Source organism: Sarcophilus harrisii, chromosome 1 (genome assembly GCF_902635505.1).
Source record: "Sarcophilus harrisii chromosome 1, mSarHar1.11, whole genome shotgun sequence".
Taxonomy (NCBI): Eukaryota; Metazoa; Chordata; class Mammalia; order Dasyuromorphia; family Dasyuridae; genus Sarcophilus; species Sarcophilus harrisii.
Window position 1 is genome coordinate 425,510,696 of NC_045426.1, and position 72,089 is coordinate 425,582,784.

Sequence of the window (72,089 nt, forward strand, 5' to 3'; positions counted from 1 at the left end):
TTAGTCTAAGTAACCTATTAAACTACTTTAAATTTTCATTCTGTATTTCCCTTTCCCACTCGCCAGCTTTTCCACAAAGGGTACAAAAGAGCATAGGGTAAATGATATCCACATGCTAACAAAACTAGAATATCTTCAATTTCCTACACATTTGGTAAATTTTATATGTATAAATTTAAAAGTATTTCAATGAACAATAATTGAATCTCGAGCACTATCAGTCAAATTTAGCATTAATTCCAATCACTGTCATAAAGTTGAAAATAGAGATCTCATTACAGTGAGTCTAGATGTGCTCTTTAAGATCACCAACTTCTTGAAGGTGAAGATGGCTAAAGAAGGGCAGTTGGTATTAGAACTCATTTATATGGTGGTAAGAAAGAGCAATACATAAACACTATCAAGATCCCTCTGAAGAATTTTGGATTTATTTGTGAGATGTGAGATGCTGAAAAAGGACTGTTAGGCTTGATGTTATGGTGCATCAAAGATGGCACCATGCTCTATGATCAAAGAAGAATTTCAGCAGCTCAAAAGAAATGTGAGATGAACAGATTTAGAGAGTTCATCCCGAATGTTCACTTAGTTTATTTGTACACCAACTGTAGTAAAGCATTCTGAACTCACACTGTTCTTATCAGTCAAAATTGGACAATTTACCTATACTTTGACATATTATTTCAATCTTTGAGAATCAAAGTCAACAATCATATGAATTCATCTGTCCTTAAAATTCATTTGATGAAAACATTTAATACCTAATTTTATTTTGAGGTTTAACTAGAGCTGCTAAATAGTACAGTGGATATGAGACCATATTTGAACCTCAGAAAGACTCAAATACGGTCTCCAATACTTACTAGGTGTGTGACTCTGGGCCAGTCACTTAATGTAAGCTGCTTCAGTTTCCTTCTTTGTAAATTGGGTTTAATAATACTACCTATAATCCAAGATTATTTTGAGAATAAAATGGAATAATGCTTGTAAAACACTTGCAAACTTTAAAGCACTAAAATATCAGTTATTATGATTATGCAGGTTATTATGCCGCCTAAAGTTGAGAAAAGTTGTTTGTTCTCTCTGGGGTTGAATGTTTTAATGGGAAAAATGATGATCAATATCATCTTGAAGGTTCATTTTAGTCCAAGATTTATGATCCATATCTATTTGTCCTTTTCTCGACTCCCATTATTTCCTTCAACATGATATTTTAATGCTGTAATATTGATGATATGACACATTATGAAACAATCAACAGTATTATCAGTATGATGAAATGGAAGTATGGCTGGGACATTTTATATAGCTCTCCAAATTTTTGTCTATTAACATAAAAAACTACAAGTCTTATTTGCATGTGTTCAGATTAATATGTTTTATGCAAACTATTAGACTAAGTGAGTCTAATGCCTAATGGAAAAAAGTTAGTATTAAAAAATAATTCCAAGGTGTTATTTCATGAAGGACATCACAAAAAAATAAGACTTTTTCTAGAAATGGAAAGCAGATTCAATGAGAATGTCTATGGTTTAATGATGAAAGGAGAACATTTATGATTCAATTCACATCTTTTATTAGGGATTGTACTCTGCTTTGGACAAAGTGACTTAATCCACAGAAATTAAGTTCTTAGGATCATAAAGGTGGAACTAGAAGGTCCTTGAACATAATCTCTTTTCTTAAGTAGATCTATTAGTTATTTTCACTCATTTTTAATTAGTCTGTACTTAATTTCTTCAGTAATCATTTAATAAAGGAAAGCCATCTTTAATCAGTAAAATATAAAGAAAAGCAGCACAAGAAATTAGTTGTTTGAATACATGGAAAATCATATAGAAGTTTGGAGTTTACAAAACCCTTGAAATGTACTATCTCATTTGATCTTCCAAGCAAATATAGTAAGTACAATTATTATCCCAAGTTTTAGATGTAGAAAATGAGTCTTGGAGAGATTCAGTGACTTGGTCAGGGATGAACAATTAGTCTCTGTGGCAGCATATGAAGCCATTCTTTCTGACATCAAATCCTGGCTTAGATCCATGTTACCATTCTTCTTCTCTTATGAGACAAGTGAGAAAAGTGTTAGATGAATAAATCATGCAAAATGATAAAGTTTGATAGGCAGGCAATTCTGGAGTAATAAATAACTCATCTTATTCAAGTTGAATCTCAGCAAAAGATTCTGGAGTAACAAATATTTTAAAAGATAATCTTAATTTGAATTCTACTGCAACAGAAAGTAATATGAGAAAAGGACATCTATTTTTATTAGGCTTTGTAGCCCTTAATTGCTTCTTTGCAGAGATTTCCAAAAGCTATGTATAGCTGTGACTTTTTTTTTTTTAATTTTTAAATTTTTTTTATTTAATAGCCTTTTATTTACAGGATATATACATGGGTAACTTTACAGCATTAACAATTGCCAAACCTCTTGTTCCAATTTTTCACCTCTTACCCCCCCCCTCCTAAATGTCAGGATGACCAGTAGATGTTAAAATATATTAAAATATAACTTAGATACACAATAAGTATACATGACCAAAACATTATTTTGCTGTACAAAAGAATCAGACTCTGAATTATTGTACAATTAAGCTTGTGAAGAAATCAAAAATGCAGGTGTGCATAAATATAGGGATTAGGAATTCAATGTAATGGTTTTAGTCATCTCCCAGAGTTCTTTTTCTGGGTATAGCTAGTTCAGTTCATTACTGCTCCATTAGAAATGATTTGGTTGATCTCGTTGCTGAGGATGGCCTGATCCATCAGAACTGGTCATCATCTAGTATTGTTGTAAAGTATATAATGATCTCCTGGTCCTGCTCATTTCACTCAGCATCAGTTCGTGTAAGTCTCTCAGGCCTTTCTGAAATCATCCTGTTGGTCATTTCTTACAGAACAGTAATATTCCATAATTTTCATATACCACAATTTATTCAGCCATTCTCAACTGATGGACATCCATTCAGTTTCAGTTTCTAGCCACTACAAAAGGGCTGCCACAAACATTCGTGCACATACAGGTCCTTTCCCTTCTTTATAATCTCTTTGGGATATAATCCCAGTAGTAACACTGCTGGATCAAAGGGTATCACAGTTTGATAACTTTTTGAGCATAGATCAAACTACTCTCCAAAATGGTTGGATTCGTTCACAACTCCACCAACAATGAATCAATGTCCCAGTTTTCCCACATCCCTCCAACAATCATCATTATTTTTCCTGTCATCTTAGCCAATCTGACAGGTGTGTGGTGTATCTTAGAGTTGTCTTAATTTGCATTTCTCTGATTAATAATGACTTGGAGCATCTTTTCATATGACTAGAAATAGTTTCAATTTCTTCATCTGAGAATTGTCTGTTCATATCCTTTGACCATTTTTCAATTGGAGAATGGCTTAATTTTTTATAAATTATAGTTAATTCTCTATATATTTTGAAATGAGGCCTTTATCAGAACCTTTGACTGTAAAAATATTTTCCAGTTTATTGCTTCCTTCTAATCTTGTCTGCATTAGTTTTGTTTGTACAAAACCTTTCAGTTTGGTATAATCGAAATTTTCTATTTTGTGATCAGTAATGATCTCTAGTTCTGCTTTGGTCATAAAGACCTTCCCCTTCCACAGGTCTGAGAGGTAAACTATCCTATGTTCCTCTAATTTATTAATAATTTCATTCTTTATGCCTAGGTCATGAACCCATTTTGACCTTATCTTGGTGTACGGTGTTAAGTATGGATCAATGCCTAGTTTCTACCATATTAGTTTCAATTTTCCAGCAATTTTTATCAAACAGTAAGTTCTTATCCCAAAAGCTGGGATCTTTGGGTTTGTCAAAGACTAGGTTGCTATATTTGTTGACTGTTTTATCCCTTGAACCTAATCTATTCCACTGATCAACTAATCTATTCCTTAGCCAATACCAAATAGTTTTGGTAACTGCTGCTCTATAATATAATTTTAGATCTGGTACAGCTAAGCCACCATCATTTGATTTTTTTCATTAATTCCTTGAAATTCTTGACCTTTTGTTTTCCATATGAACTTTGTTGTTATTTTTCTAGGTCATTAAAATAGTTTTTGGGAGTCTGATTGGTATAGCGCTAAATAAATAGATTAGTTTAGGTAATATTGTCATCTTTATTATATTTGCTCGCCCTATCCAAGAGCATTTAATATTTTCAATTGGTTAGATCAGACTTAATTTGTGTGAAAAGTGGTCTGTAATTTTGCTCATAAAGTTTCTGAATTTCCCTTGGCAGATAGATTCCTAAATATTTTATATTATCAGTAGTTACTTTAAATGGAATTTCTCTTTGTAACTCTGACTGTTGGATTTTTTAGTGATATATAAGAATGCTGATGACTTATGTGGGTTTATTTTATAACCAGCAACTTTGCTAAAGTTGTGGATTATTTCTAATAACTTTTTAGCAGAATCTCTGGGGTTCTCTAAGTATACCATCATGTCATCGCAAGAGTGATAATTTGGCTTCCTCATTGCCTATTCTTATTCCTTTAATCTCTTTCTCAGCTCTTATTGCTATAGCTAGCGTTTCTAATACAATATTAAATAGTAACGGTGATAGTGGGCAACCTTGTTTCACTCAGATCTTATTGGGAATGGTTGCAGTTTGTCTCCATTACATATGATGCTTACTGATGGTTTTAAATAGATGCTGCTGATTATTTTAAGGAAAAGTCCATTTATTCCTATACTCTCAAGTGTTTTTAATAGGAATGGATGTTGGATTTTATCAAATGCTTTTTCTGCATCTATTGAGATGATCATATGGTTTTGTTAATTTGGTTATTAACATGGCCAATTATATTGATAGTTTTCTAATATTGAACCAGCCTGCAATTCCTGGTATAAATCCTACTTGATCATAGTGTATTATCTTGGAGATGATTTTCTGTAGTCTTTTTGCTAATATCTTATTTAAGATTTTAGCATCAATATTCATTAGGGATATTGGTCTATAATTTTCTTTCTCTGTTTTCAGCCTACCTGGTTTAGGTATCAGTACCATGTCTGTGTCATAGAAGGAATTTGGTAGGACTCCTTCATTTCCTATTTTATCAAATAATTTATATAGCATTGGGGCCAATTGTTCTTTAAATGTTTGGTAAAATTCACATGTAAATCCATCTGGTCTTGGGGATTTTTTCTTAGGGAGTTGTTTAATTGCCTGTTCTATTTCTTTTTCTGAAATGGGACTATTCAAGCAATTTACTTCTTCCTCTGTTAGTCTGGGAAGTCTGTATTTTTGGAGGTAGTCATCCATTTCACTTAGGTTATCAAATTTATTGGCATAAAGTTGAGGCAAAATAATTCTTATTATTTCTCTAATTTCCTCTTCATTGGTGGAAAGTTCTCCTTTTCATTTTAAGACTACTAATTTCATTTTCCTCCTCCTTTTTCTAATCAGATTTACCAAAGGCTTATCTATTTTATTGGCTTTTTCATAGAACCAACTCTTAGTTTTATTAATTAGTTCAATAGTTTTTTACTTTCAATATTTTAATTTCTCCTTTTAATTTTAGAATTTCCAATTTAGTATTTGATTGGGGTTTTTAATTTGGTCTTTTTAGTTTTTTAGTTGCAAGCCAATTCATTAATCTTTTCTTTCTCTGTTTTATTCAAGTAAGCCTCTAAGGATATAAAATTCCCTCTTATTACCGCTTTGGCTGCATCCACAAATTTTGGTATCATGTCTCATCATTGTCATTATCTTGGTGAAATTATTAATTGTATCTATAATTTGCTCTTCACTCAATCATTTTTTAAGATGAGATTGTTTAGTTTCCAATTACTTTTGGTCTATTTCCCCTAACTTTTTGTTGAATGTAGTTTTATTGCATCATGATCTGAAAAAAGCATTTACTATTTCTGCTTTCTTGCATTTAATTTAGGTCTTTATGTCCTAATATATGGTCAATTTTGAATAGGTTCCATGAACTGCTGAGAAGAAAGTATATTCCTTCTATCTCCATTCAATTTTCTCCAAAGATCAATATACCTAAATTTTCTAATATTCTATTTACTTCTTTAATTTCTTTCTTATTTGTTTTCTGGTTTGATTTGTCTAATTCTGAGAGTGCAAGGTTGAGATCTCCTACTATTACAGTTTTGTTGTCTATTTCTTCTTGCAACTCTCTTAACTTCTCCTTTAGGAAGTTGAGTGCCATACCACTTGGTGCATATATGTTTAATATTGATATTGCTTCGTTGTTTATGCTACCCTTTAGCAGGATGTAGTTACCTTCCTTATCTCTTTTAATTAGATCAATTTTACTTTTGCTTGATCTGAGATAAGGATGGCTACCCTCTTTTGACTTCACCTGAAGCATAATAGATTTTGCTCCAGCCTTTTACTTTTACTCTATATGCATCCCCTGCTTTAGATGTGTTTCTTGTAAACAACATATTGTAGGGTTCTGACTTTTGATCCAGTCTGCTATCTGCCTCCTCTTTATGGGGAGTTCATCCATTACATTTACAGTTAGAATTACTAAATCTGTGTTTCCTGCCATCCTAATAACTCAGATTGTGCTTTACTTATTCTTGCCTCCCCAACCCTCTTTCCCCTTTTAAACTTATGTACCCTCTTGTATCACGATACTTATCCTCTTTATAATCCCTCCCTCCCCCTTTGAGTCTTTCCCCCTTCCTTCCCTATTACTCTTTTTCTTTTCCTTTTCCTCTCCCCGTTTTAATGAGGCGAGAGAATTTTCTCTAAAACAAATGTCAATTATTTTTCTTTGAGCCAACTCTGATGAGAGTAAGATTCACAATGTTCCTCCCCTCTCTAAATTCCCTCAGATATGATAAGTTTCCTTAGCCTCTTTGTGGGATGTGGTTTCCCTCTTTTTATCCTCCTTCCCACCTTTTCTGCCATCATCCCTTTTCCATATCTATTTCCCTTTTTATGTTATATCAGTACAATCAAATTATACATGTATTCTTTTTGTATATCACACAGAAATACAATTCTCAAGAGTTATTTTTACCTTTTCTGCATCTCTTGAGTTCTATTCTTGGAGATCAAATTTTTTGTTTAGTTCTGGTTTTTTCTTCAGAAACAAATGGAATTCATTTGTTTCATTAAATGTCCATCTTCTTCCCTGGAAGAAAATGCTCAGCTTAGTTGGGTAGTTTATTCTTGGCTGCATCTCAAGTTCTTGTGCCTTTCGGAATATCATATTCCAGGCCCTTCTTTCCTTTAATGTAGAGGCAGCCAGATCTTGGGTGATTCTTATTGTGGCACCTCGGTATTTAAATGGTTTTTTTTTGGTTGCTTGTAAAATTTTTTCCTTAATCTTATAGTTCTGAAATTTTACCACAATATTCCTTGGGGTTTTTATTTTAGGGTTTCTTTCAGAAGGTGTTCGATGAATTCTTTCAATGCCTATTTTACCTTCTGATTCTATTACATCTGGGCAGTTCTCTTTGATGATTTCTTGTAAAATAGTATCTAGGCTCTTTTTTTTCATCATAGTTTTCAGAAAGTCCACTAATCCTCAGATTATCTCTCCTAGATCTGTTTTCCAAGTCTGTCATTTTTGTGAGTAGATAATTCGTGGTTTTTTCCAGTTTGTCATTTTTTTGTTTTTGCTTGACTGATTCTTGCTGTTTTTGAGTTTTTGAATGTATTGTTTTGGTCTGTGGAATTTTTTTCCATTTCACTAATTTATTTTTTTAGTGAATTATTTTCTTTTTCCAATTCACAGATCCTACTTTCTTGCGTGTTCTTTGTCTTTTCAATTCACGGATCCTACTTTCTTGCGAGTTCTTTGTCTTTTCAATTCACAAATCCTACTTTCTAGTGAATTCTTTATTTTTTCAATTCACAATTCTTACTTTCCTGAGATTTTTTACTTTTTCAATTCGTATTTCAGGAAGTTGTTGCTCTCTTGTAAGGCTTCTCTTTCCTTTCCCCATTTATCTTCTAACTCTCTTTGAGACTTTTAATGGTCTCTTCTATGAGAGCATTATGTAAGGAGGACAGTCTGATGCATTTTGCTGTTTGAGGGTCTCTTCAGGTTTGCTGACCTGCTCTTTTTCTGCATAGAAGCTGTTGATTGTTCTTTTCATCTTTTTATTCATGTTTTAAAGCCTTTAGGGTAGGTCTCCTAGGTAAGGGGGTTACCAGCTTCCTCTGCAGAGCAGGGAAAGATGTAAACCGATTTCTGGCTCTGAGGTATGGGAGTGCTCTGGGTGAGAGTTTTCCCTTCCCCCAACAGGAAGTGGATTCAGCACTGGCCGAGCTATCAAACTGCTTAGTAGGGCTGAGTGGATTATCGATTGCCTTTGGCTAGAGACTAAGTGGTGAAAGTGTCACCGCCCAGGCGAGACCTCTTTTGGGACTGTGAGTATTAGCAGCTGACTGCAGAACGCAGACTGCCACAAACTCTGCCTAGTGTCTCTGCCTGATGCAAATCGGCCCTGGAAAAGCTCTATGGCCCCAAGCCGAGCTCCCCACTGCGCAGATTGGAGGCTAACCTGGGCTGCGTCCTCCTGCCATGCAGGATCACAACTGCCCCAAGGAGAAGCCCCGTACTTCGGGTTGGGGCTGCGCTTGTGCTGAGATCTGTGCCTTCACCCTCAGGTTTGAGACTCTCCTCGGAACCTAATTTCTCTCCCTGTCTGCGCCGATCTCCCCCTGGCCCCAGGACCAACCTTTTTGGCGAGACTGCAGATTTTCTTCGGCCGGTGAGTTGTTCTACTTCTTATCTTTACGAATTGTAGCAGTCAAGACTATTTTTGAGGCTCGATATAATATTGATAAAGAGGGTAAGAGAAGAGCTTAGAAAGTCGCGTGTGACTTCTCTGCCATCTTGGCTCCGCCCCCTATAGCTGTGACTTCTAAACTCAAATCAACTTAGCTTAGCTCAACTCAACTTACTTCAAATATTTATTAAGAATCTAGTATATACAAAATGCTGAATCAAATTGTAGAGAGGATAAAAAATTTTCACAAGAGTTTCTGATATTATGGAGCATACAATCTAGGCAGAAAAAGCAAACAGATGAATACTTCACAATGTTATTAGAAGGTAGTCAAAATAATGTTACAAATAACATGTTACATTCTGGAAAGTATTAAGAGGCAAGTTGTTACACAATTAGAAAAGACTCAATTCGGGGAAAAGTGGCATTTAAAGTTCCCTTTTAAAAAAAATAAAAAAAGGCATAAAAAAGTTTCAAACTGTACATACCCTTTGACCCAGCAGTGTTTCTACAGGACTCATATCCCAAAGAGATCTTAAAGGAAGGAAAGGGAACAACATGTGTAAAAATGTTTGTGGCAGCCCTTTTTGTAGTGGCAAGAAACCTGAACCTGAATGGATGCCCATCAATTGAAGAATTGCTGAATAAATTATGGTATATGAATGTTATGGAATATTATTATTCTGTAAGAAACAACCAAGAGGACGATTTCAGAGAGTCCTGGAAAGACTTAGATGAACTGATGCTAAGTGAAATGAGCAGAAACAGGAGATCATTATATACTTCAACAATACTATATAATGATCAATTCTGATAGACATGGCTCTCTTCAATAATGAGAGAATTCAAACAAATCAAATTATTCAGTGATGAAGAGAGCCCTCTCCACCCAGAAGGAGGACTGTGGGAACTGAGTGTAGACCACAACATAACATTTCCACTTTTTCTGTTGTTGTTTGCTTGCATTTTGTTTTCTTTTTCAGTTTTTTTTTTCTTCTTGATCCAGTATTTCTTGTGCAGCAAGATAACTGCATAACTATGTATACATATATTGGATTTAACATATATTTTGATATATTTGAACATGTATTGGACTACCTGCCATCTAGGGAAGGGAATGGGGGAAAGGAGGGGAAAATTTGGAACAGAAGGCTTTGCAAGTTTTAATGTTGAAACATTACCCATGCATATGTTTTGTAAATAAAAAGTTTTAATAAATAAGAGAAAAAAATAAAGCTAGTCTATCAAAAAAAATAATAAAATGGGCAAAGAAAAGAAAGGCAGACATTCCCATTCTAGGGGAAAAAAAAGACAGAGTAGTAGGAAAATGCAGGATGTGATTAAGGGAACATAGTAACATAGTTTAACTGAAGATTAGAATGTTTCCAGAGAAGTAATATGTGATTAAATTGGAAAGGTAAGATGATGCCAGATTATAGGAAGTCATATATGCTGAACATAGGAGTCATACTTCATTAAGGGAGCAATAGAGATTTATGGTTTCATATCTCTACTTGAATACCTCATTATTAATTCATATTAAACTTGTGTAAATTGGCACTTACCTGATTCCATAAGCCAATTATTTTTCCTTAGCATATGTCTTTCTGTTGTTGCTATACTCAAATTCAGCCACTATAGCTCTAAATATTTAATTTACAAATTATTGGCTCCTATGATTCAATTGATAACTCTTGGCTGCAACTATGATTAGGAGACATTTGTGACCTTCTGGAAATAATATTTTCATATTTACAAATAGGAATTTCATATGTATAACTAAGACTCTCATAACTATAGATACAGAATTTATATTTCTCTTGAGCTCTAGTCACATGTCACCAGTTGACTGTTGGCTCCAAATTAGATACTACAAAGACATTTAATATTCTTTTTTAAAGTGTTTTATGTTCAAAACATATGGATAGATAATTTTTCAACATTGACTCTTGCATAACCTTATGTTCCAAATTTTCCCCTCTTTCCCCCATTCCCTCCCCTAGATGGCAAGCAATCCAATATATGTTATGCATGTCAAAATATATGTTAAATCAGTGTATATATAAACATGTATACAATTGTCTTGCTGCATAAGAAAAATCAGATCAAAAAGGAAATAAAATGAGTAAGAAAACAAAAAGCAAGGGAACAACAACAAAAAGAGTGAGAATATTCTGTTGTGACCCACACTCAGTTCTCACAGTCCTCTCTCTAGGTGGAGATGGTTCTCTTTATCACAAGATCATTGGAACTGGCATCAATCATCTCTTTATTGAGAAGAATCACATCTATCAGAATTGATTATCATATAATATTGCTATTACCGTGTATAATGATGTTCTGGTTCTGATCATTTCATTTAGCTTCACTTCATGTAAGTCTCGCCAGGCCTCTCTGAAATCATCCTGCTGATTGTTTCTTATAGAACAATAATATTTTATAACATGCACATACCATAACTTATTCAGCCATTCTCTAATTTATGGGCATGCACTCAGTTTCTGTTTCCTTGCCACAACAAAAAGGGCTGCCACAAACCTTTTTACAAATGTGGGTCCCTTTCCCTCCTTTAAGATGTCTTTGGGATATAGGCCCAGTAGAAACACTGTTGGATCAAAGGGTGTTCACAGTTTGATGACTTTTTGAACATAATTCCAAATTGCTCTCCAAAATGGTTGGATCCATTAACAATTTTACCAACAATGTTTTAGTGTCTCAGTTTTCCTAACTCCCCTCCAACATGCATCATTATCTTTTCCTTTCATGTTGGCCAATTCTAGAAGTGTGCAGTGGTATTTCAGAGTTGTCTTAATTTGCATTTCTCTGATCAATAGTGATTTAGAGCATATTTTCATATGACTAGAGATGGTTTTAATTTCTTCATCTGAAAATTGTCTATTCAGATTCTTTACCCATTTATTAATTGGAGAATGGCTTGAATCCTTATAAATTGGAGTCAATTCTTTATATATTTTAGAAATGAGGTCTTTATCAGAAGCCTTAAAGGTAAAATATTTCCCAAATTATTGCTTCCCTTCAAGTCTTATTTGCATTAGTTTTGCCTATGCAAAACCTTTTTAACTTAATATAATAAAAATTATCTAGTTGGTATTCAATTATGAGTTCCCTTTCTTCTTTGGACACCAGTTCTTACCTTCTCCACAGATCTGATCTCCACAGATCTAAATTAGACTATGTTCTTCTAATTTGCTTATAATATCACTTTTTATGTCTAAACCATTAAATCATTTTGAGGTGTGGGTCAATGCCTAGTTTCTGCCCATACTCGTTTCCAATTTTCCCAGCAGTTTTTGTCAAATAGTGAGTTTTTATCCCAAAACCTGGGGTCTTTGGGCTTTTCAAACACTAGATTGCTATAGACATTGACTATTTTTTTGTGCAAACCTAATCTATTCCACTGATCGACTATTTTTTAGCCAATACCAAATGATTTTGAAGACTACAACTTTATAATATAGTTTTAAGTCTGTCACAGCTATGCCACCTTAACTGGCATTTTTTCCATTGATTTCATTGAAAATTTTGAACTTTTGTTCTTCCAGATGAACTTTGTTGTTATTTTTTTCTAGATATGTAAAATAATTTCTTGGGAGGTTGATTAGTTTGGAAATAAATAAATAGATTAATTTAAATAGTATCATCATTTTTATTATATTTGCCCAGTTTACCCATGAGCAATTAATATTTTTCCAACTTATTAGATCTGAGTTTATTTATGTGGAAAGTGTTTTGTAGTTGAGTTCATATAATTCCTGACATTCCCTTGGCAGATAGATTCCAAAATATTTTATACTATCAACAGTTATTTTGAATGGAATTTTTCTTTGTATCTCTTGCCACTGGACATTGTTGGTAATGTGTAAAAATGCTGATGATTTATATAGATTTATTTTTGTATACTGCAACTATGCTAAAGTTGTATATTTTAGTTAATTCTCTAGGGTTCTTTAAGAATCTTTAATCTTTAAGAGTTATCATATCATCTGCAAAGAGTAATAATTTGGTTTCCTCATTAAGTACGCTAATTCTTTTAATCTCCTTTTCTTATTGCCAAAGCTAATATTTCTAATACCATATAGAATAGTAATGGTGATAATGGGCAGCCTTCTTTTATTTCTGATCTCATTGGAAATGGTTCTAGTTTGTCACCATTACATATGATGCTTGCTGATGGTTTCAAATAGATGTTACTGATCATTGTATGGGAAAGTCAATTTATTCCTATACTCTCTAGTATTTTTAATAGGAATGGGGGTTGGATTTTATCAAATGCTTTTTCTGCATCTATTGAAATAATCACATGATTGTTGTTAGATTAATTATTAAGATAGTCAATTATGCTAATAGTTTTCCTAATATTGAACCAGCCCTGCATTCTTGGTATAAATACTACTTGGACATAATGTATTATTCTGGGGATGCCTTTCTGTAATCTCTTTGCTAATGTTTTATTTAAGACTTTGTCATCAATATTCATTGGGGAAATTTGTCTATAATTTTCTTTCTTTATTTTCACCCTACCTGGTTTAGGTATCAGCACCATATCTGTATCATAAAAGGACTTGGTTAGGAGGCTTTCTTTCCCTAGTTTTTCAAATAGATTATATAGTATTGGAATTAATTTTTCTTTAAATATTTAGTAGAATTCACATGTAAATCCATCTAGCTCTGGAATTTTTTTCTTAGGGAGTTGATTAATAGCATGTTCTATTTCTTTTTCTAAAATGGGCATATTTAAATAATTTATTTTCTTTTTCTTTAACCTAGGCAATTCATATTTTTATAGACATTTCTCAATTACACTTAGATTATCAAATTAATTGATTTGTAATTAGGCAAAATAACTCATAGTTATTGCTCTAAGTTCCTTTTCATTGCTGGAACATTCTCCATTATAATTTCTGAAAATAACTATTTCATTTTTTCTTTTTTCCTAATCAAATTAGCTAAAGGTTTGTCTATTTTGTTGATGTTTTCATAAAACCGATTCTTAGTTTTATTTATTAATTCAATGGTTTTATTCTTTTCATTTTTATTAATCATCCTTTTCATTTTCAGAATGTCAAATTTGGTATTTGATTGAGGGTTTTTAATTTGTTTTTTTTTCTATATTTTTTAATTGTAAGCCCAATTCACTGATCTCTTTCTATATTTTATGCAGATAACCATCTAGAGATATAACATTTGCTCTAATAACTGCTTTGACTGCATCCCACAAATTGTGTTATATTGTCTCATTATTGTCATTCTCCTAGGTGAAATTATTGAATGTGTCTATGATTTGTTATTTTATCCCTTCATTCTTTAGGATTAAATTAGCTTCCAATTAATTTTTGATCTGTTTTCCACTGGCTTTTTATTGCACATGATTTTTATTGTATCATGATCTGAAAAATATGCATTTACTATTTCTGCCTTTCCACATTAAATTTGCAGTTTTTATGCCCCAATATGTGCTCAATTTTTGTATAGGTTCCAAGAACCACCAAGAAAAAAGTCAACTCCTTTCTGTTTCTATTCAATTTTCTCCAAACATCTATCATACCTAACTTTTGTAACATTCTGTTTACCTTCTTAACTTCTTTATTTATTTTATGATTCAATTTATCTAGTTCTGGAAGAGCAAGGTTGAGATCCCTTAGTAGTATAGTTTTGCTATCTATTTCTTCTTTCATCTCTCTTAACTTCTCCTTTAGGGATTTGGATGCTATATCCCTTGTTACATATATGTTTAGTATTTATATCACTTCATTATCTATGGTAACCCTTTAGGGAAATATAGTTTCTCTCCTTATCTCTTTAAATAAGATCTACCTTTGCTTTTACTTGATCTGAGATCAGGATCACTACTGGTGGGTTGTTTTTTTTTGTTTTGTTTTGTTTTTTTACTTCACTTGAAGCATAATGAATTCTGTTCCTACTCTTTACTATAACTCTGCTTTAAATGTATGTCTTGTAAACAACATATTGTAGGATTCTGGCTTTCAATCCAGTCTGCTATCTGCTTCCATTTTATGGGAGAGTTCATCCCATTAACATTCACAGTCAAAATGACTAATTCTGTATTTACTGCCATCTTATTTATCCTAAGTTATGCTTTTCTCTTTCCTTTCCCCACTCCTTCTCCCTAACATTTTGCTTCTCATCAACAACTCACTCCAACAGCCCTCCCCCTTTAGAGTGCCTTTCCCTTTCTTGCATGTTTCCCCTATTATTTCTGTTTTCCTCTGTATTAGCCTTCCCTTTTCTTTTCCCCTTTCCCCTCCCAATTTCCTATAAGGTGAGACAAGTTTCTCTGTGAAACAAATATGTCTGATATTCTCTCTTTCAGCCAAATCTGATGGGAATAAAACTCACGCAATGCTCTTCCCCCTCCCTTCTTTCCCTTAATTATATTGGATCTTCTTTGCCTTTTCATGAGATGTAATTTCCCTTATTTTACACTGTTTTTTTTTTTTCTTTTTCCCATTCAATCTCCTTTTTACCTCTAGTTTCTTTTTCATATTATCATAATAAAATCAAATCATACCTGCACTCTCTAAGTATACCCATAACAGAAATATAGTTCTCAAGAGTTCTTTCCTGTTTATATTTTTATGCTTCTCTTGTTCTGTGTTTGGAGATCATTTTTTTTTTGTTGTTGTTGTTCAGCCTTGGTCTTTTCCTCAGAAATAGATGAAATTCACCTGTGTCATTAAATGTCCATAATCTTCCCTGAAAAATAATGCTCATTTAGCTGGATAGCTTAATCTTGGCTATAATCCAAGTTCCTTTGCCTTTCAGAATATCAGGGGCCAGATCCTTTAATCTTTTAATTTGGAAGCTGCTAGTTCCTGGGTAATCTTGATTATGGTTCTTCACTATTTAAATTGTTTTTTTCTGGCTGCTTGCAATATTTTCTCTGTGGTCTGATAGCTCTGAAATTTAGTCACAATATTCCTTGGAGTTTTCATTTGGGGTCTCTTTCAGTAGGTAAATTTTTCTTCTTTTTTAATAAATCTTTTTTATTAAAACTTTTTAATTTTCAAAACATATGCAGGGATAATTTTTCAACATTAACCCTTACAAAACCTTGCATTCCAATTTTACTCCACTTCTCCCCATCCCCCTCCCCTAGATGGCAAGTAATCCAAAATATGTTAAATATGATAAAATGTTAAATCCAATATATGCATACATATTTATACAATTATTTTTCTGCACAAGAAAAATCAAATCAAAAAGGAAAATAAAATGCAAGCCAACAACAAAAAGAGTGAAAATGCTACATTGTGATCTACACTCAGTTTCCACATCCTCTGGGTGGCTCTCTTTATCACAACATCATTTAAATTGTCCTGAATCATCTCATTGTTGAAAAGAGCCACATCCATCAGAATTGATCATTGTATTAGAGTTGGGTTTTTGAAGTCTGGTTTTGTGACTCCAAATTTGTTATTCTTTCCAATGTATTATGGCATTTCCCATAATTGAGCATACATCTGACTGAAAAAAAAGGCATATTTGTTACCTAACAAGAGTGGGGGAAATAGGATAAGCTGAAGCTGCTTTCTGGGCAGCCACAAAATGTTTATGAACAAAACTAGTAGACAAAATATCCTGTAGATCTGGTAGATGATCTGTGAGAGAGATTTATGGAACTACATAGACCAGAATGATACAGGAACAGGAGGGTTCATATCCTACACTGGTGAGATGACTTTTTTGTTGTTGTTTAGTCATTTTAGTCATGTCTGATTCTTGGTGATGGGTCTTTTTTGCAGAGGTAACGGAGTAGGTAATGGAGTCCTTCTCCAGCTCATTTTTCAGATGAGGTAATTGAGGCAAATGGCATTAAGTGACTTTCCCAGGATCATACAAAATATGTATCTAAGGTCAGAGTTGAATTCAGGTCTTCCAAAGCTGACACTCTCGCAAATGAGTCACATAGCTGCCCCAAGGCAATCATATCACACTAATGTATAATATCTCATGGGAATATTAAAAATTATTATATATTACAAAATATATAGGGTCTGTTTAAAACACTGAAATTTTGGGAAAGGACTATTTTTGGATAGTTAAAGCTAGTTTTGATAATGAAAATAGTTATAGGTATTTTGAAGTATTTATTTTAGCTGGACGAAAGTCCTATTAATTTGAATTTTAAATAATTCTTTTTCAGTTTGATGGAAAATAATATTGCAAGTATTTCTTCAAAATATTACTGTGCAACCAACACAAACATTTTTTAAAGGATGGTACAGTGAATTAAAGGCAAAGTTGCCCAATCTAGCAGAAGACTTGAAATTCTAAGTCCTTTAAAAAGTGGCAAAACCTTTTAATGACAGATCTTAAGAAAACAAAAATCCTCTCATAATTCTAGTCCTGACCATTTCACCCTAAAATAATGTTGTACAAACTGAAGTAGCTTTTTCAAAATTCAATCAGGTGTGTGTAGGGCCATTGGGATCAAGCTCTAACACTTGTCTGTTCCCGTAAGTTCCATGCTTCATCACCATACCAGTTTCATCACATTTACTATTAACAGCAAAGCTCTTTTTTACAGAGTCATAAACTGAGAATAAAGCATTAATCCTTCTTCTTTTCCAGAGTTGGTGGTGTACTGCATGTTTTTTTCTTTCACTTTTCCTCTGAGGGTAGCTTGATGATGAGAACATTCCCAGGTAGATCCAATATAGAGATGTGCTTGCCATTTTCTGTCTCACTTAACTTTATATTCAACAGTGGTAAACCATTTTAGGCAGAAGGTTTTCTTCAGCATCTTTGAAGAAGCAGACATAGATCACTAAAGCTCTTAAAACCTCTACCCACTGCGCCTCAGCATTGTCCATACAATTATAGACTTATAGTTTGGCATGCAGGCATTGCTGTAAGAGCACACAGGCCTGTGTGGGTGGCCAGCCTCATCCATGGTACAGAGTGCCCCTGTAGATTGGCCATGGCCCCAAGGAATCTGGTTGACATGGTTCCTGTAGGTGAATTTTTCAGTGGATATTTTACCTTCTGATTCTGGGTCATCAGGGCAATTTTCCTTTATGATTTCCTGTAAGATAATGTCTAGATTTTGTTTTGTTTTTTTCCATGATGGCTTTCAGGAATTCCAATAATTCTTAGATTGTCTCTCCTAGATCTATTTTCCTGTTTTTTTTTCCTAACATATATTTCTTTGTTTTTCTGTTTATTTTTTTTTTCATTTTTTAATTTTATTTGACTGATTCTTGAAGTCTTATACAGTCATTCACTTTCATTTATTCAATTCTAATTTTTAGAGTATTATTTTCTTCAATTACTTTTTTAGTCCTTTTGTTATCTGGCCAATTAAGTTTTTCACTGCATTTTTTTCCCATTTCACAAATCCTATTTTTCAATGAGTTGGAATCTTTTTCATATCTATTTTGTAAGGAGTTATGTGCTTTTCCCATTTCATCAAATCTATTTTGTAAAGAGTTTTATACTTTTCCCATCAGATAATTTCTGTTTTTCCTGTCCCATACCCTCTTGCAAAGATTTCATTTCCTTTACCCATTTTTCTTCTAATTCTCTTTTAAGATCTTTGTTGAAATCTTCCAAAAAAGCCATGTGAATTGGGCACCAGCTCATATTTCCTTTTGGGACTTCATCTGGAGTTGATTAGTCTTTAGGGACTTCAGGGTTTGAGGTATGTTTTCTCTCTTCATAAAAAGTTTTCTGTGATTAGATTTCCTTTTGCTTTTTTTGTTCATTTTTTAAGGGTTAAAATTTGCTCTTAAGGCAAACTAATTTTTTTTTAGTTTTCTCTGGGGCCAGTATTTCTGACTGACTTCCAGTGGGATCATGGCCAGATCCCAAGTTCTTTCTGGACTCAGGGGCTTACAATTTGCCTTTTGAATTAGCTTTTGGGTGTTTTACAGCAAATCTGCTAACATGGGCTTGAAACCAGAACAGAGTAGCCTAAGAGGCTCACAGAAGATTCCCTGCTGGACACTGCAACACTCTGGGTCTCTGCCCCAGCTCCTTGCTTTGGGCTTCCTGTGTTGCTGTCTGGGCTTAGCAGACTGTCCCCCTGCCCATTTGAAATAGACCTGTTCTAAAGTTTTTCCAAGATATCTTCTGGGAATGTATTGTACTTCAGATATTTGTGGGTTCTGTCACGCCAAAACTAGTTTAGAAGCTTAATCTACTGTTGATTTAAGAGAAGGTCAGAGGAGGTCACAAAAAGTTATGTCTGCTCTCCACCATCTTGCCTTCTCCCCCAGACATTTAATATTCAACATAACTAATGCTAAAATCAAAATGCTTAAAATCATTACTCTTTCAAGGTTCTCTGTTTCTTTTGAGGCCATCCCCCATCCTCACAATCACTCACATATTCACTCTCAAAATAATATTTGGCTCTTCATTCTCCTGCACTTTACATATTCGCTCCCTTTTCAAATACCATTGATTTGATAGCATATTTTGTAACTTTCTATGTCTCCTCTCACATGGCCTTCATCCCAGTTCAAACCTTCATCACCTCTCTCTTAAACTACAACAGTCTCCTGGTCTCAAGTATCTCCCCTTCTTTATTCTATTTAGCACACCACTGCCAAAATGATTATTATTATTTTTATTGTAAGAATCACTTTTCTACTCAAGTAATTTAAGTCTTCTTTTTACATCTCATGAAGAGGCAAAAAGACCTATTATAATTGAGAGAAAGTAAGGAGGAATGAACATTGTGTGAATCTCACTCTCATCAACTTACTTATGTGGCTCAAAGAGAGAATATCAGACATATTTGGCTTCACAGAGAAACTTGTCTCACCATATAGGAAAGTGAGAGAGGAAAGGGGAAAGAAAAGGGAGAGGCTAATAGAAGGGAGAACAGAAGTAGAAGGATAAAGGTATAACCACAGAGGGATTTTATTAAAGGGTAGGGCTGTTTGAGAGGGAAGGTGGTAAGAAGAAAAATACTGGAAAGGAGGGAAAGGGGGAAAGGAAAAAGAAAAGTATAACTGGGAAAATAACAGGCAGAAAATACAGAATTAATAATTTTAACTGTGAATGTGAATGGAATGAATTCTCTTATAAAATAGAAGTGGATAGCAGACTGAGTTAAAAGCCAGAATTCTACATGTTCTTTATAAGAAACACATTTATAGTAGTGTGATGCATTCAGAGAAAAGGTAAAAGGCTGGAGCAGAATCTTTTATGCTACAAGTGAAATAACAACAACAACAACAAAAAGCAGGGGTAGCAATTCTTATCTGAAATGACGCAAAAGCAAAAAAAAATAGATCTAATTAAAAGAGTTAAGGAAGGAGAATATATTCTAGTAAAAGTTACCATAAAGGAGTAATATCTGTACTAAACAAATATATACCAATTTATATAACACCCAAATTCCTGGAGGAGAAGTTGTGAGAGGTACAAGAACTATAAAATAAAACTATACTCGTGTGGGATGTCAACCTTGCTCTCTCAGAAATAGATAAATCAAACGACAAAATAGATAAGAAGTTAAATAGAATCCTAGAAAAGTTAGGTATGATAGACCTTTGGAGAAAATTGAATAGAGGCAGAAAGGAAACTAAATAATCTATTCCTAAAGAATGAGTGGCTGAAACAACAATTCATAGACAAAATCAATAATTTCCATCAAAAGAATGACAATAATGAAACAACATACCAAAAGTTAAATGAGGCAGCCAATGCAGTTCTTAAGGAAAATTTTATATCTCTAGATGCTAACTAGGATAAAAGAGAGAAAAAGATCGAAGCATTGCACTTGCAATTAAAAAAAGCTAGGAAAAAAAATTAACCCTCCCATATGTTTATTTTATTTTATTATTTTTAAATTAAAGCTTTTTATTTTTCAAAATATATGCATGGACAGTTCTTCAACATTAGCCTTAGCCTTTCCAAAACCCTGTTTTCAATTTCCCCTTTTCCCCCCATGCCCTCCCCTAGATGGCAAGTAGTCCATTAAACATAGTACAAATATGTTAAATTCAATATATGTATAAATATTTGTACAGTTATTATGGTGTACAAGAAAAAAAAGAGAAGCATAATAAAATGCAAGCAAACAACAACAACAACAAAACACTGAAAATGCTATGTTGTGAGCCACACTCAATTCCCACAGTCCTCTTCTGGGTGGAGATGGCTGTCTTCATCACTGAACAATTGGAACTGGGAAAAAAAAAAAAAAAAAAAAAACATTTAAATGCCAAATTTGAAATTCTGAAAATAAAGGAGGAAATTATTAAAATTAAAAGTAAGAAAATGATTTAATTAATAAAACTGAGTTGATTTTATTAAAAAATAACAGAATACATAATGCTTTAGTTAATTTGATTACAAAAAGGAAAGAAGAAAATCAAATTGTTAGTCTCAAAATTGAAAAGGGAGAACTTTTTATTAATGAACAGTAAATTCGTGCAATACTTAGGAGTTATTTTGCCCAACTATAAGAAATTTGATAATCTAAGTCAAATGGAGAAATACCTAAAAATATAGATTGTCCCCCCAAAAAAAAAGAGGAAATCTATTACTTAAACAGTAATATTTTAGAAGAGAATAAAACAAGCTATTAATGAACTCCCTAAGAAAAAAAAATCTTCAAAGCCAGATGGATTTATATGTGAATTCTACCAAACATTTAAAGAATAATTCATTTCAAGACTATGCAAATTATTTGAAAGAATAGGGAGAGGAAGAGTTCTATAAAATTCCTTTTATGACATAGATATGGTGCTGATGCTGAAACCAGGTAGGGTCAAAACAGAGAAAGAATATGATAAATCAATTTCCCTAAGGAATATTGATGCAAAAATCTTAAATAAAATATTAGCTAATAGATTACAGCAAGTCATCTCCATGACAATTCACCATGACCATATAGGATTAATAGGAAGGCAGGGCTGCTTCTATATTAGGAAAATGATGAGCATAATTGACTACATCAATAACCAAAATGACAAAAATTATATAATTATCTCAGTGAATACAGAAAAAGTATTTGACAAAATCCAACATGATGTTTCCTATGGAAAACACTAGAGAGTATAGAAATAAGTGGAGTTTTTCTCAAAATGAGCACTAGCATCTATTTAAAACCATCAGCAAACATCATATGTAATGGTGACAAACTAGAACCATTTTCCAGTGAGATCAGGAATGAGAGAAGGTTGCACAGAATCACCATTAATATTTGATATTGTGTTAGAAATGTTAGTTTTGGCAATAAGAGAAGAAAAAGAGATAAAACTAATTAGAGTAGGTAATGAGGAAACCAAATTATCACTTTTTGCAGGTGATATGATGTTATACTTAGAGAATCCCAGAGAATCAACTAAAAACTACTAGAAACAATACACAACTTTAACAAAGTTGTAAGATACAAAATTTAAATCCACATAAATTACCAGGATTTTTATATATTATCAACAAAGCCCAGCTACAAGAGATACAATGAGAAACTTCATTTTAAATAAATGTTGATAATATAACATATTTGGGAGTCTACCTGTCAATATAAACAAAACTACAAAACACTTTCTATATAAAGTCAGATCTAGTCAACTGGAAAAATGTCAAGTGATCAGAGTGAGGCCAGCCAACTGGAGAATGGCTGAATAAACTGTGATATATGAATGTTATGGAATATTATTGTTCTATAAGAAATGACCAGCAGGATGATTTCAGAAAGGCCTGGAGAGACTTACATGAACTGATGCTGAGTGAAATGAGCAGGACAAGGAGATTATTATATACTTCAGCAACAATACTACATGATGATCAATTCTGATGGACCTGGCCCTCTTCAACAATGAGATGAACCAAATCAGTTCCAATAGAGCAGTAATGAATTGAACCAGCTACACCCAGAGAAAGAACTATGGAAAATGAGTATGAACCACAACACAGAATTCCCAATCCTTCTATTTTTGTCCACCTGCATTTTTGATTTCCTTCACAGGCTAATTGTACACTATTTCAAAGTCTGATTCTTTTTGTACAGCAAAATAACTATTTGGACATGTATACTAATATTGTATTTAATTTATACTTTAACATATTTAACATGTATTTGTCAACCTGCCATCTGGAGGAGGGGGTGGGGGGAAGGAGTGGAAAAATTGGAACAAAAGGCTTGGCAATTGTCAATGCTGTAAAATTACTCATGCATAAAACTTGTAAATAAAAAGCTATAAAAATAAAAAAAAGTTCCAAAAAAAAAAAAAAAACAACAATACTACTTAACTGAATTTACTTATTCAGTGCCATCCCAATCAAAACTCCAAGAAATTATTTTTTATATCTACGAAGAATAACAAAGTTCATCTGGAAGAACAAAAGGTCAAGGATCTCAAGGTAATTAATGAAAAAAAATGCAAATGAAGATGGCCTTGGTGTACCAGACCTAAAGCTATATTATAAAGCAGAAATTATGAAAACCAGTTGGTACCAGCTAAGAAATAATGTGGTGGATCAGTGGAATAGGTTAGATACACATGACACAATAATGAATGATTATAGTAATCTTGTATTTAATAAACACCCAGACTCTAGCTTTTGTACTATGAATTCATTATTTGACAAAATTTACTGGGGAAACTAGAAATTAGTATGGCAGAAACTAGGCATTGACCCATACCAAACACTATATACCAAGATAAGGTTGAAATGGATTCATTATTTAGAACTAAAGAGTGATATTATAAGCACATGAGAAGAACAAAGGATAGTTTATCTGTTAGATCTGTGGAGAAGGAAGGAATTTTTGACCAAAAAGAACTGGAGATCATTATTGATCACAAAGTAGATAATTTTGATTATATCAAGTTAAAAAGTTTTTGTGCAAACAAAATCAATGCAGACAGGATTAGAAGGGAAGCAATAAATTATGAAAACATTTTTTACATTCAAGGGTTCGGATATAAACCTCATTTCTAAAATATATAGAGAATTGACCAAATTTATAAGAATTCAAGCCATTCTCCAACTGATAAATGGTCAAAAGATATGAAAAGACAATTTTCAGATGAAAAAATTGAAATTATTTCCAGTCATATGAAAAGATGCTCTCTATCATTATTAATCAGATTGGCTAAGATGACAGGAAAGGATAATGACAATGTTGGAGGGGGTATGGGAAAACTGGGATCTAATACACTGTTGTGGAGTTACAAACTGATTTAATTATTCTGGAGAGTATTATGCCCAAATGGCTATGAAACTATGCATGTCCTCAATCCAGCAGTGTTCTTATTGGGCTTATATCCTAAAGAGATAATAAAAATGGAAAGAGACCCACATGTGCAAAAATGTTTGTGGCAGCCCTTTTTGTAATGACAAAAAAACTGGAAACTAAGTGGATGCCCAACAGTTGGGAGAATGGCTGAATAACTTATGGTATATGGATGTTATTGAATAGTATTGTTGTATAAGAAATGATAACTAGGATAATTTTGGAAAGGTCTGGAGAGACTTATATGAACTGATGCTAAGTGAAATGAGCAGAACCAGAAGATCATTGTACACATCAACAACAAGATTATGTGATGATCAATTGTGATGGACTTGGCTCTTTTCAACAATGACTGAGGCCAGTCCCAATGGTCTTGTATGAAGAGAGCTATCTATACACAAGAGAGGACTGTGGTAACTGAGAGTGGATCACAAGTTAGCATTTTCAGTTTTGTTGTTGTTGTTGTTGTTTGCTTGCATTTTGTTTACTTTCTCAGGTTTCTTTTGTTTTTGTTTTTGTTTTTTTTTGTTTTTACTTTTTGATCTGATTTTTCTGGTGCAGCATGATAATTGTAGAAATATGAATAGAAGAAATATTGGCTTACTGTAGTCTATGGGAGAGAGTGGGAGGAAGAGGGGAAAAATTTGAAGAAAAGATTTTGCAAAGGTCAGTTTAGAAAAATCACCGATGCATATATTTTGAAAATAAAAATAAAAAACTTTAATAACATAAAAAATCTTGCTCTTCCTGCAAAAATCAACTCAAACATTACTTTCTTCCTAAAGCCTTCACTAGTTGCCCCAGTTAGAGGTATTTTGTCTCTGTTAAACCATTATTACTCAACTCTACTTGTCTTGCCTAGATACCTTTTTTCTCTCTTGGTGCTCTCATAATCTAGTTTTATTCTCCTAGAAGATAGTGCTAATATCTCACACATCACATTCTGTCTCTTCTCCAATTATGCCAAAAAAAACTTTACATGTAAAAATATTCAACAAATATTTGAGGAATAAAGGAAAGAGTATAAGATTATATATTCAGAGTTATATAAGAATTTAGACATCATTTAATCCCTTCCCTTCATTTTACAGATAAATAAGCTGAGGAACAAAGTTCATAGAATTTTTCTTAGAGAGATGAAAGAATAAAATAAGATTTGAATCAGATCATCGAAATCCAAATTCAATCTCTTTTCCTGTCATATAAGAAAGAGGGAAGCAGACAAAATCAAATCAATGGACAAGAGAGAAAAGTGAGATATAGAAGTGGTGCCATCTTTCAGGTAAAAATCTAAACCTATATGACTTTTCTACCAGAATACTGGAATATTTATCTCAACATATAAATTGTTAGCATAAATTAATAAAATCATGTCCATTTTAGTTTATGCATTCTCTTGATTTCTTTGGAGTAATAGTTTCATTTCAAGAAAGAGAAGGTATTTATAAAGTAATATTGACTCAGTTTCCAACAAGGTATGTGCATTGTTTTCCTGAGCCAAAAAAAAAAAAAAAAACTGGTTTCATAGTGTTGAACTGTTATGACACTTGCTTTATTTTTTATTTAGTTTTTTCTAATTAATATTATATAAGTTAGTATCTCTATGAGAAATGGCTTATCTTTCTGATGAGGCATTTGGAATCATTAAATGATATTTGTAAATTACTTTGAAATCCTTCCATATGCAGTCGAATTAGAACAAAATGGAACTTTATTTTTTATTATCTTTACAAATAAAATATTTTTTCTTTAATGCTCAGGTAATTGGGGTTAAGTAACTTGCTCAGCATCACACAGCTAGGAAGTGTTAAGTGTCTGAGGACAGATTTGAACTCAGGTCCTCCCTACTTCAAGGCTGGTGCTCTGTCCACTGTGCCACATAGCTGTCCCTTTAAGAGTTTTTTTTAATCTGTTGGGGCAGTTAGGTGGCGCAGTGGATAGAGCACCAGCCCTGAAATCAGGAAGACATGAGTTCAAATCTGTCCTCAGACACTTAACACTTCATAGCTGTGTGATCCTGGGCAAGTCACTTAACCCCAATTGCCTAAAAAAAAACAAAATCTGTCATCCTTTATAGTTGTGAATACTCATTTTAAAAAACTGCAGTTTCATCCTGGTTATACTCTTTTATCAAAGCAGATTTATTATTTTCCTTCTACATCTTATTTTATTTATCTTTGAAATGTTGATTGTTGTTTGACAATATTTTAAGAAGAAAACAAAGCAAGCCTATAGCTTTTATGAAAAAAAAGGGTTACATTGGTTTAATAAAGAATTTTCTTAAGAATATCACAGACACTATCCATCTGCTATTTATTTTATGAGAATATAAATGTTGGTTACATTCCTCAGAACTCTAGAGGGAATTCACTTTTATTATACACTTATTTTTATATGAGAGAAATAGTTTTTCAAAGTTCAAATGAATGTCATAGAGGTATTTACCTTATCTTTGAAAAAATATTAAAGATGGGTTAATATTTATAAAACTTCCCTTAAGCAAGTGAACAGAAAAAGAAAACAAAAGAAATATTTTAAAAATTATAGACACTTGATGGTTTGTTTCTAGCATAAATACAAGTGTCTTAGGCAAAGGTAGAATGTGATACACACCTACCCACATATATACATATGTATGAATTTGTATATAAGATATATATATATATATATATGCATAGATATATGCCATATATATGCACACACACAACACAGTAGTGGTTTCTGGGGAGATAAAAATCTTTTATCCTAAGTTTAGTAACCTCTAGTTTGTTTTCTTTTTATTATACTGTAGAATGGTTAATGACAGAATATTATTGCTGTTATTTAATGACATTTAAGATGCTGTACTTCCATTTTCAGTATTTTAATGTTGCCAGTATGACTTCCTTTCCTACTGCAGCTAAACAAGGATTATCCTAGTGGACAGAGGAATATGTGAAATTTTCATAACAGAAATTATACTTTTGAATCATGAGACTTATTTATATGCTGCACAATTCTGTCTACTTTGTGTTATTCTTTCCAGTATATAGTAAATCCCAACTTTCTTCTCTTTTAACCCTTATCATTCAGAACTATTGACTGACTAGTTGAAAACTTGTTTCTTCTGTTACCTCTTCTACTCCCTTGTCTATATGCCATATAAAATTCAATACATCAGCATATTTGTGATTTCCTAAACATGAGTATTTCTTTTTAATATTGCACAATGGAAACACCTTTATACTTTAAGAAATACTCTTCAAAAGTTTTCTGTGACCTATGTGATACTGATGATCCAGTGACTACCCTATGGGTAAGCCTTCTCAAACTCAATTAAGTTTGCTAGTAGATGAAAAACATATAGTTCCTTATTCAATTTTCCAACTGAGTAGAAACTCTCAGGCATCACCTTTCTGACATCACCTTTGAACAGTCACTTCCATACTGAAATTTAATTTCTACATTAAAATTTACTTTACATGGTATAAGACCAACAAATATTTTCTAAATAGGTGGTATATAATGAGTGAACAGTCGTATCAAGATTTCATCTAAATTTAAAAATCAAGTGATATTAGGGGCAGCTAGGTGGTGCAGTAATTAGAGCACCAGCCCTGAATTCAGGAAGACCTGAATTCAAATTTGGCCTCAGACACTTAACACTTTCCAGCTGTGTGACCCTGGGCAAGTCATTTATCCCCAATTGCTTCAGAAAAAAAAATCAAGTGATAGTTAAGTCCCTAAAAGAACCTCAGTCCATTTCAGTTCAACAAATATTAAGACCTGTTATGCACCAGAAGCTGTATTAGGTGCTGTAAATATGGAAAAAGATGAAGCAATCTAAAATTTTTAACAAAATACTATCAAATAGAGATTTGTACCAGAGATGCAAAAAAATCAAGATTAGGAAAAATAATATATTCAATTGTATTAAAAGTCCCCCCAAAATAGATTAGTTCAATAAATATAGAACAAGCTTTGGACAAAGAATAGTATTCATTTATTCTAGGGGAAAATATGCAAATATAATCATAGAGAAACCTTTTTTTTTGATGTCTCAAAAAGCTTCTATCTAAAGTGAAAAATAAGCATCTAATATAAGAGAAATACACTAAAAACTTTCCTAATAAATATAGGAATTAATAAAAAATGTTTCCAGTGCTTCTATTTATTATTTGCTATATCTCAGGAAAAACAACAAACAGCAACAAAATAAAAGAAAATTTATAGGCACAGAAATAAGTAAAAAAGAGATAAAACTAATGATATTATGGTACACTTAGAAAAAACTAAAGAATCAAGGAAGAGACAATTAGTTTCATCGAAGTTATTATATAGAAAATAGGCTCTTAAAATAAAGGGCTTTTAGAATAATTTAAATATAATAGTAACAAAATTCAAAAAGCCTAAATAGAAAAAGAATATTTTTGTTCTTATTTATTCATATCCCACTCTTTGTGATCCTGTGGATCACAAATAACCAAATTCTAAAATTTGGTTCTAACCAAAAATCTAACCAAATAACTACATATAGGGTTTTATTGGCAAAGACACCATAGTGTTTTTCCATTTCTTTCTCCACTAGATCATGTTTTGTCAGCACTTTCCACCATAACATGTCCATCTTGGATAATTCCTTACAGAATAGCTTATAGTTTCAGAATTATGTAAGCCCTTTCATTATGACAAAGTACTGATCCAGAGTGGAATAGAAAAGGAAAATCCTTTTCAAATAACAGAAAAATGGATGAAATAGTTGGTGATTACTCTAGTAAATCACGCAAAATTTTGTATAGATTCATTTCTAAAGTCCTCCTTAAAGATAAAAAAACACAACTTAAATAGGTAGAAGTATATTTAGCATCCTTGATAAGGCTGTGTGAATGTAGTAATGGTAGTAGTAGCATAGAAGTAATAAACAATCTATATTACCAAAATTAATGTATACTTTTCATATTATACCAGTAAAATTATAAAGGAGATTCTTTGTAGAACTTCATAAAATAATGACAAAATTAATTTAAAAAAAAAGATCTAGAATATCTAGGAAGAAATTTTAAAGAAATGATGATACTTTCAGAAACTCTTAGCCCATTAGCATCTTACCTATTAGTTGAGCAAATTCTTTCTATTCAGTTCCATGAATTGCAGAATGAGTGAGATGTCTTTGGTATTTGAGCCCAGAAAAATAATTCTACATCCAGTTACTGTATATTATCTGCATTATTGATATTACTACCTTCTTGAATCATATGAGAGGCAGGAATAATGAATTAAGGTTAACCATTAATTCAGAGGCTTTGCTATGGGACTGATAGTGAGAAACTGGGAGAGCTGTCATTTTGATATACGTATCTATAGCTTACATTTTGTTGCCCCTTTATCCAATTCAATTAAACTTCTTGCTAAGTTAGCATGTAGTCCTGATTAACAAAACATAATGAAGAGGAAGGAAAAGTATGGCAAAGAGATACATCTAAATTAGAGAAATAATATGAAGATAAAATGTCAATATGGAACAGAGCTCTCTTGTGACATGTATATGCCCAGGCTGATTGCCAGATGGAACTAATATTGATTCTTTTGTACCCCTCCCCAACCTGTTTCAAATAAATACCAAAAAAATGGTATTACTCTAACTATGCATTTATTATGACTTAGTATATAATAATAAAGACTAGTGAAGACACAAAATACAATATATATTTTATATATACACATGTGTGTGTGTATATATATATATATATATGTATATGTATACTTTTCATTTTTATATCAATATGTGGGTATATCAATATGTTGATATGGAATAAGGGTTGATAACTTGGAAACTTAATCTCCTGGGTTCTCTTTTCTTTTCTCTTTGTTATTATGCTATTTTGCTCATCGAATTCATCAATTTCCATGAATTCAATTATAAATTTAGATCATGTATATTATATATATATATGTATACATTCATAACTTTAATTTTTTTAAATTTAAACTTAAATTTTTCTATGAGAAATGATTCAGTATAGTAGGAGAAGAACTGGAATTTGAGTTAGAAGACTTGGACTCAATTCCATTCTCAGACACAAGTTATGAATCAAAGACATATTACCCACTACTTTTATTTCTCCATTTATAAAATGAATAGAATAGTGCTCACGCATATACCTCCCAGGATCATTATGAGGATAAACTTTTACAAAATTTAATATAAATGTGAATTATCAAAATACTTTAAAATTTGTGATTTTATTACTTGCTTACTAACATTAAAATTCATATGATTTTATGGGGAAAGATTAAATTCTCAACCATTTTCCACTTCATGTTGTTGAAGTACAGCTTAATTCTCCAAGAGAAATTAGCATAGATAATAATTGCATTATGATCTTTTCCATTAATTAATATCAAGCTGCTTTTTCAGTGATTTTTAGCTACTCAGATTTTGTTCACCTTCCTGGTTTATAGAATTTTATCGTGATTATATGATTATAGACATAAATTATATGTAAACCTTATTTTATCTATCTATATCATCTATCTATCTATCTACATATATATATATATATGTCTATCTATCTATCTATATATATGAATAGCATGAATTTTATTAAGATTTCTGGGATAAACATTGTCCATTTATCCTATTCACTCCAGGCTTTCTAACTGAAGATGGAAGGTAATTTATACGTTTGTATTCTTAGCTTCAGTTGTATATGTGTAAAGGGCTGCAGATAATGGGGGAACTCTGGGAAAGGTATACTTGAAACAAAGATAGTTACAGCAGGATGTTTATTCCCTGTGATTGATGATATAATGGTGCTCTAGTTTGCATATACTTAGTGTGATGTAATGATATAATCACTCTAGTATGATATAATGATGTAATCACTCTAGTTGGCATATACTTAGTGTGATATGGTGATGTAATGGCTCTACAGTTGACACATGCTCAGTGTGCTTGAAGTGATGTAATCTTACTAAGGTATTTAAGGGTTGAGAGGATGAGCTTGGACACAGACTCCAGACTCCATCCTTTGTAAGGGTTAGGGGAAAAACCTCACATAGTGTAAGAAGAAGTAAAGAGGCTTTGATCCCTGAGGCACCTGGATATGATCGCTGCAGCCATCATGGACTGCCTCATGAGTGGAAGCTCTGGTCACATTGAGAATGCAACATCAACAACTCCTTCCCTTATTGGCTGTGTGGTGACTTTATAGACCCTATATAACCAGTGGAGACCAGGAAGTAGGTGGAGTTCGATGGGAGTTTAATAGGAGTTCGGCAGGAATAGTGTAGGATGTGAACACATGGAATAAAGTCTTGAGCTTGCAAGCCACTGTGTCAGAGTGCTCTGTTGGCCATGAGAATCACTGGTTGGAGAGACAGTGGCCAGAAATGTTTGAAGACCTAGGATTTTAGATCAACTGGCAATCAGTAACCTCCGGGTGGGAGGTTACAATCCTTGACCATCCTCCTGCTGGCTCTCCTGCCATCATCACTTCTCCACCTAAGACCAAGGCCTGGCCAGGGACTTCCAGAAAGCTAGGATGGAAGATCAAAGGAACGTATTCTTTGAACTGAAATAGTAGGTGTTCTGTTGAGGGGATTTATGGAAGGATTTGACCTAAAGGACTAGAATAGTGCTAACCAGGTGAAGCTATCCTTACGATTTACAAGTATTAAAATGGTTCTAGGACTTCGAGCCTAGTATCAGAGCCAGCATTCAAATCAATAACTTCTCATTCCAAATCCAGTACTTTTTCACTAAACTATATCTTTATATCTTCATTGATTATTTGAAGTCTTGCAAGGTCAAATTATATGACATGATTAAAACATTAATCTAGAAAAAAATTTAGGGACGATGGGGACCTTTAAAAGCTCCAGTTTTTACTTGAAAATTATAAAATTTCACTTCATGAAATAGAGCTGAAAAAAATCTTTAAAATTTTATTGAAAAATTGATACTAGAAGACCGTTCAGAAATTTTTATATATCATTTTCTTTCCAATTCACAGATTCTCTTTTCACCTTTGCCTAAAAGTGTCAAGCATTTATTTTTTAATCAAGGACTTTTATCTTAAAGTTCTTTCCCCCTCTAATCAGTCAATAAGCATTTATTAAGTAGCTGATATGTTCTACATATAGTGCTAAGTGCTGGTATTAAAAAAAAGGCAAAAGACCATCCGTGACTTAAGGAGCTCATAACTGCATGGTGGAAACAAGTAGTAAACAAATATATACAAACAAGCAATTATTAGGATAACTAGAAAAAATTAATGGAAAATGCACAAGAATTACAAGAAATTGGAAAATGCATCCTCTAGAATATGGGATTTATTGTTTGTAAGAGGACCATGGTATTAGAATATCAAATATAAGTGAATTGGATTTAAATGAGGGAAAGCTTTGCAAAATCACCAGGTTCAGTTTCTCCTCTGGAGCCATTTGGGTCTAATGATAAAATATAGATCAGTATGAATGAAGATTGCACTGGATGCACTGAAAGACCTTAGCTTTTTTACACTAAGGTTTTTAACAGATCTCAGTATAACTGAGAAAACATACAGTCAGAGATTAAAGTTAGTTATAAAATGAGGCTGACAAAGTTCTCTTTTATCTAGTCAAAAAAACTTAGAGGAGAAGATGCTTATGGTTTCTGGCCAAAACAGAAACAATTGTTAGTTACATTTACTCTGATCCAGCAAAGCCCAAACTGGTCAACCAATAAGAGCCAGAATAACTTGGGTTTAAAACATGGTCCTTAATATGATATGAAACCTGTAGACTCTAAGATATCTTTTAAGCACCCACTGGTAATGGTATGATTCCCAAAAAGGAAGGCAGAAAGGTGGAGGAGGAGAAAAGATGTGAGTAAGATGATGAGATTATTTTGAATATGTTGAGTTTAAGATGTTTATTGGATATTCAGCTTGAGATTTCAGAAAAAAACAAGGGAGAATGTGAGGTTGGAAGTCAGCAAAGAGATTAGGCTATGATTAGTGGGTTTGAGATTCATCAGTATAGTGATGGTAATAAAATTCATGGGAGCTGATGAGATTGCCAAGTGAAGTATTGTCAAGAAATGTAAGAAGAGGGCTCAGGGCAGAACTCCGAGGGTCATATATAATTAAACTTTCTTCTCTGGATAAGGATATACTCAAGAAGACTGAGGAGTGGTCAGAGAGGTAGAAGTAGTACCAGGAGAGAGTCATACCTCAAAAACTTAGAGAAAAGAGAGTATTCATGAGGAAAAGAATGATCAACAGTTTCAAAGGCTGCCTATAAGACAAAGAAAATGAAATTTGAGAAAAGGCCATTGTATTTGGCAAGTAAGAGATAATTGGTAACTTTGGAGACAGCAGTTTTAGTAGAATTATGAGTGTAGATATAATTGTAAGAGTTTAAGGTGAGAGTTACCAGAGAGAAAGTGGAGGAATCTATTTTAGTTGTCTTTTTAAGGAGGTTAGCAATAAAGGGCAAATGAGATTGAGGGAAATCATGGGGATGCAAATATTAAGTGAAGATTGTAAAATGGAAAGAAATGGTTATATGCAGAAGGAAATGAATCAGTAGATAGGAAAAGACTAAAATAATTGAAAAGTAGTTTTGACAGAGGAGTCTGTCAGTTGGAAGAGATGGGATCACTTGTAAAAGGTAGAATGTTCATGGTAAAGAAAAAGGTCACCTCATAATGTCAGACAAAGGTGAAGGAGGAGATAGTGTCAAAAGACATCTGAGTAATTGGAGATGAGGAAGGGGGAGGAAGACAGATCTTGTGGTGAATGGCCTCAGTTTTTTTCTGTAAAATATAAGGCATAGATCTGAGCTGAGAAGGTAGTGAGAGAAGGAATCATAGGAGATTTGAGGAGTGATGAAAAGGTTTGGTAGAGCTGCTATGAAGAGTGGGATAGTAAGGTCATAAGGGAGGAACAGGATTATCTTCCAAGAGTGAAGATGCAGTTGAAATTATGAAATATAAATTTCTGGTGAACTCAGCCAAGTCAGAATGGCCGCATGATTATCTACACATTCATTTATCTGCACCTGTTTAGGGAAAAGGCATCAAATGATGAGAGTGACTTAAGACTAAGACTTAGCTGCACATAATTGGTAATATAAGAAGGATTAAGTTTCAAAGTAAGAGAACTGTAGAGCTTAATTGATTGACCAAAGGATCAAGATGGGTAAAAGGACAAAGTGTCTAGTTCTGGGAGAGAGGGTTAAGAGGTCAAGGCAATGGAGATCATGGTGAGAATGAAAAATAGAATTTTGTAAGTGCTGGCAGAGAGAGAGGTGAAAAGCCAACAGATTATGGTCAGATAAAAGGATTTTGGTATTCTTGCACATAAAGGGATCAACATTCATAAGTGATGGCATGATCAGAGTAAAAATCATCTTTGTAAGTGGCTGAAATGAGGTAGAGACATTGTATCTCATATATGGATGAAAATGAAGGATAGATATTTTAGCCAGGTCTTCTATCCTTTTATATTTGAAATATTTTATTTATTTTAAAAATGAAGTACAAGGCATTTAAAAAAACAAACCCTAACTTTTCTCTGAGTAAACTAATCTAAAATGGGGCATAAAATTATCTATATTTTTAAGAGATTTTGATACAGACACTTTAAAAAATTCATTTCATATATTATTTATTGTCCCTTATTACTGTAAAGGATTAGTTACCTTACTGAAGAAAATTCATGATAAAGCCATTTAAAAATACTAATATGAACAGTTAGTTGGCACACTACAGACAATGTGGGATTTGAAGTCAAGAATATCTGAATTCTTCTTCTATCTCAGAAGCTCCATAACTGTGTAATTCTGAGTATGTCACTTAACCCACCTAGTATCTCAGTTCCCCCATCAATAAAATGGCAATTATAATATCACCTACTTTGTAGTTATTGTAGGAATCAAATCTATTAACATATTAAAATATTTGAAAACTTTAAAGTGCTATGTAATTGCTAGTTAAAATGATATTAACATTTGTTATTAATATTGGTATCATTCATTCAGTAGCTCTGGAATATTATGGAAATTTTAGAGTAGGCTCCTTTATCTTTTTCACTTAAAATATTATTTTCCTTATCTTATGACTTAAACATATTTATTATATTGTTTTATATATATATATACATATATATATAAAACTGATATGACTTTATTGTATCAACTTTCCATGAAGTTTCTCACAATTAGCCCAATATATTGATAATATATTTCTTTCTTTAAGTAATTAAGAAGATTTTTAAAGAAAACAATCTTTTCCTCTCCTGTCCAAACTGTCCTTTTGAAAATTCTTTTTCATGTTAAAGTATGATATTTTGCTTATCTAGGAGTTTTCACATAAATTTGTTTTTTACTCTAGTAGTCAGATTGACAGACTGTGGGAAGATTTATCATTTAAGTCACAGAAGGGGAAAACACAAGACAAATAACACTACTATATTTTTACATATATACACTATATATAGGTCAATGCACACGTACATTTTACTCCTTTTGAGCTTGTGGACCTTATATCAATTACTTCTCCTAAGGAGAGTTTACAAGTTGCTATTTTCTCTTCATATATTTGATTCTCAAAGTTTGATGATTATTTTTTCTATTTGTTTTAGATATTTAAGAAATTCAATATATTCTTGTTTCCTTATCAGTCTCTAATATTTATTTCATTTTTTAACTTTAAAGACTTTGGTAAATGTTGTCATACTTAAGAGATTGCTTATTGAATTATTTTTTTTTCTCCAGCATCCCAGCCTTATAATTTAAAGATGAATTTTATGTATGACTACTTTTATATATTCTTCATGGGATTTGATTTTATTTTCTGTTTCTTTTCTTTTAAAATTGCATTTTTTCCAATTACATGTAAAGATAATTTTCAGTATTGCTTTTAAATAATATTTTGAGTTCCATTTTTTCTCTATCTCTCCCTCTCTTTCCTTCTTCCCAGACAGCAAGCAATCTGATGTGGATTATACATGTACACTGATGTGAGCATAATTCCACATGAGTCATGTGGAAAAAAAAGAAATAGAATAATAGGAAAAGGACAAAGAGCACCCCAAAAACATAGAAATAGTGAAATTACCACATTTTAATCTGTATTCAGACTCCCTAGTTCTTTCTCGGGATGTGGTCAACATTTTCTATCCTGAATCCCTTGGAATTTTCTTGAAGTATCATATTGCTGAGAAGAGGTGCAGTTATAGTTGATCATTTTGTAATGTTGTCAATATATAAAATATTCTCCTGCTTCTACTCATTTATCTCAATGTCAGTTCATGTAAATATTTCCAGAATTTTCTGACATCTTCCTACTCATTTCTTATGCCAAAATAGTATTCTATTACATTAATATACTGCAACTTGTTAGTCATTCCCCTATTGATGAATATCCCCTCAACTTCCAATTGTTTGCCACTACAGAAAGAGTTACCATAAATATTTTTGTACATGTAAGTCCTCTTCCCTTTCTTATAGTTCCTTTAATCTGCAGATGGAATAATGGAACTATTGGATTAAAGGGTATGCAGTTTGATTGTCCTTTGGGCATAGTTCCAAATTGTTCTCCAGAATGGTTTAGATTAATTCACAACTCCATCAACAAAACATTAGTCAACATTTTCCACATCTTCTCTAGCATTTATCAGTTTCCTTTTCTCTCATATTAGCCAATCTAATAGATGTGAAGTGATTCTTCAGAGTTGTTTTAATTTGCATTACTCTAATCAATAATGATTTATACAATTTTTCATATGATTACAGATGTAATTTATCTGAAAACTGCTTATTCATATTTTTGTCATTAAGGAAATGACTTGCATTCTTAGGTGTTTGATTCAGTTCATCATATATTTTAAAAATGAGATCATTATCAGAAACTTTGTAAAACTTGTTTCCCTTCTTTCTGCTTTTTTTCCCCCTAATATTGGTTGTGCAAAATCTTTTTAAATTTAATGCAATCAATATTAATCAGTGTCACATTTTGTAATATTCTCTATCTCTTTGGTCATAAATTTTCCCTTCTTTCTAGATCTGCCAGTTAAACTGTTCCTTGCTCTCCTAATTTGTTTAGGATATCACCTTGTATTTGTAAATCACATACCTGCTTTGACCTTATTTTACTATACAGTATGATATGCTAGTCTATGCCTTTTCCCAGCAGTTATTATTAAATAGTGAGTTCTTATCTCAGAAGCTGGAATCATTGTATTTATCAAACAGTAGATTACTATGAAAATTTACTGCTTTATCTTGTATACAATTCCAATAGATTTAGGATGAAAAATGTCATTTACATGGGAATATAAATACCAGCATAAAGAAAGACAGTTCCTGTTTTCAAGAAGTTTATATTCTAATGAAGGAAGAAAAACCTAAAAAGAAAAGGGTTTAGAGGAAAAGGCACATAGCTGGAGGCATGGTAGAAAAAGGCCAGAATACAGCCATAGGAGGAAATGAAACGTATCTGTCTTGGACCCTTTTGTAAATGGAGGTCCTGGGAAGATTCATGCATTCAGAAGGAGAGGTGATTGAGGTACAGTGTATCCCTACTCTGGAAATTCCAGGGCCAGAATAAGGCTTCAAGATGAAGAGCTAGGGAATAGGAAGAAGTCTTGAGGCTAGTATGGAGAACAATATAGTAGTGATAATGATATTTATAATAATTAAAACTTTTAAATTTATATGTATATATATATAATGTGAACATCTATACTTATTCTCATCTGGAGAATGCCTGCCTTTAAAACAAAATGAAGACATCTTTATTCTCTTGATTGGTTTTGCTTACATTCCTTTTTCATATAGTACATTGCCCAAAGGGAGATAATAAAATAACTCAAAACAATGCAGGGATGTAGATCCTTGATCAACCCTAAATTCACTCATCTTTTTTGCTGCCATATTACTACTTTTGGAGATGCATGTTTAAATTAATTTTGTGTTACTTAATTAATGTAAGATTTTAGAAAAATCATATATTCTCAACTCATTTGTGCGTGTGTGTGTGTATGTATGTATTAAACAGAGATAGTGATTATGATATATAGTTCTCACATAATTGCTCTAGGGCTTAAATGAAATGAATGTAAAAGCACTTTGTAATTATAAAGCACTTCATTAATGGCTGATGATTCTTATTCTTATTTCTTTTATCACTGGAAATTACTGTGAATTCAAATGCTGATCAAAAGTCAGACATAAACAAGGTTTGTCTGAGAGGAGTACAATTACAATTAGACATGGTATTCCAGATGTTTTTGCCTTGAAGTTGAATATATCTATAGACCATATAGACACCCCAAAAGATCATGTGGTTTAATTTTGTAAATGTTGGGAGATGACTTATCATACCCTAGGTACTAAACAAACATACATGTCATCTATTACATTTTTCCCACTGCAAACAGAATTTAACTTAAGTACCCCATAGGGATGAGTGTTTATCCTAGTTCTAAAGATCTCTAGGAGGAGATGTTATCTTATATTCTCATATCTCCATTCTGCATTCTATCCACACAGTGCTATAATGAAATGAAATTAACTGGCCCTTTCTCTGTGAATATTTCCTCAAAGTCAACCTGGATTATAAGAACAGCCATTAATTAAATCAAACTTTCCTGGGAAGATATGCCTCTTGCTTGTAGAGAAACAACTTCTCTCATGTATCTTTTGTATCTTAAATTTCAAATATTCCAGGAGTTGGATGATATTTCCCTCCAGTTATCACATGTCTAGCAGACTCCAGTGTCATAATTAGTGGTCTTAGTATCCATAATCAACAAATGATAAGGGGAAAAAATCCCATAAATAGATTAGTGCATGGGAATCAGAGATTTAGAGGTGAAAAAGACCTTAGAGGGAATCTAATACAATTTATCTAATTTTATAGATAAAAAAGTGGGACCCAGAGAGAAGTGATTAAAGCCAGGATTTAATGCCAGAACCTCTGAATTCAAATTCCCACTCTTTCCACTAAGTCTGTTCTGTTCTCTAGGTTTTCTTGTTGTTATTCAAACATAATTTTCCAAGAAAGATCTTCATGCCTTGAACTAACTGCCTCAATTCACCTGGGATATTTTCCTTCCTCACTTTTGCCTCTTAGAATGAATGTCTTCCTTCAAGATTTAGCTCAAATTGTCACCTCCAAAGGAAGACCTTTCATGTCTCTACCCTACTCACTCCATGCCAGTTTTTAATGCTTTCTCCTTTTAAGTTATCCCAGATACTCACCAGGCACTGTCCTTACACAACACAAATACTGTATTCTTAACTATCTGGTCAAGCTCTTTGATCTTATTGAAGTATGATGAGACAGCACAGGGCAAAGATGGACTAGCCTCTTCTGGTGTCTTCTCAGTGCTTTGCTGCACTTACTTCTGCAAGTGTATTGAAATCTATCTGCATCTGCAGATATCTGCAATGTATCTGCAATTTGGTATTGCAGGCATCACTCATGACTACAAGCTCCTTGCTGCTTACTCCTAATGTCCTTCCTCTATACTTTTGAAGTGTTTTTGCCTTTTAAACTCCTATGCCCCTATGTTAGGTAGACACTATGACCTTACAAAAATGATAGATCCAGACTTGTTTCAAAGATTTCTGAATGGAAGGATAGTTTTCCCCTTCCAGAAAGGACCTTTGGTGACAATTAATGACATTTTATATATCTATATATATAGATAGATATAGATATTGATATAGATATAGATAGATAAATGGATATAGAGATAGATAGATAGATAGATAGATTCTCACAAAAATTTCCTCTACATCAGACACAGAAAGAGCATTTCTTGAATATCTTTTCTCAAAACAATCCAGGAACACATTCTACTTTGGGATATCACTCATTGTTAGATTGATGTCCCCTTATATAAAGTCCAAATATGTTTCTATAGCTTCTATCATTTTTTCTTAGTTCTAGTCTGAGCGTCTGGCAGAACAATGAGCTCTATGACCATTCTTTAAATGCTGGTGAGGAAATTTAATTCAACAAAGTCGGTAATAATAAATAGTATTCTCTACAATTTAAAGTCATTTGTGTGGGTGAAAAGATCAGAAAATCATCAGCAATAGAAAATCACCTCCAAAAACCTCATGTTTAAATAAAGGATGCATGCACTTGAGACTTGAATAAATTATTCCCTTAGAGGAACTACAATATGTTATGGAAAATTTGGAAATGCTGAAGTGAAGCTGTAAAATGAATGCAGTTAAATTCAGGAGCAGGAGGAAGAGAAGGAAGGGGAAGAGGAGGAGGAGGAAGAGGAAGAGGAGGAGGAGGAAGGGGAGGAGCAGAGGAGGGGGAGAGGGCAAGGAAAGAATAATAGTTTAGAAAGATAAACCACTACATCAAATTCTTCTAATAATATAACCTATATTCTATACTGACAGCTAATCCTTCCCCACCACTACCTCTGCAGAATGATTCACTTTCTCTACTCTTATTTGGGGATAAGTTTGATACTTTTAATCATACTACTTTTTTTCTTAAATTTAAAATGATCTATTAATTTTCAAATCTAATGATCTTTTCTCAGCTTTTATCCTTCTCAGACTCTCTGTAGAATTTGTCAGTTTACCATTCTCTCCACTTTTACATACTCTTACCTCTCTCTCTCTCTCTCTCTCTCTCTCTCTCACACACACACACACACACACACACACACTTATATTTCTTTCTACTTTTCTTCCCACCTCTCTCACTGTTTTTTTCACTATTTATATCTATCCCCCTAGTTATTGTTTTTCTTTAAAAATATTTAAATTAAACCTTTAAAAATTTGAGGTTTACATTCGTTCCTTCCTTCTCAAGCTTTCCCCACTCTCCGGGAAAGTAAGCAATGCGTTACCAATTACATATGTAAAATCACAAAAAGCACATTTCTGTAGTAATCATATAGCTAAAGCAAAATAAAGTGTGAAAATTTTACTTCAATTTGCAATAAAAATTTATTAGTTCTTTCTCTGGCTCCTTTAAAAATGTCTTGAATTATTCTGTTCATGAGAGTAGTTAAGTCTTTCACAGTATATCATTTTTATATTGCTATTACTGTGTACAATAATCTTCTTGGTTCTGTTTATTTCACTTTACTTCAGTTCTTATAGATCTTGCCTTTTTTTAGGAAATCAGCCCCCCATCTTTATAACAAAACAGCACTCCATCACAAACCTATAGCATAACTTGTTCTCCTATTACTTAATTACTGAACATCCCATTAATTTCCAATTCCTTTGCCTGTACTAAATGAGTGGTTATCTATCGATCTATCTATCTATCATCTATCTGTATTTCATATAGGTCATTTTCCTTTATTATCTTTTTGGAGTACAGGCATAGTAGTATATTGTTGGGAGAAAAGGGTATAGAGTTTTATAACCATTTCAGCATAGTTCCACATTGTTCTCTAAAATAGATGAACCAGTTCACAACACTACCAACAATGCATTATGGTTTCAATTTGCCTATATTTTGCTCAATATTTTTCATTTAACTTTTCTCTTATGTTAGCCATTCTGATGGATATAAAGTGGTACCTCAGCATTGTTTAAACTTGCATTTCTATAGTAAATAGTGACATAACATTTTTTTTTATTATGATAACAAATAGCTTTGGCTTCTTCTTGCCTTCTCATATTGTCCCAGTTCATTGGTGTAATTACCTCTAGTTCTGGGACATGGGAGATTGTGTCTCTGGTCTTGGGTCTCTTTTAGTTTTCCCTTTGGGCCTGGTACCCAAGACCAAAAGCTCCACTCTCTGTAACTGCCCACAGCCAGCAGCATCTCTGCCCCACTGCTTCTGCATTCACCAGACACATGCTGGTTTCTTCTTATCCAAGGCCATGTTTAGGCAACACAGCTCAGCCTGACATTCCTTTTCAGGAGAAATTCCCTCAATTTTGACCAACTCAGATGTCAACTCCTGATGCTGCCTAGGAGGTAAAAGTTCCTATGATGGAAAGACTCTCAAACCCAAAATCTCTTAACCCAGCTGAGCCCAAGGTTCACCACTTACTATTCAAGTAAAGTTAATCTGGAGGTATTTACCTTTCACAATGACGTAACCTCTGTCCCTTTATCTTTCTTCTGGGATTCCATAACAACTATGTGTGTTCAACTGCTCTATGTTTGCTCTGAGGAGCAATTTTGTCTTGTTTTGGGAAAAAATCTTGAGAATTTGGAATTTTCTGGCCTACTGTACCATTTTCCCACAATTTTCTCCATGAGATAATTTTCTTCATTCTATCTTTCCTCTTATCCCTTCTTCCAGTTAATTCCTTTTTCTTACCTGTTCAATATTTTGAGATCATCTCAACATATTTGACTCACATCTCTGTCCCCTGTCTTATAGCAAAGACTACTATAATATATATATATATATATATATATATGTATATATATACATATATATATTTTAAAAGACTGCTTTTAACTGCTCTGATAGATAAAGTTCTTGGTAATTAAATGTATTGTCTTACCATATGGAAATGTGAACAGTTTAACTTTATTAAGTCTTAGGACTTTTCTTTCAGTTTAACTTTTTAGTGCTTTGTTTTTTGTTTAATGCCAGTTTATTATTTTAAAAATTCGACTCTAGTCTTTTAATCAGGAATGCTTGAAAATCCTCCATTCATGAAATACTCACTTTTCCCCTGAAGGATTAACCTTACTTTTTCTGGGTAGGTTATTTTTGGTTTTAATCTTAGCTCCTTGGTCTCCAGAATATATGAAGCCCTCTTATACTTTAATGTAGAGGATACTAAATCTTATATTTTCCTTACTGTGACTTCATGATATTAAAATTGTTTCTTTCTGGCTAATTGCCATATTTTATCCTTGCCTGGGAGCTCTAAAATTTGGCTGTACTATTCTCGAGAGTTTTCATTTTGTGGTCTTTTTGAGGAAATGATTAATTAATTCTTTCAAGTTCTTTTCTAGATCCAAGATACCAAGATTGCTTTTGTTGTTATTGTTGTTTGTTTGTCTGTCTTTGATTTTTTTTTAACAATTTCCTGAAAGATGTCTAGGCTCTTTCTTTGATCATGGAGCCAGCTAATTCTTAAATGATCTTTTCTGGATCTATTTTTGAGGTCTGTTGTTTTCCTGATGAGTTATTTGCATTTTCTTATGTTTTTCCATGTTTTCCGTTGTTTTATTGTTTCTTAATTTCTCATGGAGTCCTTAGCTTTCATTTGCCTAATTCTAATTTTAAGGAATTATTTTCTTCAGTAAGCTTTTCTACCTCTTTTTCCTTTTGGTAAATTTTGCTTTTTAAATAGCTGTTTTATTCAGTGATTTTCTCTTTCTTTTAACATTTTGCCAATTCTTTTTTTTTAAGTTTTATGTTCTTCAATATTTTTGTGGCTCTTTGACCAATTTATTGACTCTCTTTTAATGACTTTCTTGAATCACTTTTTTTAATCCAATTTTTCCTCTTCTAATTTTTAATCTCTTTTTCTAACTCTTACAATAATTCATGTTGACTTTTTGAACAATTATCATTTTCCTCTTAAACCTTGTTTGTAGTTCATTTCAAATTATTCTTTTCTTTAGATTTTGTACCTAGTTATTTCCTCCCTCAGTAGTTGATTTTTATGATCAGGTAGTTTTTTGCTGTTGTTTGCTCATTTCTTCATCCCATTTATTGACTTGGAACTTTATGTTAAAAATATACTCGGCTCACCTTGGGGTTGGATGTTGCTATCCTAATCTTTGATAATTTTTATGCTTACTGATATCCTGATCTACTTTAGTTTTTATCCAGAAAGATAGCATTGTAAATGCTGTCACTCTTCATAGCCGTAGAACTGTGACTTGACTCCTATGATTGTAACTTTGGTTCTCTTCCCTGACTTAGAACTGTAACCTGGGTCCCAACTTCTTTGTGACTGACTGTAATTGCTTTTCTCGGTTCTGGACCTGTGACTAGGAACTGCATGTGGCAGTTGCAGGTTGGTGTCAGTTGCACTTAGTGCCTGCAAAAGAGTTTTTGTTCTGCCTTGGAGACAGGTGAAACAGCAACATCAGCAGCTTCAAGAGCTTGGTTAAAAACTTTATTCTTATCATTGCTATGAAAACTATTCAACATGATTCTTTTCTATTTGAAAAAATTGTAACAGCTTTTAATACTTGGATCATCTTGTCATTCTGAGTTCATTATGTTATATATTGAAAGATGTTGATCTCAACTCAAATTCTGCTATGTTTAACTTTTCTCTTTAGTCCTTCTCAAATTGAGACCTCTCCCAGAAATATTTATGCTTGCTTTTAGTAAGCAATGAACTATTTAATTTTATTATTTTGATTTTCTTATTATTTTAATTGACCTCCTTTTCCAATACCAAATAGTTTTCATGATTACTATTTTACAATATACTTTGTGAAGTAGAATGGATGTTTCACTTTGTATTATTCCTTTCCTCCATTTCTTTTGAAATTCTAGAACTTTTATTCTTCAAAATTTATTTTCTTTTTAAAAATAATAATAGCTGCTTATTTTCAAAATACATGCAAATATAGTTTTCAACATTCCCCCTTGCAAAGTCTTTTGTTCCAAATTTTCTACCTCCCTTTCTTCCCTCCCCTCCCCTACACAAGTAATCCAATATATGTTAAACATGAACAATTCTAAACATATTTCCATAATTATCATACTGCACAAGAAAAATCAGAACAAAAGAAGGAAAATGATAAAAAAAAAAAAGAAAAGCAAGCAAACAACAAGAAGAAAAGTGAAAATATTATGTTGTGATACACATTCAGTCCCTATAGTGCTCTCTCTGGATGCAGATAGCATTTTCTGTCCAAAGTCTATTGATATTGATTTGAATCGCTGAACCACTGAGAAGAACTAAGTTGTTCATAGTTGATCATTGCATATTCTTGCTTTTATTGTGTACAAAGTATTCCTGGTTCTGCTTGTTTTGTTTGGCATCAGTTCATGCAACTTTTCCAGGTCTTTCTAAAATCACCTTGTCCATCATTTTTATAGAACAATAATATTCCATTATCTTCATATACCATAACTTTCTCAGCCCTTTCCCAAATGATGGCCAACTACTCATTTTCCAGTTTTTGCCACTACAAAAAAAAAAAAAAGGCTTACAAACATTTTTGCACATGTGTGTCCTTTTTTCCTTTTTTATGATCTCTTTGCAATACAGACCCAATAGAGACAATGCTGGATCAAAAATTATATACAGTTTATGCACAAATTGGTCTGCAAAATGATCTCCAAAATGGTTGAATCAATTCACAACTCCATCAATAATGTATTCACAACTACATCAATAATGTAACCCCAGTTTCCCCACATCCCTTCCAACATTTATCATTATATTTTTCTGTCATATTAACCATTCTAAGAAGTGTGAAGTGGTACCTCATAGTTGTTTTAATATGCATTTCTCTCATCAATAGTGATTTAGAGCTAAACTTATTTTCCCATGCCTATAAAATGTCTTCTTAGTAGCTTGATTGTATTAGACTAAATCCACAAATTAATTTAGGTAGTTCTATGACTTATTTATAAGCAATGAATATCCACTCAATTATATAAAGCTTTCTTTATTTCTCTAAAAAAATCTTTAATTATTGCATCTCTATAAGTGTTCTAAGTGCCTGAGTAGATCAACTCCTAAATATTTTAAACACTTTATAATACTTTTCCATGGATTTCTCCTTTCTATTATTTTCTCCTGATAAGTCAATTTCTTTGAAGAGGACACGCTTATCTAGAAATTAATCTGTACCCCTTGACAATCATGCTTGTCATGTAGCTAGTTAGTGGCTTTCTGTCACATATTAATCTCTTGTGAGTTTCGGTAGCATAAACTATTTTCTCATGGCCAAATCACTCCTTGAAAGGATCAATTTCCATGCATATAGAGAGGTAACATTAACATTGCCCTCTAATCTTCTAAATTGTGATTGAAATTGGTGCTTACTAAGAACCATGAATTGTTTTGTTATCCAAAACCTTCATCTTCTGCCATTTTCCAGAATTTTAATATTGGTCCAGGAAACAGGACCATAATCTTTCTTACTCACTACATAGACAAAAGTTTTCCACTTTTATCTGACCATAGCATTTTGCATTTATTTAACATGGCATCATCTCTGAGAAACCTCATTCAATTGTAATTTCCCTCAATGCCTCAAATCTACAATCCTATCTCATGATACAATGGAGAACCTCTTCCTCCTTTATGTTTATTTTTTCTATTCTCTCAGAAACATATCGTCTTATAAGTCATCCATTCAACAACTTTTCTAAATTTTTTCACAGCCACACCAAGAAGGCAGATGACATCATGCTGCCAAAATACACTAAATAGTATTTCTGTACTGCCAGATTTTAATTGGAAGGGGAGGACATATCACAGTATTATAAATCAATTAATCAACAAAAATTTCTAATCTTAGTTGGATATTCTACTCATCATGTTAATTTTATCAAATATTTCAAAGACATAGGTTTGAGCCCTATTTGAAGTTGTCTGCTTTCCATACTTTCTTTGGTCACTGTAAGCCACAGGGTACAATGTGAAAACCAGTCATAAATGATAAGATGAGAGTGCATAGATAAATCTGCCACAAACATTGCTCATTACTGGAAAAATAATCAAAATATGAAAATGAAATAATTTTCTTTTAATTCTTTGTGCCAGTCACCATTCTCTGTTTCCATAAAGTATGAAAAAGTAAATAAATATCCCTTACTTAAAATTATTCATATCAATATGTAACACGTAATCTTCATTAGTGGAATGAATACCAGCAGATAAAAATATGTTTGAAAAAATTTGATAAATGACAATTTTAAATTTAATTTTGGGCTTCATGTTGCTCCGTAAAGTTTGTAAAAAGCTTTACAAATATTATTATTTTTGATCGTTACAGTGGGACTGTGTATCAGGTACTGCAAGTCCTATCATTGCATCCATATTAGAAAAAAAAAAGTTAATAAGCCATTGAGAGGTTAAATGATTTCCCCATAGGCTTATAGCTAGCTTAACTAGCTTATAGCTAGTTAGAGTTTCTAAATCTAGACTCAAAATCTAGAACCACTAATACATATTTCCTCTAGACACCTTACTCCCACCCTCAACTACAAAGGGTGGATAGACATTTTAGCTTTACTTATGATGATAATATTGGCCAGTAATTGTAATGAAAGGTCATTTGATTAATTGTTTAAAAGGTCATTTCATGGTAAAAAATATTTTTGCATAATGAATATGCACTATTCTTTACATATGAACAAACAAATGAATAATTCAGGAAAATATTTATGAGCTTACTCATTTGCTTTATAAGTCCCCAGCTTATCTTTAGATGAGCTAAATGTTTAAATGAATTATTTATGAGCCATTTTGTGTTATTGGTTTGTGCTTTATTTTTGATTCATAGATGCACTTTTGTGTATTCCTTAAACCTCAAAAGATCATTTCTGAATCTAAAAAAATCATCTGTTGGGTACGAATGAAAGACTTGAAAAGTTTCATGACTTATAAAAAAGGAATTACAAATAATTTAATGATGGGGGAAATATATTGACTCTTTCTTTTTAAAAGAAAAAAAAACTTAGAAATGTTTTTCTTAGTAAATATATGGAGAAATAATTTGTAAAATAATAACAATGAGCATTATGTAGTACTTTAAGATTAACAAAACATTTACTTCACAAAACCCTCTGAATAAGAATGTCACAGTAACATTACAAAATTAACAATTTTAGCATTATAAGCAATTACCAAATACTGGCATTCTGATAATTAGGACACTTAATATTTACCACTTCTACCATCAACTACTCTGTGACCTTAGGAAAGTAGCTGTTGTGTCTGGACTAACTCTCTGGAGAATCTCAGTACCAGCCCAAGTCCTTGGTCTTAGAAGAACAGTGAAGAGGCAGACTCATGTGGATGGTCAAAGATGAGAGTCCATGTATTCAGCCTTATATTCTGTCTTATATTCCCTGATACCTTTACATAACTATAGTACAGTGCATGTGGTATAACTATATACTGTGCATGTGGGACCACATTTAAAAAAAAAATAAAACTTGCTATTTTGTGTAGATGACTCTTTGCCATTTGGTATTATTACTCTGCTTTAATTACAACACAGGTTGTTCCTGCCCCATGACTTCTCAGGAAGGCCAAGAACCCTTAGGGGAGATAGGGAGCCAAACCAGACATTGTCAGTGGGTTTCCTTTGGGCTGCAGGGTCTTATACCTCACCCAGAGTTCCACCACTAACTGTGGCCATCTACATCTCTCCCTTTCTTTTGTTTTAACTGAAGCAGGTATACATCAGTGGTAACTCCATCAGCATGGGAGGAATCACACAAGCAAATAATAATATAACACAGGCAAATAGTAATATAACAAACAATGTGAATAAACAAGATACTATAAAAGAGTTCCTTGAGTCCCAGAAGGAAGGTATAGAAAGTAACTATCAATTCGCAACCACACATATACCTCCTTAAACAGCCAAGAAAAATCCAAAGCCAACCTATTGCCCATCACTTCCTGTGTCAGGGAATCCAATGATTCCTGCAAGTGTTGAAGTATTGCATCAGTCTCATTAGTCATGGTGATGTTCATTAGTGAATTTCCATACACATAGGATTAATTGCCATGCTCTTTTAGTGGTGGGTGCAGTCAGAGATGGGAACTACCTGGAGTTTCATGTGTCTTCTCCTTCATTTCAAGGGTTTTCTCTTTTTCTGTCTCTCTCTGATGGACAAGGTGGATACAGCTCGATGGCACCCATCTGATTCCTTCTCCATCTATAGAAATACAAGCAAACCCTCTCCCTGAAGCAGTTAACCTATCTGGTTCCTTCCATTCCCCACTTTCTGGATCTCTCCACATCACCTGGTGATTATCTAAAGATAGTGCAGCTGCTCCCACTGGACACTGCCCTTCTGGCAAGTTATGAAACCGTCTGCCAGAATCAATGCATCTCTATCAAAAAAAAAAAAAAAAATAATAGTATAAAGGTCTAAATTTAGAAGTTCTCTAGGGTTACCTGTGGTTCCTGCTTTCTTTTGTTTTTGGAGGACTCTCCTGATGTCTCTGTTTCTCCTCTCTACTATTGCCTGCCCTTGAGGGTTGAAGGATATGCCAATGGTGTGTAAAATCTGATACTATGCACAAAAGTGTCTGACATGTTTAGAAGTATATGCAGGTCCATTATCTGTTTTTATTGCTTGTGTCACACCCATAATTGTAAATGCTTGTATAAGGAATTCAGTGTCTGTCATGTTTAGAAGTATATGCAGGTCCATTATCTGTTTTTATTGCTTGTGTCACACCCATAATTGTAAATGCTTGTATAAGGAATTCATTGAAGACTTGGGCTGTCTCTTTTGCTGCTGATATTGCAAAAGTGATTCCTGGAAAGTGTCTACCACAACATGGGTATCAGACAGACAACTAAAAGATTTATAATGAATCACATCCATTTGCCATATTTCATTGGGTCTCAAACCACAAGAGTTATTCCTTAGGGGGAGTGTAGGAGAGTGGAGAGGAAGGCAAAATGTACAGGCTTTTACTATGCTACTAGCTTCCTCTTTATCTCAAACTGCAGGTATAAAACTCATGAAGCCTGATGATATTTAGAATGAGATTCTTGATCTGCCTGAAATAGGGGAATGTTAGCTAACATGGTTAGAAGGTGATAGGCCTTTCAGTTTCTATAAAAAAGTATCCATAAAAAACAGGACATGGAAATCCTGTATGAGAGTAATAGTTATCTTGACATTTTCTCACTTGCTCCTGAAGTTCCTTCAAAAGCTGATGTATGTTACAGGCTAGATATTTTATGTGGACTGTGGCAACTTTTTGTATCACATATATTGAATAGGCTGCATCAGATATTATGTTTCCATCTCCTGGATAGTAAGTAAGAGCTAGCATGATTGTATACAATTCATTCTGCTGGGTGGACTGGAAGGAAGTTCTGACTACTCTTTTTATAGCTAAGTCAGGAGAAGACCACAAATGTTATATTTGGATGCATCTGTAAAGATAGTAGGTTCTTTAAGAGGAACCTTAGAAAACTTTTCTTCAAAAATCTATGGCCAATTATGAAATAGCTGGGTTATCTTTAAGAGGGACCCATGTGTAAAATTTGGAGCTGTGGCCAATAAAATTTGCCACTCTGGGATGATTTCACAGCATATATTGACTTGTGTGTTGGTATAGAAGGTGTATATCTTGTCAGGTCCTATCCCAGATAATTGTATTACTCATTTAATGGCTTTTAGTAAGATTCTAGCTACAAGCACTGGGTAAGGAGTAAGGCTTTGTTCTGGTTGTGCTGGTAGGGTCACCCACTGGATCACAGTCTCCTTTGCTTAAGGACTACTATAGGTGCTTCTTTTGTACCAAAAACTGTTATTTGTAACTCTTTCAACCACATTGGATAAAGCCAGTTCAACCTCTCTCAAAACATCTTGGACTTCTTTTATAAGCTGTTGGGGTGATTTTAAAGCAGTGTTCCCCCTTAAAATGTCATACAATGATTGTAATTGATAAGTAATTAAGCCAAACACTGGACACATCCATTGGATATCTCCTATCAATTTCTGAAAGTCATTTAAGGTGTTCAACTTCTCTGTTCTTAAAGAAAGTTTTTGTACCATAAGTCCCTTGGGATATACTTCATATCCTAAATACTGAAAAGGAGCGTGCCTTTGAATTTTTTCTGGGGCTATTTACAATTAGTAGTTCCTCAGTGTTTCTATGGTCTTTTGTAGACATGCTTCTAACATTTGCTACTCAGGTGGACACCCCAAGATATCATCCACATAATGTAACAACATAACTTTTGGAAATGCTTTTCTTACTGGAGTAAGAGTAACAGCCACATGCATTTGACACATGGTAGAGCTATTTTTCATTCTCTGTGGAAAAACTGTCCATTCAAATCTTTTATAAGGCTCAGCTAAATTAAGGCTGGGCACTGAAAAGGAAAATCTTTTCTTCCTTATCTAGAGGGATAGAATAGAAACAATCCTTAATGTCTATAACCCAAAGAAGCCACTCTGAGAAATACCACACCCCTTAAACTTCTCAATGCAGTCCTTATTTTCCTTCCAGCCCAACTCCCCATGCTCTTTAAACCTGCTAGAGGAGTGACAAACAAAATAAATCAACAAAATACTAAAAAAGACTTCCTTAGCTCAGTTCTGCTTGCTGTACCCTCTGGGGCTACAGGCACCAATCCTCTGCTTGTTTTTCTCCTGATACTTCCTGGTTTGACACTAAAAGCTTTTCTTTTTCTTTTTCTTTTTTTTATATGTGGGATTACTTAAAGGCGATTTTATCCCACTGTATTCAGTTAGTTGTTCTCCCCCTACTTCCACATTTCCAACCTCTCCATGTACTCGGGAGCATCTGAGAATTCAGTGATCTGCTTCTGAGTTACCAACAGACCTTGCTTCTCTAATAAGCTAACCAAGCATGCTTCATACTTCCCTTGCAAGTATTTGCCCCATTTTGGCTGAAAACTGAAAGTGACTAGATTAACCTGTAATGGGTTGAAGCTCGACTTGATGCACTGAAGTCCCAAGCACGTGAGGCTAAATAGTAATTGGACCATACTCTATTAATATATATGCATGGAGAAAGAATGGCCCCCGCCCACTCTTTGTGCAAGTCCTGATGTGTTGTATAGGAAATGACGATTTTGGTGGGGGGAGACAGAGGGGCGGAGAGGGGAGCAGAAAGAGAGATGGCTGGCTGGTGTCTTGTTGCAGCTACACACATTGTGATCATGATCCCCCCTTCACCTCCAATCCCCCTTTACCTCTGATCCTTCTTCACCTCTACTGAGAATAAAGATTGAAGATTTTCCCTTAACCTGAATTCCTGACTTTGGCTGATTTTAAAACATGCTGTCATCACATTGTCACATTAACCTTTACTGAATCTTCCTGCATGCCTTTCCTTATACTTACCCTATGTGGATCATGGGGATTCCTCTGCTAAACTCACCAATCGCATCAGTTGAGCTACTGTTTACCTTTCTTTCTAGGGCCCCACATTTAAATGACAAATGTTGTGTCCAGACTAGCTCTCTGGAGGTTCTCTGTACCAGCCTGAATCCTTGGTCTTAGAAGAGGAGTGTAGAGGAGGGACTCATGTGATTGGTCACACATGGAGTCGATTTATTCCAAATTCTCTCAGCCTCATATACCCTAATACCCTTATATAACCATAGCTGTGCATGCACTAATTATATACTGCCATGCAGGACCACATAAACAACTTGCTATTGGCCATAGTTTGCCACCTGGTATTACTCTTCCACTTGATATTACTCTGCTTCAGTCTCAACACAGGTTGTCGCTGCCCCCTGACTTCTCAGGAAGGCTGAGAGCCCTTAGGGGAGATGGGAGTCAAACCAGACATTGTCAGCAGGTTCCCTCTGGGCTGAAGGGTCTTATATCTTACCCAGAGTTTCCCCACTGTCTGTGGCCCTCTACATATAGCAATTCATTTGATGCCAAGGTTTAAAAGGAAGAACTTAGACTAGAATATCAGCATAGTTATTTTCCTCTATTGATGTCTATGTCCTCTAACTTCAAGATCAGCTTTTTAAAATAACTAAAATTCCTACATAATTATCCATTTCTATTTAACTTTATCTGCAAACATAAAGATGATTTCATGTGAGATATTTTATTATCTCTATGAAAGTCATAGAGAAGAAAACAAACAAGCAAAAAAACCTACAAATTTTAATAAAGTGAAAAGAGTATGCTTCAATCTGCATTCAGTCTCCATAGCTCTTTTTCTGAATATTAATGGCTTTTCCATCATAAGTCTTTTAGAATTGTCTTGGATCAATGTCTTGATGAAAAGAACTAAGTTCATCATAGTTGATCATTACACAATGTTGCTGTTTCTGTGGACTGTGTTCTCTTGGTTCTTGGCTCTGCTTTCACTCAGCATCAGTTCACATAAATCTTTCCAGTTTTTTTTTTTTTTTTCACTGAAATCTGCTTGCTCCTTATTCCTTATAGCACACTAGTATTCCATTACATTAATATGCCATAGTTTGTTCAAGTCATTCCTCAATTGATGAACATCCTTTCAGTTTCCAATTCTTTGACACCACAAAGGAGTTGTTGTAAATATTTTTGTACATGTGGGACTTTCTGCCTTTTTTAATGATTCCTTTGGAATACAAATCTAGTAATGGACTTACAAAATAAAAGATTATGCAAAATTTTATAGCCTTTTGTCTTTGTCATGAAAAACAAAAAAACAAAAAACATTTCATTGAAGTGTTAGCGAAGTGGCTCATAGTGATGTATTTACACACACACACACACACACACACACACACACACACAAAACTGCCTTGAGCCCATTATTTTTCTGATGAAGTTGGGTTGAAAATGGTAAATTATTATGCCTATCTCCTTTTCAATTATCAAGAAGGTAAATTGGTGTCAAATGCAATGCCCCAAATGGCCAAACATATAGCCTTCAAACTGTATCTTAAAACATTTCAACCTATTTCAGGGGAAGGATTAATTATATTAGTGAAATTAAAAATTATTAATATATTGAAGGATTTGCAAAAAATGACTAGTTACAAAATGAATTGAAACATTATCTTTCAAATACTCACTTGGAAATCCTACCAAAAATAACATGCAACAATATATTTTTCATATGTGTGGTATCAGAATCTATCTGCATTACAGAAAAATTTTTCTGGGTTCCCAAACTGTATTTCACTAAAGTGTATGATCTAGCAGTTGGTAGAAATCTTTGAATATGTACTTGGGGATAGACTGAATTTCTCTCTTCCAAGAACCTAAATTGTAGAAGCTTATCACCATATTGGCTATGGGGTGAGAATGTTTCAGCTGCAGTACATTGCAAAACTGTTTCTATTAAATCTACTGAGTTACAGAGAAAATTTTTTTTCCTTTTTATTTTTCTTCTTTTTTGTCGGCAGAAAAATAATGGTAGTGTTGAAAAAGCATTTCTTTGGAAAACTAATGTGTTTTTTTAAATGCTTCAAATCAAATGATATTTAATATAGTATTTCAAACAAAGGTAATTACAATATATTAATGGCCCTTGAACAATGAACACATTAAATTCTTTGTCTGTCTTTATCTCTTCCCCTGTCCTTATTCATTTATCCATTTATCTATCTATCCAAAAGAATTTATCTATTTATCTATGTATCCTCTCTGCATTGCCCCCAATAACTTGAAGCTGTTAGTAAATGAATGACTCAGTACACAAAGCTTTACACCCAGTTTTAAATTACCTTTTGATGAGGTGAAATAGGGAAACTTTGCTATTTTATCACTCTGGAAATGAGATATTGAGAATTTCATAAAACTAAGTGTTGACCATATTCTCAAGAGAATTGGGCAGTTTTGTTAAGATGATTGAGTAGTTTTCACCTTTTTTCTTCCAACAACTTCAACATTGTTCTTACTATTACAAGCATGCATTTATATTTTCATTGACCTTTAAATTCACTTAATTTCAGAAGATAGGAAATCTGAAATGGAAGATGAGCACAAATATCATAAATGTTAAATAAATGCTTCATTGATCTCAGTTTTCCACAGAGTCTACAGGAATAATGACTATGAAACTAACACAAAAAAAGTAATTAGTTCAGGCATTGTGGGGCAATGTGCCGCTTAACTATTCAAACTATGTTTTATATATTTAAATAGGTTTTAGTTATGAGAAATGGGTAAATGATTTTTTGTCAGAAGGAAACCAGATTTGCTAATTGCCAGTAGACTTGCTTCACTGAAGAAGGAAAGTTTATGAAATAACTTCTCTATTATTTAGGAAAAGGAATTATTAGCCCATGCCCAAAGAGGTGAAACAACACTAGCTAATTTCCCTAATTACAGCTTCCTTTACATCCCTATCCATAACAGCAACAATTCAATATTAATTAAGTTTTAAAATTTATAAAAGGATTTTATGTTCAGTATTTCATTTGATCTTCCAAATAACCCTTTGATGTAGAAACTAATTGTATCAATTATTTCCATTTTATATTTTATTAGTTATGGAAACTAAGGTTTAAAGACACTAAGTGACTGCCAAAAATCACATGACTAGTAAGTATCCATAGTGAAATTCAAACAGATACCTCTACTTCACATTCTGTACTCTTCATTATTAATATATTGAGTCCTTCCTAATATAAGATTTACATATAGTTACCACATTTGGGTAAGCATAATACTTGTGGCTTCACTGATGGAGTGAACTATGAATGTGGAAATTCTCTCTACCAATGCAAATTAACATGTTGAAAAATTGTAGTCTTAAAGAATTGACTAGAAAACTAAAAAGTTTAGTGACTTTTCCAGGACCACACAACTATTGTGTGTCAGAGGTGATATTTGAGTCCAGGTCCTACTAGATCCAAGGCAATTTTCATATCCACTATACTATAGTATTCCTTCATATGGATTTTCCTAAAACATCATTTTAGCCATTATCCACTGCTTCTCAAATATTAAATCCTTCCATATTGCTCAAAATGAAAAAAAAGAAATCCAAAATGATTATTCCAATATTCAAAACATTTTATGATTGATTTTTAAATTTACCTATAGCAGCTATATTGTGCTAATTGGATAAAAGACTAGAACATCACATTGCTTTCTTGAAAAGATTTGTAGCCACAAAAATTTACTCAAAGAATTAAATCTAACTACCATGGATAATATCAGATAGATAAATAACTCCTATTTTCTAGATTATGATGTACCTTTGAAAGGATATTATTCTTTTCTTTACTATTCAACTGCTCACAGATGATCTATCCTTTTGGTTTTATTTTTCACTACCCCCCAAAAAAAATTTAATACTTTCATATTCAGTTGATGCTAGGTAGACCAGTTGTTAGGACTTGCAATTTCTGACACTATAAACTAATTTACTTTTAAGCAATTATTAGTTTCCTTCATGTATTCTCATTTGATCTCATAGCAATACTGAGAAAGATAGGAGTATAAATTTTCTAAATTTTAGAGAGATCATTGTATCATGAATAGAGTTAGCTTTGCTGTCATGTCAACTATTCAGTGATCAAGACAATTGATCATCATCATCATCATCAATAATGGGCCAATAAATGATGAATTTTGAATTTTCCTGGTCATGTTTATATAGCAATTTATTGAATGATGTAGGTTTTTTTTTTTTTTTGCTTAATTCATGAATGACTAACTTGTTATCTATGAACTCCAAAAGAGGTGAAAGGATAGATTTCAAGAGATCTTTAAACTTGGAGAGGAAAAACAAAACAAAACAAAAGCCAACATTTTCCCACTAATCTCTAAATAAATTATGAATTATTATAAATGGATTGATAAAGAATACATATATTTTAAAAGATTTTTAAATGAGTAAATGAAACATTAAAAAACTATTTTAAGGATTTCTGGTTTTACTTTATAAAGGAGAAGTAAATCAGAATAATCATCCATTACATTTCAATGTGTCTGGTTGTGTATACTAGCTATTTGCCTCTGGGTAATTTACATGTCCTTTTTGTGTCCCAGTCAGTTAACATGTCCACCCAACAATGGGAGCAAATTAATTTATAAAAAGAGAATTAATTTTATAAAATACCTATAGCTACGTTGAACAGAAAAATAAAGATTTTTTCCCCCAGCTCTGCCTAAACATAAACAGGGAGGAGAAAGAAGAATAAGAAGATATTCCTCAGTCCTTCAACCAGCTCTTTGCCTCCTTAGAACTGATTTCCAGCAGTTCTTTTTAAGTGTTGTGAATGAAATGCAAGCTTTGGGGTAGGAGGGGGAAGTAGAGGGACAGGGTGTAAATATTGGAGGAAATGAGTCTATTTACTTTCCAAGTCATGAATTAGTCTCTTCTCTGCTTTTAAGTATTTACATGCCTGATCTTCCTGCTATGCTCCTCTGTTCTGAGAGAACAATGTGTGTCATTCCCATATCTCTTTCATTTTAGAACTACATTTCCTTCCCCTAAGGAACTAATTCTTTGGTCCATAGAAGCATTAACTCTGGTGATTTATTTGTTCAAGACACTAGTCAAGTTTGTCTTTCTACATGAGGTTTATCCTGATACACCCAATTATTCAGGCATTCAGTCTCAAAATAAATTTGAATTTTAAAAATATACTTTGTAATTATCGTGGTATACATTTTTTCTTCTACCTAAACCCAGTTAAATATAATTTCCTTGGAGGCAAGGACATTTTGTTTTTGTCCTCATATTCCCAATAGTTAACAGATGCCATCATATAGTAAGCACATAACAAATAATTTATTGAATTGACTTTCCCAAGCACAACAACTATGATATTATGATACTATCTAAATTGATTTACAGATTTAGTTGCACACAATATTATTGCCTAGGAGATAGCCTATAGAATTAGAACAAAATCAAATGAAACAATAATAAAATTTATTTGGCTAATAAAAGTTCTAGAATTTCAATAGAAATAAAAGAAAAAGTATGAATAAAAGGAATATGATTTCACTAGACCTCAAACTGTTTTTAAAGCAAATGTGATTGTTGTGTGGGTAGTTAAAAAAGCCCCAAGAATAAATTCATAAAAATTACTATATAAGCAATAAACATAATGAATATATTAAAAATAGTAGCTATATTTTATAAACCCAAAGAAAAAAAATTACTGGGAAGGAGATGAGGAGTTTGATTTTTAGATTAAACTTGCTAGGAAATCAAAAAAGCAGGATAACAGATATTAGGATTAGAAAAAATATTTTATGTCATACTACAATACTACAATAAGCTTAATATGAATATATATGAGTAATACTCATCCTGACTATAAATACCAAAAAAAAAAAAAAAAACCAAAGTAAATAAGATTAAGGTATTTTTTTTAAACTAGGTTAAATAGAGAAGTTTTACTTTAACAATGAATGGAGGAGCCAAGATGGCAGAGAAGGCACATGGGACTTTCTAAGATCTTCTCTTACCCTCTTTATCAATATTATATCAAGCCTCAAAAATAGTCTTGACTGCTACAATTCAGGAGGATAAGAAGTATAACAACTCACCAGCTGAAGAAAATCTGCAGTCTCACCAAAAAAGGTTTGTTCCGGGGCTAGGGGGGTAATCAGCGTAGACTGGGAGAGAAATTAGGATCTGAGGAGAGCCTCAAACTGAAAGTGAGAGCACAGACTGCAGCACAACCTCGCAGCCCCAACCCATAGTATGGGGCTTTTCCTTGGGGCAGTTGCGAACCTGCATGGCAGGAGGGCACAGCCCAGGTTAGCCTCTAATTTGCACAGTGTGTGGCTCAGTTTGGGGCCATAGAGCTTTCACAGGGCCGATTTGCATCGGGCAGAGACATTGGGGCAGAGACTGCCAGGCAGAATTCCGGTAGAATCAACGGTTTGTGGTCAGCTGCTAAAACCCACAGCCCCACAAGAGGCTCTGGTCTGGGGCAGTGACACTTTCACCCTTTACTCTCTAGCCTAAGGCAATTGCTAACCCACACAGACCAACTGGGCACTTCAATAGTTCAGCCAGTGCTGAATCCACTTCCTGTTGGGGGAAGGGAAAACTCTCAGAGCACTCCCATACCTGGGAGCTGAAACCGGTTTACATGTCTCCTGTTCTGCAGAGGAAGCTGGTAACCTCCTTGCCTAGGAGGCATACCCTAAAGGCTTTAAAACATGAATAAAAAGATGAAAAGAACCATAGACAGCTTCTATGCAGAAAAAAAGCAGGTCAGCAAACCTGAAGAAACTAATAGCAAACAGGCACCAGACTGTCCTCTTTTACATGATGCTCTCATAGAAGAGACCATTAAATGTCTCAAAAGAGAGTTAGAACATAAATGGGGAAAGGAAAGAGAAGCCTTACAAGAGAGCAACAACTTCCTGAAATACGAATTGGAAAAGATAAAAAGTTCCCAGGAAGCTCAGGGAAACAAACTTGTGAATTGGAAAAAGTAAAAAAAAATCTCAGGAAAGTAAGAATTGTGAATTGGAAAAAATAAAGAATTCACTAGAAAATAGGATTTGTGAATTGGAAAAGACAAAGAACTTGCAAGAAAGTAGGATCTGTGAATTGGAAAAAGAAAATAATTCACTAAAAAAAAAATTAGTGAAATGGAAAAAAATTCCATAGATCAAAACAATTCATTTAAAAACTCAATTGGACATATATAGAAAGAAATAAAAAAAGCTAATGAAGAAAATAATTCTTTAAAAATTAGAACTGAACAAATAGAAACTAATGATTCACTGAGACAGCAAGAATCAGTTAAGCAAAACCAAAAAAATGAAATACTGTAAAAAACCATGAATTATCTACTTGTAAAAACAACAGACTTGGAAAATAGATCTAGGAGAGATAATCTGAGGATTATTGGACTTTCCGAAAATTATGATGAAAAAAAGATCCTAGATACTATTTTACAAGAAATCATCAAAGAGAACTGCCCAGATGTAATAGAATTAGAAGATAAAATAGGCATTGAAAGAATTCATCGAACACCTTCTGAAAGAGATCCTAAAATAAAAAGCCCAAGGAACGGTGTGGCCAAATTTCAGAACTATCAGATTAAGGAAAAAATTTTACAAGCAGCCAAAAAAAACCAATTTAAATACCGAGGTGCCACAATAAGAATCACCCAAGATCTGGCTGCCTCCACATTAAAGGATCAAAGGGCCTGGAATGTGATATTCCAAAAGGCAAAAGAACTTGGGATGCAGCCAAGAATAAACTACCCAGCTAAGCTGAACATTTTATTCCAGGGAAGAAGATGGACATTTAATGAAACAAATGAATTCCATTTGTTTCTAAAGAAAAAACCAGAACTAACCAAAAAATTTTATCTCCAACCTTAGGATTCAAGAGATGCAGAAAAAGTAAAGAGAACTCTTGAGAATTATATTTCTGTTGTGGATACACAAAAAGAACACATGTACAATTTGATTTTACTGATATAACATAAAAAAGGGAAGTAGATATGGAAAAGGGATGATGTCAGAATAAGGTGGGAAGGAGGGATAAAAAGAGGGGAAACCACATCCCACAAAGAGGCTAAGGAAACTTATCATATCTGAGGGAATTTAGAGAGGGGGAGGAACATTGTGTGAATCTTACTCTCATCAGAGTTGGCTCAAAGAAAAAATAATTGACATTTGTTTTAGAGAAAATTCTCTCTCGCCTCATTAAAAACAGGGGAGAGGAAAAGGGAAAAGAAAAAGAGTAATAAGGGAAGGAAGGGGAAAAGATTCAAAGGGGGCAGGGAGGGATTCTAAAGAGGGAAAGCATCGTGATACAAGTGGGGTACATAAGTTCAAAAAGGGGAAAGAGGGTTGGGGAGGAAAGAAAAAGTAAAGCATAATCTGGGGTTATTAGGATGGCAGGAAATACAGAATTAGTAATTCTAACCGTAAATGTGAATGGGATGAACTCCCCCATAAAGAGGAGTCAGATAGCAGATTAGATCAAAAGTCAGAACCCTACAATATGTTGTTTACAAGAAACACATTTAAAGCAAGGAGATACATGTAGAGTAAAGGTAAAAAGCTGGAGCAAAATCTATTATGCTTCAGGTGAAATCAAAAAAGCAGGGGTAGCCATCCTTATCTCAGATCAAGCAAAAGCAAAAATTGATCTAATTGAAAGAGATAAGGAAGGAAACTACATCCTGCTAAAGGGCTGCATAAACAACGAAGCAATATCAATATTAAACATATATGCACCAAGTGTTTGGCATCCAACTTCCTAAAGGAGAAGTTAAGAGAGTTCCAAGAAGAAATAGACAACAAAACTGTAATAGTGCGAGATCTCAACCTTGCACTCTCAGAATTAGACAAATCAAACCACAAAACAAATAAGAAAGAAATTAAAGAAGTAAATAGAATATTAGAAAAATTAGGTAAGTTAGATCTTAATTGAATGGAGATAGTAAGGAATATACTTTCTTCTCAGCAGTTCATGGAACCTATTCAAAAATTGACCATATATTAGGACATAAAGACCTCAAAATTAAATGCAAGAAAGCAGAAATAGTAAATGGTTTCTTTTCAGATCATGATGCAATAAAAACTACATTCAACAAAAAGTTAGGGGTGAATTGACCAAAAAGTAATTGGAAACTAAACAATCTCATCTTAAAGAATGATTGGGTGAAGCAGCAAATTATAGATACAATTAATAATTTCACTCAAGATAATGACAATGATGAGACGTCATACCAAAATTTGTGGGATGCAGCCAAAGTGGTAATAAGAGGGAATTTTATATCATTAGAGGTTTACTTGAATAAAAGAGAGAAAGAAAAGATTAATGAATTGGGCTTGCAACTAAAAAAACTAAAAAAAGACCAAATTAAAAACCCCCAATCAAATACTAAATTGGAAATTCTAAAATTAAAAGGAGAAATTAAAAATATTGAAAGTAAAAAAAAAAAAAAACTATTGAATTAATCAGCAAAACTAAGAAATGGTTCCATGAAAAAGCCAATAAAATAGATAAGCCTTTGGTAAATCTGATTAGAAAAAGGAGGGAGGAAAATGAAATTAGTAGTCTTAAAAATGAAAAGGGAAAACTTTCCACAAATGAAGAGGAAATTAGAGAAATAATAATGAGTTATTTTGCTCAACTTTATGCCAATAAATTTGATAACCTAAGTAAAATGGATGACTACCTCCAAAAATATAAACTTCCCAGACTAACAGAGGAGGAAGTAAATTGTTTGAATAGTCCCATTTCAGAAAAAGAAATGGAACAGGCAATTAAACAACTCCCTAAGAAAAAATCCCCAGGACCAGATGGATTTACATGTGAATTCTACCAAACATTTGAAGAACAATTGGTCCCAATGCTATATAAATTATTTGATAAAATAGGGAATGAAGGAGTCCTACCAAATTCCTTCTATGACACAGACATGGTACTGATACCTAAACCAGGTAGGTTGAAAACAGAGAAAGAAAATTATAGACCAATCTTGCTAATGAATATGGATGCTAAAATTTTAAATAAAATATTTGCAAAAAGACTACAGAAAATCATCCCCAGGATAATACACTATGATCAAGTAGGATTTATACCAGGGATGCAGGGTTGCTTCAGTGTTAGGAAAATTATTAATATAATTGGCCATATTAATAACCAAATTAACAAAAACCACATGATCATCTCAATAATGCAGAAAAAGTATTTGACAAAATCCAGCATGCATTACTATTAAAAACAATTGAGACTATAGGAATAAATGGACTTTTCCTTAAAATAATCAGCAGCATCTATTTAAAACCATCAGTAAGCATCATATGTAATGGAGACAAACTGCAACCATTCCCAATAAGATCTGGAGTGAAACAAGGTTGCCCACTATCACCGTTACTATTTAATATTGTATTAGAAACCCTAGCTTTGGCAATAATAGCTGAGAAAGAGATTAAAGGAATAAGAATAGGCAATGAGGAAACCAAATTATCACTCTTTGCTGATGATATGATGGTATACTTAAAGAACCCCAGAGACTCTCTTAAAAAGTTATTAGAAATAATCCACAATTTTAGCAAAGTTGCTGGTTATAAAATAAACCCACATAAGTCATCAGCATTCTTATATATCACTAACAAAACCCAACAGTCAGAGTTACAAAGAGAAATTCCACTTAAAGTAACTACTGATAATATAAAATATTTAGGAATCTATCTGCCAAGGGAAAATCAGAAACTTTATGAGCAAAATTACAGACCACTTTTCACACATATTAAGTCTGATCTAACCAATTGGAAAAATATTAAATGCTCTTGGATAGGGCGAGCAAATATAATAAAGATGACAATATTACCTAAACTAATCTATTTATTTAGGGCTCTACAAATCAGACTCCTAAAAAACTATTTTAATGACCTAGAAAAAATAACAACAAAATTCATATGGAAAAACAAAAGGTCAAGAATTTCAAGGAAATTAATGAAAAAAAAAAATCAAATGAAGGTGGCTTAGCTGTACCAGATCTAAAACTATATTATAGAGCAGCAGTTACCAAAACCATTTGGTATTGGCTAAGGAATAGATTAGTTGATCAGTGGAATAGGTTAGGTTCAAGGAACAAAACAGTCAACAACTATAGCAACCTAGTCTTTGACAAACCCAAAGACCCCAGCTTTTGGGATAAGAACTTACTGTTTGACAAAAATTGCTGGGAAAATTGGAAACTAATTTGACAGAAACTAGGCATTGATCCACACTTAACACAGTACATCAAGATAAGGACAAAATGGGTTCATGACCTAGGCATAAAGAATGAAATTATTAATAAATTAGAGGAAAACAGGATAGTTTACCTCTCAGACCTGTGGAATGGGAAGGAATTTATGACTAAAGAAGAACTAGAGATCATTACTGATCACAAAATAGAAAATTTCGACTATACCAAACTGAAAAGTTTTTGTACAAACAAAACTAATGCAGACAAGATTAGAAGGGAAGCAATAAACTGGGAAAATATTTTTTACAGTCAAAGGTTCTGATAAAGGCCTCATTTCCAAAATATATAATTAACACTAATTTATAAAAAGTCAAGCCATTCTCCAATTGAAAAATGGTCAAAGGATATGAACAGACAATTCTCAGATGAAGAAATTGAAATTATTTCTAGTCATATGAAAAGATGCTCCAAGTCATTATTAATCAGAGAAATGCAAATTAAGACAACTCTAAGATACCACTACACACCTGTCAGATTGGCTAAGATGACAGGAAAAAAATAATGATGATTGTTGGAGGGGATGCGGGAAAACTGGGACATTGATGCATTGTTGGTGGAGTTGTGAACGGGTCCAATCATTTTGGAGAGTAGTTTGGAACTATGCTCAAAAAGTTATCAAACTGTGCATACCCTTTGATCCAGCAGTGTTACTACTGGGCTTATATTCCAAAGAGATCATAAAGAAGGGAAAGGGACCTGTATGTGTACGAATGTTTGTGACAGCCCTCTTTGTAGTGGCTAGAAACTGGAAACTGAGTGGATGCCCATCAGTTGGAGAATGGCTGAATAAATTGTGGCATATGAATATTATGGAATATTATTGTTCTTAAGAAATGACCAACAGGATGATTTCAGAAAGGTCTGGAGAGACTTACACGAACTGATGCTGAGTGAAATGAGCAGGACCAGGAGATCATTATATACTTCAACAACAATACTCTATGATGACCAGTTGGTTGAAAAATTGGAACAAGAGGTTTGGCAATTGTTAATGCTGTAAAATTACCCATACATATAACCTGTAAATAAAAGGCTATTAAATATATATATATATATGTATATATAAAACAATGAATGGAACTAATTATTAGAAAATAATGGATAAATATGATTACATAAGATGAAACATTTTAGCATTAAAAATTTAATGATGATAAAGTAAGAATTTCTAGCATGCGGAAATATTTGTATCATTAATAATATCTGCTATCTAAGATTAGTAATTAGTAACACAGAACACTTTCATTCCCCAGTAGATAAGTGGTGATGAAAAATAATATTTTCTTCCTTTTTTTTTTTTTTTGGAGAATCCACCTGTCTTGTATTAAACTGAACCTGAAACAAAAATTTTAAAAAATGTAAAGTCATGCTGTTATTCTAATGAATATTTTTTGTTTCAGAAAAAATACATTATGTTAATATGTTTTGTTTTGTTTTTTCTCAGTATTTTATTTTTCAAAATACATGTGAAAATAGTTTTCAACATTCATTTTCTTAAGATCATGTGTTACAAAGTTTTTTCCCTCCTTCCCTTATCTCCATCCATCCCATGACATCAAGGAATCTTATATGGGTTAAATATGTAAAATTTTCTTAAACATATTTCCATATTTGTCATGTTGTGCAAGAAAAATCAGACCAAAAGGGGAAAAATTATGAAAAAAGAAAACAAACAACGGTGAAAATACTACACTTTGATCTCCATTCAGTCTCCATAGTTCACTAGTGAATGCAGATGTCATTTTCCATCCCAAGTTTAGTGGAATTGGAGACATAACAATTTCAATTATTTGCAAACTATAATTTATAATATGAATATTTCAAATTACCAGTAATAAAAGAAATGAAAATGAAAATTCTTCTGAAGTTTTACCTATGCAAACTGGCAAAAATCACAAAATATAAGATTATTCATTCTTGGATGAACTATATTAAGGTAGATAGGCTCCTGAATCATCAGTTTAGTTATATGGTAGCCAATCCATTCTTGATAGCAATTTCAAATTCTGCAAGAAAAAAATACTATTCCTATGACCCAAGGATTCAAGTAATGGGCTTTTTTCTCAAGGAAGTAAAAGATAAATAAAAGCCTAAAATATGTCAACATATTAATAATAACACCATTTGTGCTAATAAAGAATTGAAAATGAAGTGGATGTCTATTGATGAAGGAATTGATGAAAGTCTATTTGAGTGGAAAAGAATTGTATTCTGTTTTAATAATTCATGAATATTAGAAATTCCCTAAAGCATAAAAGAGGTGAAAGCTGAAACAGCAAAATAAGTACCAGCAAAAAAGGATTGTATTTTTTCCATGATTCACAGCTATAAATTATTACACTTATCAACAATAAGAATATTAGTGTTAAAAAGAGGATTTTTATTTGCTTTTGTTTTGTTCAAGAAGAAAATGAAGGTTTTTGAAAGTATTGCAAATTTTGCCTAATGCAATGTCTTATGTGCCCAATTACATGTCCATCAGCAATGTCTATCAGAAATACAAATAGACCAGCTCTGTAGACTATCCATTCAAAGGTACAATGCAATATAGATAATAGAGTTATTTATCTATCTGATATTCCCTATGGCTGTTAGATTCAATTCCTTTGAGTAATTTTTTTGAGACTACGAATCTTTTCAAGAAAGCAATGTGATATTCTAGTCTCTTATCCAATTAGCCTGATATAACTTCTAACAACATGTGGGGAACCTTACAGGGTCTAAGGAAATTTTCCATTTGGTTGCTTCATTGGACTTTATGCATGACAGTGATAATAACTTTGGCAATTTAAAATATTGCTATTTCTTGATTTACTTTACATTTAAAGTCATAAGGTCATTAAAATTATTTCTATTATATGATACAATGAATCATATAATTTTAATATTTCATTTTTGACTTTATAATCCCAGTACTTATCATATAATTAAGCACTTAATAAATATCCCTCTCTTTCTTTTACCTTCTCACATTTTCCTTCTTTCTTTGCTTTCTTCTGAGAGAAGTAATTTGTTTGGATCTCTAATCTATTACAACTAATATTAACCAATTTGATAGTATCATGATAAAATTCTATATATAAGTTTCCAGAGATGTGAGCTGCAGATTTTAAGTTCACTTGCTTAACTATAGGAAGTTAACTAAAGGCCCTTTACTTTTTTTTTTTTCCCTTATCATGGTGATCAAGCCAGGTGTGGCAGAGATCATAACTATATGGAAAGTCCCCCAGAATAATTTTGTACTTCTGGACCAATCACTTCTCCAATAGGAGCAGATGATTATCTTATGACAATTTAAGATCACTAACTGTGATAGCTTCACCCAATTTGTGACCATGTTGGTATTCATAATTTAGCCTTTGTATTAGTCAATGAAATCACTGTTATATAGTTAGCATAACTGTAACTCTATAAAAGTATATCCCTAAGATGAGTTGGAATCTCTGATCCTGAGGAAGATTTGAGATCTACTTCATTAGAGGGGACCATGGAATTTTAATAAAGTGCCATTGGCTTAGAGCTCTGCCTTGGTCTCATTTATTGTAAGTGGCATAATTTTAATCCCCACAATTTGTTTGCTTTTTTTCTATCATTCCTTAGTTCCTTCCTTCCTCTCTCCCTTTCTCTCTCCCTCTCTCTCCCTTCTTTCCTTGTTTCCTCCCTCCCTCCCTCCCTCCCTTCCTTCCTTCTTTCCTTCCTTCTTTTTCTCCTCCCTTCCTTCACTCTTACCCCTCCATCTACATAATCTGAGGATAGGTTTTGGAAGGAGAATCTTTAAGTTGATATTTTATCAAGCTATCTGAAAGGAAAAATACATAGCAATTCAATAAATCCAATTCAACAAACATTTATAAAGCACTTACTTAATGTCAGAAAATGTGTTAATTGCTGGGGAACAAATAAGAAAAATAATCTCTGCCATTAAAGAAATTACAATTTAATACAGCATGAAAAAATCATGGCTATTGTCAGTGTTTCCTCCCACCTCCCAAAAACATAGATAATGGAGAAAACATTGGTAGTCCTAAATTACTGAATCAAAGTATAAAATCTTGGAAATAAAAGAGACCTTAGAATCTTTGTCTCATTTCATACATGAAGAAAATGAGGCAAAGATAAATTAATTGACTTATCAAGTTTACATGGTTCATTAGGGACAAAACCAAGAAAACACCTTAGCACTTCTGATTCTCATACCACTCCTAAAATTAATTCCTTAAAAATCACTGTTGGAAAAAGCTTACTGCCAGGGAAGTATAGCTCAGTAATTACAGAAAAAAATAATCAGAGTTTGGACATCCTGAATTTCATTACTTAGAGAAGTCCCTGACAAACCTAGTCTCTTTTATTTGCTAATATAATGATCTATCAATACATGTAATACTTCTTTTTTCTAGCTCCAAAAGTAGTCTCTTACATTAGGATCTGTCCACAGTGCAGGAAGCTTAGAAGCATATAGCACAGAATATCTTCTGCTCTATCATTAAAAAATCATTGAGAAATGAAATTGCTCATGCCGACTCCTCTGCTGAATCCAATTAAGGATAGGCAGATCATCTGTAAACTTGTTGCTGTCCACTGATACTTGATGACAAAAATAAAAATTAAAAAAAAACCAAAATCCAAAAACAAACAAACAAAAAAAACCAAACAAACCCCATAAAATGAACAATAACAAACTTTTTGCATTTCCCAAAGGATAAGTATGTGATCACAGGAAACAAAAAGGACATAGCCAACCCATGTATGTCTAAGAGGGTTACCTGGATTAGGAAAACAAGGAGTGTGTGCCTTCTACTCTCTAGATATTGAGAATTTTAAAACTCGATTATCAGATATATCCTGTGTATTTGTAAACAATGTATTTGAAGGTAATCAAGGCTTAAATTGATCTTTATGAAGTGTATTCATAAACTGAAGGCAGAAAAGGCTCTTTTAGCTTTTGGATGACCAGATTGAGGCTCAAAACCTTAAATGTGTTAGTATAGAGTAAGAAAAGTTATCATTAAGATTCTGTCCAAAAAGACCAAGAAATTATTCTCCTCCATCACCTTTGTACATGGTTCTCTTCTACAAAGTTCATTGAATAAAACTTACCAAAATATTTAAGTTGCCATAGCACTTTTTGACATATTTGGTCTTCCTTGCTTTTAGCTTTTTAGAACTATCAGTATTTGCTTAATCCTCACTTTCTTTGTATACTTCCAAAATTCCATCCTCTTAATCTTAGCTCATTCAAAGTCTAGATCTGTGCTAACTGCTAGACTTGGTAAATACATTGATATATCACTGGTCTTCTTTTTCATATGATTAGTCACTCTTTAGTGTGACAAGGAATGATACTTTAAGTAAAGACTGGGAAATTGATTAGCTCAGTATTACTAGAGGTTTTTTAGTAATATGGTAGGTTCCCCTCAATTAGAAGTCTTCAGTTAGAGGCTGGGATCTCTTGTCTTCTGGAAGATTTCAAAGTGATTGCTGATCACCCGATCAGTATGTTTGTGGATAATTGATTGATTCACTGGAGATGGCCAAGCCTTGTTCACACACATTAGACAATGAAAATGTGTGGTTATCTGGTTAAATTACTGGTGTGTACCATCTTGGCACCTACCTAATATTGACCTTTGTGTATCTATCTCCTCCTTTATGAGAAGCTTGCCAAATTCAAATTACATCTGTCTACTCCTATATATATTATAAGACTAGGGGTTGCAATTTTTTCTTTCCTAATAAATAAAAGAAAGCGTCAAACTTAATATTGAAAGTTTGATGCCCAATTTCACCAAATATTTTTTTTTTATTACTGAACAAACATATGATAAATAGCAAAGAAACTCATTTATCCAAGCTGATGGAAAAACAGAAATCAGAGAAAGTACATTTAGAAGAATATATACTAGGTAAAACAGAATGAAGGAATTCATTTAAGAGCTAGGTAGTCTCTCAATCAAGAGTTCCAGATTTCACTCAAAGGGCAAAATTCCTCAAAATTTCTCATGCAGCAAGCTATACATAGGGCCATATTAGAGACTATCACTTCTTTTTATGCTGATTTCTTCCCAGAGTCCCTTCAGTGATTTGAGGAGAACTTGTCATTTCATTTCTATCTTGAATCTAGAAGTTAGAAGATCCCAGGGAAGACTGAAGAGACAGGCTTTCTTTTCTCTCACCTATCTACCTCTCAACTAAATAGGAAACATTCATCTCCACTGGTGAAGAGAGTCCTGTGCCAGGGGATTTTGAAGCTCAAGTTATACACAAACATATATGCATACACAAATTCATAGACACATGTTTAAGACTATCAAAATTTTCTGAGGGATTAGATGGTATTTTCAGGGAACCAGAGACACTATTGATATATGTCATCATTTCATGGTATTTAATGAGAAAAATGTAAGTTTGAAGTTCTAAAATGAAACACTAAAAAGTAGAACAGCAACAAGACCATGAATATCACTAGATTCAGTAATCAGAATTTTGGATGAAATGCCCTACTTATGGCCAAAAGAGACTGGAGAGACTGGCCTTGCATTTTTAATATCCAGATTCTACGAAGATCTGTGGAATTTCTTACTCTTTAGTATGTTGAGGTTGAATGAGTCCTTTGTATCCCCTATAAAGGGCAGCCACTCCCTCTCTAGGAGTCATGACTTTGTATGGAAATGGAAAACCAGTCTCACTTGCTCAAATAATACAAGCCAGGGAACTAAATAGTAGCCAAAAAGGATCATATTCTCATTTCCAGCTTTGTAAGCAGAAAACAGTTTGTAATAGATGGGTATAAAATTTTAGAAGTAATTATTTCAAAACAGTGTGTCTAGCAAGGTGTTCAATGCAAAGAATGACAAGAAAGTAAACAAAGAAAAAGGAAAATATATAAGAAACTACCATTTACTACCTGGAAAACAAAATCTACTCAGAAAGTATAAACATATTAAAAATGACACCAATAATGAATAGGTTTTATTCCAGTTCTATTTGGAGTTAAGTATTTTTATATTTATACCAACATAATAGTCTATTAGGTTATTAAGATTTTCAAATTTTGTTTTATAAGTACTTATTGAAAATTTTAAGAGAAAATTAATTTTGTTTTAGTCAGACAATTCATATGTGACATAATGTTTCAGTGAGTGAATTTGAGAAAACAAATAATATTTTTTAAGTAAGAAACTGCATCATTAGTCACTCAATTGAAAAGTACAGAGAATAGAGTATTCTGCTCTATTTATTGTTTGTTGAGTACAAAACAATTGAATTGGTTGAAGAAAGAATAAATTTACTGGCTACCTTCCTCAAAACATTTTCCCATGCCTATGTTAAGACCACATAAGAGTCTTTGATAAATAGAACCTTAACTCTATTCAGCCCTCCTCTGACTACATACATCAATCAAAGCATAAAACAACATTTATGATCATCAAAAGTGTTTGACAAGGCCCAAATGAAAATGAATCACAAAATCAAAGATATATTATGCTTGAAGGGAACCTGGAGGTCATCTCATTCAATCCCTTTATTTTATAGATGAATTACTTTTGTTTGAAAATGGAGAAACATGAACTGATACGTAGGCTAAAACATATTTATAAATATCACCAATATTAAATAAGCAGTTTAAGTGCCGCCCTCTTCCATACAAGATTATCCATAAGCTTAATTATCTGTATTACTTATGTATTCATAATTTTTCCGAAGGCAATATGAGCTAAAGAATAGGAATTATTCCAGTTTTATGTTTGTATCCCAGGGTTTACCACAAGGTTTGGTAAAGGCCAAATCCTGTGATGGTCCCAAGGAAATAGAAAACAAAGAAGAAAGCTTCTAATGTTTGGTAGATAAAACTTGTAAATAATTAGCCATAGTAAAAAGATTGCTGACTGTTCTGATGTAGATAATACCCAGACTAATCAACCAGCATAACAATAGAAACATTAACACTAAGTTATGTATTTAATACCCATTTCATAAGTGAAATATATATTTTCCAGCATAGTTGAAACATTTCATTAAAGACAAAATTCCTTGCATTGCTCATAAATGATTTTTTTTATATATAAAGCCAATTAGCCTTTTAGATATGATCCCACAAACTCAAAAAGCTAACGAGGAGAAGCTAAGAATCTCTGTACATAATATTATATTTCTTTATTGCTGTATTTAATCACTTATACATTCCCTTGCTGTGTTTAACCACAGTTATATATTCTCTGTGAAGCGTTTAAAAATAAGTATACGGCAATTGTCTATAATATTGAGAAAAAAGAAGAGAGACAAAGGCTTTAAAATGAAACAAAAACTTATGAAATTGAAAAGATTTCAGAATATAATATTGCAATGTAGAAATATAGTACCTGAGATATTCTCATATTTAAAATGAAGGATATTGAGACTAAGAGTAGGATGGACACTTTATAAGAGGTTCAAAATCACATCATCTATATTATTTGGAAAATGATACTGGGAAAGGAGAATTGTTTTATTTATTGATAGAAAAAAAGAAAGAAAAGAAAAGAAAAATTAGGATAAAAACATTTCAGTATTGTCTGAAATATGCTCTTAAGAAAAATGGAGCCAAATGGAGTCTTAATCTATTGATGGAGATTTTTTCCCGAATGAAATGGGTCAATAACAATAAATAGAAGAAAAAGTGGATATCTTTAGAGATGCCTGTAACTTTCTCATGGAAAAAATAAACTGAAAAGTAAATATTTTTTTGTTTCTGTTGTAATCACCCTTCCTTTCTGTAGAATATAAAGTTTGAATGGACACCATATAGGAAATATCATGTTACATGATAGCCAAAATAATGTACAC

General features: G+C 33.0%; 1 pseudogene; it reads right to left on the bottom strand.

Annotated features, from left to right (window-relative positions):
- Nucleotides 1-17,169: 17,169 nt before the first annotated feature.
- Nucleotides 17,170-39,427, bottom strand: LOC116420571 (annotated as a pseudogene).
- Nucleotides 39,428-72,089: the final 32,662 nt, after the last annotated feature.